Source organism: Homalodisca vitripennis, chromosome 7 (genome assembly GCF_021130785.1).
Source record: "Homalodisca vitripennis isolate AUS2020 chromosome 7, UT_GWSS_2.1, whole genome shotgun sequence".
In the NCBI taxonomy this organism is placed as follows: domain Eukaryota; kingdom Metazoa; phylum Arthropoda; class Insecta; order Hemiptera; family Cicadellidae; genus Homalodisca; species Homalodisca vitripennis.
In genome coordinates, this window is record NC_060213.1 from 111,248,907 (window position 1) to 111,320,995 (window position 72,089).

The window sequence follows — 72,089 nt, forward strand, 5'->3', positions numbered from 1 at the left end:
TTTATTCACAACCTCAAGAACTAAGTTTTGTGTAACAAAAAAATTTTCAAATACAGCCGAACTATTGTGAAAGTTGTTTTCAAATAAATCATAGCCAAATGCATCTTGTTTTAGCTTTGATGTTACATTAACAAAATAATCATTAAAACAATTAGCAACAAAAACCTCATTGCCTGCCACCTCTACATCTTTACCATTACACTTTATATTAGTAAATTTTATTGTATCTTTTTTCATTATATTTTTCACAATTTTCCACTAATATCTAGTGTTTCCATAATTATTTTCTATTAGCGATGAGTAATAGTTTAGCTTACATTTTTTTATTCTACTGTTTACTAGTTTGGACATCTCATGATACTGGGATTTTAAATTTATATTCATTTTGTTAGTAATATACAATTTATACAAGTAGTTCTTCCTATTCACTAAGTTAACCATTTCCTCAGTTATCCATGGGTTACGTTTTCTGTTTTTACTAGTTATTTTTTTTAAACTGAAAGAAGCATCATAACATATATTGTACAAATCATAGAAATGCTGTAAACTTACATTGACATCATCATTGACAAAAACAGGCGTCCAATCAGTACGCATCAATAGTGTACGCAACTTTTTATAATCTAAACATTTGTATAAGGATGATTTTTGAGTAATGTTTACATTAATTGACACTTTAACATCCAATACCCAATGGTCAGTTATACTTGCAGGAATAACATCACAGCTAAATTTTACATTTTTTGTGTTTCTAACTAAGACATGATCCAAAGAAGAAGAGACACTATTACAAACCCTAGTAGGTGACTTGACATAGTTTTTAAATCCATAAGAAGAATACATATCAATGTATTTTTTGCCAGAGCCTGAATTTCTTAATGTACATATATTTATGTCACCTATTATAACAGTTGGGTCAACTTTGTTATTTAATATACTGTGAAAATCTGTTTCAAAAGCTGCATAAGTATGTCTACAAGAACGGTAAATGCCATAGAGTGAAAATTTAAAGTGATGGTTGTTAATGGAGACAGGTAGAATAACATTAATTATTTCAGCTGTAGGAAAGCAAATAAGCTGATATTGATAATATAGGTCAGAGTCCATATAGATTATTACCCCACCAGCTTGATTATGTTGTCTAGGTTGTAGATGCATGTTGTAGCCAGGAATATTGAATTTAGTCTCTTCATCACCCTTACACCAGACTTCACTAAGGATTATAATGTGATAGTTTATATTTTGTGATTTTAAATATATTAAAAGTTCATCAAAGTGCTTACGTATGCTTCGAATGTTTATGTGAAAAATATGTAAGTCCTCTAGGTTATTTACCACCATAACACACATTTAAATGTATAATACATTAACAAGCTACTGATAGAAGCTATTCAACTAGAGTTCAGTAGTTTTTTTATGTCAGTTTGAGAGAATATCTGGATGATTCTAGTTGTATCTGTCTTCCTAGTAAAGATTTTACCATCCTTTATCCACACATACCTATAGCCCACGTCCCGTAACTTTTTTGGCTCGAATAGAAGTTCTTTTTAGAATCCAGTTAGGTGTTCATTTACATAAATTTTAGTGTCAGGGGCATTAGGTACAAAGTTTGTAGACTTGAGACAAGCCATATTGTCCTTGCTTTTTGCTTTCGCGAGCACTGAATTTCGTTTTTGCCTATTCGCAAATTGAATCACTATGGGCCTTACACCCGACTTACGTTTTGTAGGTACCCTATGCGCCGCCTAAATGTCAGTTGCATAGTCAATAGTCTCATTTAATAACCCTGATAACTTATTCACAACTTCAGGTATATTTTCTCCCTCCAGTTCTGGTATGCCTATAACTTCAATGTTTTTGTTACGACTATATTGTTCAATGGTTTCTAATTTAACCTTCAGGGAGTTTATTTCTTCAGTAAGGTGTTTATTTTCGAGCATGATATTTTCATGATGCTGCTCAACCTGAGAAACTCTACTCAAATAATCAGATACCTGAATCTCATAAGTATCGATCTTAGCAGAAAAAAATTGAAGGGAAGTTTTAAATTCATCAATATCTTTTTTTAACTCCTTGGTATGTAAAGCTAGTTGTTTAATAATAGTTTCTTCCATTTTAATCAAAAACTCGGACTGCATTTGGGATATTAACTCAGAAACGTCCTTAGTGTTACCTGTGCTAGATGTGCAGGTTTTACACTTCCAAGCATTTCTTCTCTTTTCACCCATTCGACTCCAAGTGGTTTCAGCAATATTAGCACACTCGAAATGCAACTTGCACTTATTAACGGAACACAAAGCAAAATCATTATCTTCTGGAATTGGATCCTCACAAATTGAACAAATCATAATTAATTAAAGTTTGTGTGTGTGTGTGTGTGTGTGTGTGTGTGTGTGTTTTCTTGATCGGGAACCATAGTTAAATTTATCGAAGATTTAATCCATAGGGAAATTTATATTTTGTGACAATTTGACATGCTTGTTCTAAATTTCTTAATTTTGATATATTTGAATTGTTTTTTATTGATCGTATTGGTTTTACTGTATATAAATTTTCAAAAGATTCTTTGTGTATTTTACTATGAATGACTAATGGTTTTGATTCATCATTATGCTTAAAATCATAACGGTGACCTGTCATTCTTATGCTTAAATTATTTTTTGTTGAGCCAATGTAGTCTTTAGCACATTGTTTACACTGAATTTGATATACTACATTTTTTTATCACATGTCGAATTGTCAATAATTTTGTTTAATTTTTTAGTTGAACTACTTTCGAATTTTGATGACTCTTGTATTTGATTGCACACCATGCACCTTGATTTATTACATGGATGTGCTTCTTTAAATTTAGATTCCACATCAGAATCAGCTGGTAATTTTGGTTTCGATATAATGTCCTTTAAGATAGGAGGTCTTTTAAAAACAATACGTGGAATACTTTTTAGAAATGAGTCTGTCAGTGGAGAATTTTGAAGAATTTTGTAAGCTACATTAAATAAATATGTTGTTAATTTTGGCAGACCAGGATGATATTGTGTTATTAATTTAGGCTCATCATAACATTTATTTTTGACATAATTATTATGAAGGTTACTTTCATTGAGCTGTAGATTTTCATTCAATAGCTTCTCAGGATATCCTCGTTTAAAAAAAGCATCATATATGTTACTAAGGTAATTTTTAAGATCTTCACTCTCACTGGTTGGTTCCTCGTGTAAACAGCCGAAGGTGAACAGTTTGAACACCTGCTACATTAAAACAGGTAACTGTTTTTAGAATTTGCGTTAGTGTTGACTCATGTTACGATACACAGGACAAGACAGTTACTGATTTTCTTATTGTAAATTTGTCATAAAATCTGTTAAAATAAACGTAGATACCTCTAGTTTGCATTGTAGGATTTATTTTTTTATTCCTTTTAAAATGAGGGGTCACATGATAGGGGTTTGTATTTGAAAATGTTTAGTTACCCCCCTTAGATATCTCGGGCCTTTTAAATTACATCCAGGTGTGCCAGGACGTAAAACTCACTCATATATATATATATATATATATATATCATGTTTAATATATTTTGATACACTCCTCTTATACTAATATTTACAATTGTGGAAAACATACGAGTTACTTAAAAATTGCTCTTGAAAATTCTACAATGTCATCATTAGCTGATTGATCGAGAATGATTAGGAAATTTAAAAGTCTGTAATTTCACATAGAGTCGTAAAATATTGTTTTTTTGTGTTCAGAAAGGTTATACTAAGGACCTATGTATTTACATAAACGTATATTTTCCATACGCAAAAAATACACCACATCAACTGCAGACAAAGTACAATTTGGAGCAAAGGACTCAAATTGCCGAATACAAATACACAGTGAGATAACTACTTGCTTTGTGTCACGGATATCGCCACGTGTAATCAGGTAGGATCATTCTACCACAACAAGCGAAACATAGTTAGGCATGTTATATAACGTGCAACGAGCGTAGGTTACTTGGAGCGTGAACCGTACAAAGTATTTTTGGTAACGTGGACCTATTGTACCATACTCAGTAACTTAGAACGTGAGTGACAGGGATAGAAACTGTTGCCTTCATTTGCTGCTCTCAAGAAGCTTCGTTGAAATGGAACATTTATCATGACTTTGTGGAAAAAAGATAACATCAGTCCTATGTTTCTTCTTATGAAGGTTTTGTGAATATCAATGAATTCCCAAAGTATACATATTTATTATAGAAGTAAATTATCCTACTCAAAATGTGTTTGGGCACTTTTTGTGGGCAAAAAGATCATAATAATCTTGCAAAGAGCCTAAACTGCAAAAATTAATATTGTGTTTAAACATAAAACACACACACACACACACACACACACACACACACACACACACACATTTTCAATACGGGTAAGTACATAGGCTCTAATGTTGTCATTAAAACAAAAAACCTTTTCTCAGAAATTTTAAATTGTGAAGGTGACTTAACTAGAAAAGGCAAATTCCGAAGTTCTGGTAGTTTAGCCATATTCAAGGATTGAACTCGCCTATTATCGCCTATTAAGACACACAAATGGTAAATTGTCTCAGCTTTAAATATAAATAAGCGTCAAAAATCATTGCCAAAGAGTTCTTGCAAATATATGCTGAAGATATAGTAGAGATATTACCATCGCCGCAGTTTTATATCCACACGTCCCAGACGTTCGTCAAGTAGGTCGTAAAACCCTCGTCTCTTATGTCAAGCCCACACGTACTTGCTCTACTTATTTTTGTGTTATCACTCTAAAAAATTGTGTCTTTGTGTAGCTATTTTCTGTACAAGCTGACTGTACTGTAAGTTTTAAGTTTTCATGGTATGAAATACATAGGTTTTAAATTTTATAATACATGTTACAACTATTCATTACTCTTCAGAAAAACAAGTAAAAAACGTTATTTGGTACCTGAACACTCCTACCATGAACCAATTTAGTCATGTCCAAACGTCAATCATGAAATAATGTTTCTTAGTATTAAGTTATTAAACGACCTACTCTGCTTCTTAATCCGCTTAAAATGCTTCGATTCAGACGCCAATTCTCTTTGCCTATGTCACTACTCTTGTTATCTCTAACTATCATTCTACGAGAATGTGTAATATACTTTATACTAGACTATTGTAGGCCTGTGCATTCAACAGGTCATGTGACAGTGAAAGAAAAAACTGTAGGCGTACCCAATTTTTTTTTAATAAACCCATGTATAAAAATATGCCATTACGTATCAATGGTAGAAATCTGAAACTTGGTTAAAAGATATATTTAATTTCTTAAAAGCTTAATATGGGAGGGCTCCACTCTATATGACACTAAAGTTGATGAAAATTCCCAAAAGAAATGCATTGGTTCAAACAAATGGTTTATTATTTTAAAGAGCCGTTTACCTGTAATCATCTATTAAATGTAAATTTTATAATTTAATAACACAAACATATATAATTTGATTAATCATTTAAACGTTTTTACTAAATAAATACATTCCTAAAATCGTACAGTAAGCTTGAAAGTAACAACACTTTTTATTTTCACCTGATCTGCAATCACTGTTTAGCTGAGACTTATTGAAACAACAAAATTGGTAGTTTTAGTTCATTAAACCCTTAATGCAGATGTTGAGTGTAGCCCTATGTCACTAGACTACTCAGTGCAGTGTCCTGAAACTGTACTTTAAAATTCAAATTTGATCAAATATGCATGCAAATATAAAACCAAAAGACACCATATAAATTTACCTACAGAATAATGATATTAAATAAATAAATCTTAGTAGCTTTTTGATAATAGTTTTTGTTCATTTCTGCAGTTTTTTATATTTTCTTGATTGAAGCAACTACAACTTTTATCTCACCAGATATTAAAAATAATTGTATCACAATTGCTACATGTATACACTCTTTGTCACAAGTAGGCCTGTCAGATATAAATTTGCATGTGTTTTATTGATGGAAGTATTAATTATACTATCGGAAATATCTTAGGTCGGAATTACATTCAAGGGCCGGAAATATACGATTTTTTTCTAACGTTTTTTATCAGCCTATACGTTCTTGATCGGAGCAAACAAACGGAAACATCGGAAATACAATTTATCCGCACTATATATGCTGATACACGTGATTATGCCTAGAATAAATCTCAGTTTCACTTATATAAATTATACATGAATGTAATATTAACATACAACAGGATCAAAATTTGTATGAAATCATTAGTGACTCACTGATAAGCTAAAGAACTCGACATTAGAAATAATCCACTCCTGCCTAAAATAGTGTAGTTATTACAGAAATCTATGGTTCTATTGAATCAAATATCATGGAATATTTATGAAATATTTGACATGTACTCATAAAACTGATACACTTTTAAATATTTTTTTAAAGGAAATTTCGCCCAACATTAATTGGGTAACCACTGGTATTCTACACACTGAACGTGTGTTGCATTTGTTATAAACTTGGTCCAATCCTAAACCATTTGAAGCGTAGCATAGCATTAAAGTAGTATAAGAGTAAACAAATATTTTTGTATTTTATACATGATGTTCACAAAAGGGCGTCACAAACTTCTGTGCATTATAGTACCATAACCCATCATTTCAATTAGAAAAAAGTTATATAAACATAGGTAGATAAATATCTCGTTTAGCCGAGAAAATAATAAAAATATATTATCCTAAAAATAGTTAAGCTAAAGAAATCAAATTTAGCATATAGGTTTGAATAAATAATAAGAATTTTTACGTATAATTTTTTTATATTAACAAAATAGAATCTGTTGAAAACTGTTAAAGTTAAATAACAAAAAAACTGTTAGTGTTATAGAAAATGAACTATACACTATATATTTGATTATTTCATTTACAGTTCCAACGGTATTTGTTTCAAAGAAACTCGTTAATTCATAAGTTTTACACGACCATTAAGTTACGCTTGCAAACGTCGGGAGCTGCAAGCATTTTGTCTCTTTATAGGCATCAGCTGTTTTACATAGATTATAAAAATATTACATGATACTATTTTAAATTCTTATAATTCAAACGTTACTTTTTAATGAATCCGTGAACGCAAAAGCGAGCACGGCTACTTGAAACTGAAAGTTCAGGAACGGCTTAATTTCATTCTGACCATATCAGATGAAGATATAAATCTTCACATATGATTACTGTGCACATTAACCTACTACAAGATGTACTCATTGTCCTGCTATTCTTCCATGGGAAACGGTGTACGAGGAATCAACATAAAGATGTTAATTTAAGCATAGATTAATATGCACGTAATTTTTAATGGATATTAAAGCAAAGCAGTATGCCATAAACCGCGCTTCACCCGTTACAAAATAGTGGCGGTTCAAAGAATTTTAAAGAAAACTAAATTTAGCAGAAACTTAAGTATGATGCTTTTATTGGTTTAATTTTACATAGACAATGCTTTGTGGCTAATAACAATAGCAACAACAAATCATCTACCTAGCTTTTTAAAGGAGGTGTTCAAATTGTTTCTCCTCAACTTGCTGGAAATATCCTAAACAACGGTTGTGAGAGTTTTGTCATCGGCTGGTAATGCATTCTATAATTCAATAATTTGTTTTTTTACTAAATTAATTTTGATTGATACTTCCTGTTTGATGATGTGGGATAAAGTAAGGGCTAATATTTACTATTATAATAATTATAGTCTTACTCTAATAGCAGTTTAAAAAAAACTATTTATTTTACTACTATTAAGCAAATAACGATTGGAGTGTAATAACTGTGTTAATGGATTTCTAAATAAACCTTTTTTTTAATAAAAGGAATCATACTAGCTCTATATTTTATTGAAATGTCAGCTGTGTATCCTAAAACACAATATAAAAGCCCAAGTGGCCGAGATAAGGTTATTAACATTAATATTATGAAGAATATAGCCAACACGTTTAACGTATTTTAATGTTATAAAACAAAATATAAATTATATTTGTGGCAGGAATCAATAAAACTCTATTACAACTGTAACTTGTAATTTTTTTTCAAATACATATTATTATGGTTTTTAATACCGTTATTGTAAATGACTTGAAGTTAAAGTTAAGTTAAGTTGTTCAATTGAACAAAATATAGTTCTTTTATAATGTTTAACTAGAGAAGAAGCTTTGCATTGACCCATCACGTTCCACATATCTCTAAGTTCAAATAATGATTTGAAATAGAATTAAAAAACATTGTTTGTTTCAGAACTGAATAAAAAATGGTAAAAAACGGTTGAAAAATATATTTTACAGAAAATACATCTTAGAGAGCAATGCCAGTTTGTCATTTGTTCCGTTTTAGCGTCCTGAACAAAAGCACTCATGGTGGACCTTTTCCCTTCTATTAAACTTATATTTGCATAGAGGTCTTCAATAAACTTTCCTGAGAGTGTTCATAAATATATAATTATTTTGTTTTGGCTTAATACCTACAAAGTTGACTGAATATTTTTAATTATCTAGATATCTCAAATAAAAATCGTGAATTTACACGTAAATATTGTTGTGAGTACCGTACTGCTATCAGCATGACCATTGACCAACATAGTTCTTTCTTATTACCAATTCCCACGAGCTTAGCGGCCTTTATCGTTTATATGGTGAAGAACACCACTTTAAAATATATCAAATATAATACATTTTTATGCTTTCTAGTATATTAATCCTATTATAATCAAAGAATCCGTTATATTTAAGAAGGTCGTTTTTCAGTCCGGTTTGTCGTACTTAATGCTCGAATGCTGGATGAATTCCGACATACCTCATGCAATAAGGAGGATTTAAATGTCCCAATATGTGAGTAAGAGACACTATATTTTAGTACAACACATTTTTAGATGGAAAAGATTTGGAACCCCTATCATGACGGGGTTACGATATGACCTTACCCAAGGAAACATGATCTAGTGTTGGGATAATAAGCTACAATTAACCATAATAAATTGTATCTTAGTTTATAAATAACGCTTTCAATCTTGAACGTGGATTATATGTTTTGTACTCTATGCCGTTACAATCAAGATTGAAAAGACAGTTAGTCGATTTTACCGAAACTACTAGCGTTTAAGTTTCAAACGTGTTGGAGAGTTGAATATTTAGTTATAATACAGTAAGAGAAGGGAAGTGGGCTTGGGGTCGGTTTGCAGGTGTTTTTATTCAGACTAAGTTATATAAGTGGTCACTGTGTTTGTTATAGTCCTTGTTTGATGTGCAGAGTTCAATCTAAAGTATTATGACTTGTTTCATATTGTTGGAATTTGTATAGTGCAACTTATAATTTATAAATATACTAGCGGGCCCGGCGCGCTTTGCTGCGCATTTCAATAATTTTTTGCAAAAGTTGCCCGCGGCTTCGCACGCAATTTCCCGTTGAAAACAGTACACTATATTCACTTATTCTTTTTCTATCACATTCTAAACATTGCTGAGATAATTGATAGTCGTTCCATCGTGAGTCTCTTGGGCGTATTATGAAGGTATGTACCATATTCCTGCCTCTATCTAGCTGTTACCCACGGCTTCGCACGCAAATCTTAAGAACCGAAGTCCTTATATTACTTAGTAATTTTTTTTTTTACTATAATAAATTTTAGATTAAATTAGTTATATCTCCGATGCCACGATTGAGCTTGCTTTGTTGTCTCGATCGAGAGAATATGTACACACGGAGTTTTGAGAACCATACTTCTGTCAAAAAAAAACAACTAAGGTTGATTTTATAACATTCTTTATATTTGTAGCCAACGTAAGATAGTAATTATGATATCTGCATTACTCTTCTGATCAAGCATGAGCATGGTTTATATTAAAGAAATATTGCAGTTAAAGGTGAATTTTTACGTCAAATTTGAATTGTATTATCTGGATAGTAAAGTCTATGTTTAACAGTGATTGCAAAAACAGTTTAAACAAAATTTGTCGTTTCTCTTAAGCTTACTCTATGCTTTAAAACTATAAGTGTAATATATATTTACAAAGAACAGCTGATTAAAAATTTGAAAAGACGTTAACATATGTTTGCTGCAATGCATTTCTTATGGGTATTTCTGTAACCAGTGGGGCGGAATCCTGAATCGGGAAAGGGATGGGCATAGCTTATAAACCTTCTCCGTGGAAAAATACATATACGTACAAATTTTCATCATGATCGGTCCAATAGTTCACGATTCCATAAAGGACAAACATACAAACATTCATTTTTATATATATAGATTTTAAAAATGTTATCTTACCATACGTTTTAGATTACGGTAAAGACAACTAAAAAACAATAATACCGTTAAATGCAATCAATCATAAGCAACACATTAAAAAATTAAATCTATTAATTCTTTGTTATTTATCTTAGGGAAAAAAATTATATAATTTAATAAATCAGTAATAATTTTTTCATGTCAATACGTAATCAATACTTTTTTTTGGTGTTTACATTCTTGCCACCCAGCAAATTGCAATGTTAATTTAGAGAATTTTTTAATATTTTTTGCAAACCAAATAATTAAGATTGCCTCTAGATCTCATAATGATTTTTGGGCCTAATTAATGTTTTTAGTTCATTAGTTGAGTTTAAAGAAGTAATCCATTAATCGAGGTGTCGAAACTTCTAACTCGGTTTGCCCATATGTCTGTCTACCATGAATTAAGTTATGAATTCGTCCATTGTATGTTTGAAGAACAACATGAACAGGATATACCGTTTAGTTTAGGAAAAACTAAATAAAGATAAACAGTTACTTTAGGTTTTACTTATTTTTAAGATTTACTAACTTATTAGTTAGTTCACTATCGCCGTTAGATTCCCCTAGAATTGTATGGGGAAGTAACAATTAGTTAAATAAAATAGATAAATATTGTCCACTTTAATTTATAAATATGTTTTATAGTCAACACGTAAATATGATATGCTTTAGAAAGCTGCCAAACAACAGAGGGTTTTATCCGTAAGGAAGAATTTTTATTAAAGCTTTATGGGGATAATTTTGTTTAGGAATGAAGAGAAAACACAAGTGATTAACTCCACAGGACGCTAGTCCCTGCTAATTACTAACCCTGGGTTATAACCCGTACATACAAGTGCAACAGCTTCAACACTTTATAACGGACATAATACTTTTAAATCACTGAGTCGTAAATCCAACTTTCTTTATGAGTGTAAGCTAGCCTTTGATTTTAAGCTTTAATTATTCATTGAGTTATAAAAATACTGTGAAATTTATTTTATATTACAATAACAAATTTTATCGATATTAGGGTAGTATTAAATACTACTTTGTTGTTATAATTGGTGAAAAAATTTAGGCATAAAACGGCAAAACTTTGTAAAATAAACACATAAAATAAAAATTTTTTCGGACAAATACCATTTGTTAGTGATACAAATATTCAAAAACATTACGTTTTGTGAGCTACAATCTAATCTCTTCCTTAAGTAAATAACTAACCTTACAAATAACTACAGTATAGGTTAATATAAACAAATCATAAAAAAACTTTAGAACAAGTATAAGTCAGAAATCACAAAAAAGTGTTGTGTGTCACCTCCATGCACACTAACTAACTCTAAATCTTGGACTAAAAAAACAATACACAACAGTCATTATTAAAATCAATTTCAGAATATAGTTCAAGAATAGGATAGCACGGACCGACCAACCGCCTAGAACAGTAGTTTAATATTAGGAGGAAGATATTTAGAGTGGCAAAATTTGTGGACCCTGAAAGCAAAAACCCGCAATCTCCATTCTAGCACATTTTAAAGGAGAGCTAAAAGAAAGTTTTAGGTTTTGAAACGTCTTAATTTAAATTTTTTTTGTATTTCTAAGGGATTATAATATATGAATATATACAAGGAATTATGTACCGGTAGAAAACTGGTAGGCATAATTGTACAATTGCTACACGTTTACCCGTCTAAGAGTATGCGGTTGATCCTCCACACAGTTGCGCGTAGACGGCAGGTATTAGGGGGCAACCTTGGTTAAAAAATTTAAAATATTTAGATAAATTTATTTACATAAAATCTAATCGCATATCCGAACGAATTATAATTCAAACTGAAGTTATGATGCTATATGACCTCGTTTCATACCTTGAATATGAACACTATCTTTGTATGAAAAATCTGTATTAATAACGATGAAAGATCGTATGGGCTCACTAAACATTGTAGGTGGAGGAATTCTTTGATTAATATCGGGTTTTAACATTCTAAGTTAATCCAAAATCTGTTCAACTTTTTACTTTGATATAGTATGCGATAGATTTATAAAAATGTTGTAAATAACACTATGGCTGATTTATACCTTTCAGTTGAACCTACCACTGGGCACAGCCAAAATCGTCGTGCCACGATTTTGCTGTGCCAAAACTTTTTGGGCAACCTTATGGATGTCCAGGAGCGACACATCACTAACAGCAAATGTCGAGATTCTGGGATGCAAGGGTAAATCGATAGGTCTAGTCTACTGTGAAGGATGGCAGTTAGAGATGGTGGGGTTTCCTTTCCAAAGTAGCAAATGTTCTTGTAAGCCTCAAAATAAGGGTGTTCCACGCCCTGACTGCTGTGACTGGAGAAGCCGGTTCTGAACTGGCCTGAGAAGGGGTCTTTTGACCTGACATAATTTTAGATTAGTGCTCTACATTTGTCCTCATGGTTCTCGATAAGAGGCGGTCCCTACCCCAACCTTAGGTGGAAATTATAAGCGTTTTTTTTCCTATGAGAAGAAAAGGTTTAGGCAGTCACAGTGATTCGACAAAGAAAAGCACAGTCATCTTCTTTAGGACAGCTATGGTTCTGAACGGACATATTTTTATTCTAAGAATACGTGCGTTACAACTCGTGCACGTTATTTAAATCTCTTGGAAAAATATGTAAAATTAGTTTTAAAACTATTAAAAAAATATGGTACACTAAATATAAGATATTAATGTTTTATATACGACTTCACTTGCTATAGTTAAAAAATTAAAATAGTGAACAACAAACTCCCAAACCGCATGGTTATAGCACACTCTTTGAAATGACGTGACTCATGAACATATTTACTAAATGTTGCCTGCATGTAAAGAGGACAAGGCTAAAAAGGACATGTTCAAGGAGGGGCAGCCCATAACGTTTAACAATTTGAAAACTTGTATGAGATTATAAATGTTGTACTAAATCAAGATTTAATTAAAATATCTTTGTGACATACAAAATACAGGTTATTTATATTAATACCTAACTGTACCGCAAACAATAAACATTTTCAGAAGCAAAAGTATAAAATAAAATACTAACATTGTGTATGTATTACTGTAGAAGCAGATGTAGTAAACCACTATTGATCATGCCGGTCTAGTCTCATATGTCAGCTTCAGTATGCGGCAGAAAAGGCGGATGTAAACGAGGGAAGTTGTATTGCCGCAGAGATACACTTTATTGCCCTCAGCATTATCAGCAGTCCCTCTGGGCGAACCCTTACTCTTTGTCACTGCATTTTGGATGCTTGGTAAACTAACCGAATCTTCTCTTACAAAAATATTTAAATGTTTTCAGTGTTCAATGTATTTGTCTTATTGGAATGTATTATTGGAGAGATTGTGGAAATACTATTGCATTTTACATCATACTAAGTTTCTTCATACTAAGTACTGTAGATGGAGACATACAATATAAAATATACGAGGTATTATTTATAATAAACGTAAATCAGATTTATTCGTTCTAATCACCCTACGACAGAAAAGAGCGTTAATTTTTGTTCACATTTGTCCTAAATCTCCGTAGCAGAATATAGCTTAATTCAACAAATAAAATAAACAATATTGAAGTAATATCTACATTTATGAAAGTTTTAAACGTAGTAGTCAAAATAACATAATTTAACACTTAATGGGTTCAAAAGGACGTTAAACTAAGACTTAATAACACTTCTTAAAGCTGAGAAAAATTATTTTAATTTTGGAGGTGTCTTATGGTTACTTGATACACATACTCACTTAGACGTCTTGTTTTATAGTTGTTATGTAGAACTGGGATGTATAGTTAACTTTATCTTTTTCATTTTGTGATGTTTATTTTATTGCTTAGAAATTTAAATATGTAATAACTTTAAATATCTTCGTGAACAGAACGCATAAAGAAACTTCAATAATATTTCCACTAAACCACAACACTAACAAATAAATGACAGGTAACAACTAACCAAAACTTTTAAAATTGTATGTAAAACATACACTAACAACAAGTAAGTGTTTTTTTGTCCAGAGGGGCCTGGCAATGCTTAGGGTAATAAAGTGTATCTCTGCGACAGTACAAATTCCGTAAAACACACACACACACACACACACATACAGTGTATATAGATATATATATATATATATATTTACAATAATAAAATCAGTGTACTGTCTCGTCCTGTTTATCATAACATGAGTCAACACTAACGCAAATTCTACAAACAGTTACCTGTTTTAATGTAGCAGGTGTTCAAACTGTTCACCTTCGACTGTTTGACAGTGTGCTAGGCGTGTGTAATAACTTGAGACATGATAGGGGTTTGTATTTGAAAATGTTTAGTTGCTCCCCTTTACTCAATTGTAAGTTTTTCATAAAATCTGTTAAAATAAACGTAGAGAACTCTAGTTTGCATTATCGGATTTCTTTTTTTTATTCCCTTTAAAATGAGGGGTCACATAATTGGGTTTTGTATTTGAAAATTTTTAGTTGCCCCCCTTTACCTCCCTTTAGAAAAGGGGGGCAAAATTTTCAACAACTTGAAAAATTAAAAAAAAAATGTTATAATAGGTAGGGTCAAGGTTTCACATAGATATCTCGGGCCGTTTAAATTATATCCAGGTGTGCCAGGACATAAAACTCACTCTGTATAATAGTATTCTTGGTTATTCGTACAGTTCTCTCTCAATTATATAATCTTTTTGAAATTCTAATTTTCTTAGCTAGTCATTGAAGCTCTATCTATAATAAAAGAAAATTTATCGATAAGAGAATAGAGACCTCGCATAATTAATTTATTGCCCAAATACAAATATAAAACAGCAATTTGTAGTTCCAGACCCCTGTTCTAGGTCACATGATTCTACTATTGGTTGGAACTCTGCCACAAATGGCATGCAAATGGCACATAAACCATCTGATATGTCAAATAATCTATGAGGTCTCATCGATAATATGATATATTAAACATAGAGGAAAAATATAATACTTTTCTTATTTTCTATTAGTTATTTTTTCATAAGGTAAAATATTCTAAATTCATTGTTATGTTTATATTTCTAAAGTTTAAATTTACCCTTTAAGTGATAAGACACTCATGGTGGTAATACCTGATAGTATATTCTTATACATTGAGTTTCACAACAAACAATTAAATAAAAAAATATTTTTTTTTCAACTCTCAAAATGATGACATATATTTTCAATATTTCCTATGAGACAGGGTACTAGACATTCACTTTGAAAGACTACTAGTGTCTATCACTTGAACAAAATCTAAGTTACGACATCTACTCGGTTTTTTGAACCGATTACTATTCTGAGTGTTACATTCAAAGGGCTTGATGAAACTCTGCACTGCTATATTATTGGTTATTAAACCCGCAATGACATTCTAAGCTATTTACAAACAAGATATTGAACATAATACTGAACCTGCTCTTTGAAGATTACTAACAATAAACTATTCTCACAATACAAATATTCTTTAACTTTTCAAAACGCATTAGACGGTGCAAACTGCAGACAATTATTGGGAAAATTTAGAATCATTGGTATGTCTAAAAATGTCCTATAATTGCTGGGGTCTTATATGTCTTACAGAAGGCAGTACTTACGGCTGGAGATGAAATATCCATAATTTGTTTTACACTATCAAATTTAAATAAAAGAGTTGTATATGGTTGGAAAGATCAACAACAGTGCAATATTAATTAGGGTCTATGTGGATCAACGCCTCCTGCCGACTTCACTGTCACAGGTCAGGTGACCTTGGCGGTACGTCTGGCGTCGCATCCTCCGTCGGGGCCTCACAGGGTCGACTCGGTGTCCATGGGTGGATCAGCGGTTGGCGTAGCCGCTATCACTTCACAAAAGTCAGTGGCATCAGAGTGGGACAGGTGATAGAAAGAAATGCATCTGTAAAGCTAAACTCATAACGTATTCTACAAAGGGAAAACCCAAGAAACGCCCTCTTTAGTTGAGAGAGGGTTACTCCCTTCGAAGGAATCCTATCCACTGTATTAATGAATTTTACAACATCTAAAGGTTGGGAAGGGGATTTGCAAGATATTTCACACATTGGTAAAATATATCACTCCCGGAGCTGTCATTAACAGAAATTCGAGTGAGAACGAGATACTTGTGTGTATTTTGGAAGTGTTGGACCCACTGCAGTCGGATCAACGCCAGTTTACTCAGGACTCTATTCCACGTGACCTCAACCGATGCTAAGTTAAAATTGGTTCGGTCAATAAGCAGCAATCACCTGACTTAACGTCTACGTCAGGAATACAATCATCCATTTTTGTAAAAAAAAAGTTACGGATAAGGGAATAGTCAATGAGTAACAACCTTCAAAGCCCCTTACTAAATTACATACCAGTTACTCCGTTTTTTTACTTTTTAGGGACAGCCTATGTGCGCATTAGGTACATTCAGAATACAAATATACATTATTCTCGTCTGAAATATATTAGACAGTCTTGTAAAATTATAAATAGAGATAGCAAAAGTAGTATGAAATAAAAACATTATTGGCCATGAATATGGTAGCAAGAGAAGCAGATCGATACGTAGAGTGGGTCGTTAGTAACGTAACACTCAGAAACGCTTTAACTGATTATCGATGTTTGGACATGACTGGTGGTTTATGATCAGAGTCCTCGTGTTTCAACTAATGTTTTTATGCATTGTTGTGAAAAATAAAGCTACATTTAGATCTAGCTCATTACTCATACATGTATTATTTAGTAACTTGTGTATTTTATACAATCAAATCTAAAACTTAACATTACAGTCACGATGTGGATAAATTTTACAGGACTTGTTTACGTAAGACACAATGTTTCAGAGTCATAGTACAAAAGTAATTAGAAAATGTATGTGTGGGCTGGATAAGACATGAGGGTTTTACGCCCAGCTTGATGTACGTCCGGGACGTTACGATATAAAACTGCGACGACAGTAATATCTGTACTTTATCTTCAGTACATCATCTCAGGACCCCTTTTCGTAATGATTGTTGATCATTATTTATATTTCAGGCTCGAAGATTTTAATTGCTGTGCTAACAAATAGGAAAGTCCAATCCTTGATTTTCACTGAACTACCCGAATATTTTAGCTTGGGAATTCGCCTATTCAATTAATGCACAAAAACGTCGTAGGGGACCATCATATTTCACCATAAGTGTTTGGATAAGAAGGTTACGGACTTATATTTTTAATGTGGATTGCAAAGCCGTGGAAAAACATTTTGTATTTCATTGAACTGTACTCACCTTGTTTACAAGTTTATTAGCGAATTTCTCGTTGCCGTCATAGTTACCTATAAGACCAATGTAAAACTGTTCATTGACTTTGATACGAATCAAACGTAGTAACTTGCACTATCATTGAACTTCAAGTTTCTTATACAGAAATGAAGCTTCATAAAACAGTTTCAAGTCCACAGGTGAGTTCGGTTTTGATTATCGTGAGGACAGACAGACAGATAGAAAACATTATAACTTTTCCATCACCTCGAGGCTTTACTTAATTAAATAAAAGAACGCATTTTACAGAGATAAATTAAGCCGTCATAAAGTGTTATTCGTAGATTCTATAATATTGTAAATACTTTCATCAAAGTGCAAGATAGAACCTTATTAAAAGGATTTATACGATTAGATCAATTTCTTTCATCTAAAAGCTACATATAATTTAAGCAAAATTAATATTTCTTGGATAAAAGTATTCAAGGAACTGTTAAACTATTATTCTTCACGATCAAGTCGTAAGTAATTAAATGAGTGTCGGGATTTGTGTGATAATTTATTTGTAATGAAACTGATGGAATTGTTGTTATGATATTATTTAAACTGTCAACCAACTAAAAACTATTTACATTATAAATACTAAGCCTTTGCATTTGCTGTCAATTGAAATGATGAAATTAATTAATTAGAAAATAAATTAAAGATACAGGGTGAATTTTAATTGCCCTCTCCCCACTTTTCAGCCTTTCTTATGGTATCGAATCCGGACTATCACTGATACCTCTTAACGTATTCTTAAGTAATATTTCTTCTTAATTAGTACTTCTTCTTAAGTAGTACTCTTTCTTAAGTATTTCTTCTTATTAAGTAGTACTTTTTCTTAAATTAGTTAGTAATTCATTTAGATTAAAGTTAAAATTGTCGCCCGCTTTTTTGAATCAGCCAAACTAGAATTATAAAATTGTATTAAGTGCTAAGTTCGCGTTTTGGGCCATTACATTTGCTTGTGGCTCTTGAATAATTTTTCACTCTTCAAGAATATATGTAAACATTAAATAAATGAATATCAAACCCTTTTGGAATATACATGTAGAAATATTTTCCTCATAATAATTAAGATTGACTTAAAATATTTAAAAGAATTTGGGATGCATATGAATTTAAATAAAGGCTCTATGAATTTGGGAATTACGTTTATTACGTTCAGTACATCAATAATTTGGTATTTTAACAAATTCCGCTAACTCTCAACTGCCATCCCTCCCATAACTGGCATCACTGACAAAAGATAAATTCTTCCGGAAATTCCCCTAGAAATTTCACAAAACACCAGAGTTCATAAAATACAATTAACTTGTCTTCTCGGCGTATTTTCGTGATCTAAACTTGTAGATCCCTAATAATCATTCAGTTTAATTTCTAACTTTTTGTTATTGCCATAATAATCTGAAGATATTTGTAAGAATGATTGACATAAAATAAGATTAAAACAAGCTAAATAGAAATTCTGGCAGTTAAATGCTTGCATTGCTTCACGTATCGTAACAACAAAGAACTATTTTTTACCAAATCTAAAATAATTAACAGTTTACATTGTAACATAAAAGTGTATAGGCTTATAGGCTTTCGGTACTTAGGTGAGTAATAAAAGTCTTTTAACAAAGATAAGTTTGTACACGTAATGGGAGTTGGATTTACGACTTAGCAAGAGATTTTAACAGTTTTATGACTCTATAAAGTGTTGAAGGAGTTGAACCTGTACGTTCTGCGAATAACCAGGGTTAGCACTTAGCGGCAAGGTCAATACTAGTGGCCTTAGGAGCAAATCACTTGTGTTTCTATGAAAATGTGGGCGAAAACTATTTCCATCACGCTTTATAAAGAGCATAGTATATTTACATAAATTAAAAAATATATAGAAGATACGAATTAATTTCATGTAGCTATGTGCTTTTTACCTAACACAATTCATGGGGAAACTAACATTAATAAGGAACGTTTATAATACAGTACTGAATCTTAGAAATTATTAAAACAAAATCGGTAAAACTATCCATCTTTATTTAATATTTCTACAATTAATTCTACATTTTTTTACGTTATCCTTCTAATAACTAAAGGACAAATCAATTATTGAAGGAATAAAAGGCAGACAGAAAGACGACTGGCTGAGCGTTAGCGAAGCATATATTTACTAACTGAGTTGAAAATTTAAATTCAACTTGTGTTACTGTCTGCTCATTATTGCATCATTTATTAATTTGTCCTTTAATTTTTAGAAAAGAACGTGAAAAGATATAAAATTCATTGTAGAAATATTAAATAAAGATGCAAAGTTACGTAAATACTTATAAAATAAAATAGGTCAATATAATATTGATGAGATTGTACCGTAAATTGGTTAATTAAATTTAATACAATGTAAATTTCGCAACCTAATCAGCCAGTATAATATAATATTATTTTACATCCAATGTTCCGGAACTAAATTATTGGGCGGAGTAACTACCTAATTGGCACGCGTATGAATTTTTTCTTCTAACCCTTTGTAGCAGCCCAACTACGTAACCGATCAGACCTCGCGCGCTTTGTCCGTAAGTGAAATTTATCTTTTCGTATTATTAAATTAGCCCATTGATGCCAAACGTATAAAATAAATGTAACGTAAAGTAAAGATGTGAATAGTAAAGTAACTTACCCTTGAAGATCTTTTATTTGCTTGATGGAGATAGATAAAGGTTGTGGCGTCGTCCTTATGGCGACGAGCACGTTGTTATAAATAGTAATTTGTATCATTAAATGGCTAATACCGTCGCGAATTTGTTTTAGGCGAGTTTACGTAGCTGATGTATCTCACGTGTTGTTTGAATAGATGGCTACCACTTCCCAACTCTACTCCTCTTCTAGAAATAACCGTTCTTAGACTACAGCTTCAATGTCTCGTGCCAAGACGCCGACACCCGGGTTGTGAGTCTACCTATTGCGAAGGGAAGTGAAATATTATTGTTTTGTAAAGTAAAACGTCGTACGCATAATTCAATAGAACATTGGATATTTTAGGCCCACCTAGAAGATATACTTTTTAGTTATTATATTCTAATTGGCAGCAACGTGGCAGTACATAACTTTTCCTTTACCATCTAAAAGTGGTGCTTTTAAGTTTTCGTAATTAAACTGAACTTATAAGTACACATTGTATTTCTAGTATTTATTACTACGACCTCAGAAGTCACCACCCCCATGTGTTATCGTCATACGGTACAAGATTTACTTATAGCTTAATTTGAAGTTACACTTATATAGCTTCGTCTGAACACGACCACCTTCCCATCGGCTCAAAGTGGGTCCACAGTCTCCAAACTGAGGTATAACTCAAATTTCCAATCCTAAAACTTTTTATGAAACTTGTTACAAATTTAACCAGGATGATCCATAAAATCAAACTATCGCATCCACCAGTTTAATCTTGAGTATAAAGACTTGGAATAAAAAACCTGGATACGAAGTAAATTTATGATAGAAAGCCTATTTCTGAACCAAGATACAGTTTATTGTGGCTTTTGATTCCAACATTGTGTAGTCCATTACAGTATGTGTCTGTGAGTATGTTCATATCTCATCATATACCCGTTTATAATGATTTTCAAAAATATTCCGTTAAAAATACGGACAATACGATCCTCCAATTATATGAAGTGTGTCCGAATGTATTCCGTGTATATGGACAAGAACCGTAAAGTAAGACCACCTTTTTAAATATAACGTATTATTCATTTATAAGAGAATATAATACAATAATATAATACAGAGCACAATCGTTTATTACAGATTGGTATAAATTGAGAGAATGTTCTGCACCATATTTTATAAACAATAAATGATAATCTATAAGCCTATAGGAATTGTTGGCAAGACTGATCTTGGTCTTACCGCTATTAGTATTTCATGATTTATGGCTATTCTCTACCCAAATAATTTGGTTCTTTCCGGTACATTCTCCATTTTTTCACTCTCGAAATAAATTGATAAAATATTCTTACAATTAATTGGTCCTAATTAAAGTCCTCAGTTTAAGCATAATTATAATAATTATGGGAGTTGGAGGTTCCCAAGAAACTTAACAAGCAAAAGAAATGAATGTATTATCTTTGTCTTAACACTATAAATGAATCCAGGTACATGGGCAAAGAATCTTATTCCTCAAGTTGGGAAATTAAGGTGGTCACTATGGTATTATCCAAATGCAATTAAAAAAAATAACACTTTTAATATATGTAAGTCCAAAGTTAATAATAAGATTAGAGTAGACAGGTTATGATATTTTTAATGCTAATTTTCTAAAAATATATTATAATTAAAACGACTTGCTACTATTTAAGTATTTTTAAGAAACAAGGTCACATGCTTCATATTACACACACACACACACACACACACACACACAATAAAATATTATTTTAATATTTCCTTTCCATTTCTCCATTTCAATAATCTTGAACAATTTCAAGAACAGGAAATGTATGCATTATAAACGTTATTGTTTATTTTGGTTTAGAGTGCAAATCTTCTAATAATTTGCTTCATAATGGGATAATAATAATAAAATCTTTAATTTAATACTTGCAAGAAATTGTCTAACACATGAAAAGTAAACAATAATTTTTATTTACAAAATCAAAGTCTTGTTTATAATAGTTATTATTTGCTATTATGACCTGCGCAAATCATTAAACAAAAGGCATTGTCTTTATAATGAGAACCTGTATATAAATATGTAACCTGGGAGGAAGGAGCTCCACCGTAACGACTGCTTGTTTGTTCAGGACGCAAATATGAGTCAAATTACGTAAGCTTGCATTACTCTCTAGGATTTATTGTCCATAAATGCTGTGTCGCAATACCACTTTCTAACATTTCTCCTAGACAAACCTAGTTTTTAAATTCCATTTTACTAAATGCTTATCTAATTATTATATGTAACCTGCAGATTTATGTAACATGCATTAGCATTTTGAATTTCCTTTGAAATACCTAAGTCTTTAGAATAGGAATTGTATGGTCCATTACGTTAAAATGTACAATTATTTTAACACACACTATATTCTTTGGTATTCTTCTGTATTTTAAAGAAAAATTTCGATTGTGACCAATGGTTCTTTCAATAGCTATAGCATCATTATACTTTATTGTATGCTTCATATTAAAAAAAATCAAAGTACATACGAGGATAAATAGATTTAGGTTTGAGTAATTAATATGACGAGAATTAAAATGATTTTATACTGTATGGGCAGAGAAACAATTTTCACTATATAAGTATACAATCCATTTTTTATTGAGAGGAAATGGATAAAACTAAAATAATATTTTTTAGATATTGGTCTCCACCTAATCTAGCACGGCTGATTTTTAAATATTTACTTACTTTTACTTTACTTACTTCTGAGGGAAATCCCTATATTGATTATACAAAAAGGTATTTGATGTCTTTATGTAACGAAAATTTAATCTGGGCTACAAAGTTCTATGATTTGCATTACTACATTAGTGTAGATAATGAACGTTATATAACGTAGCAGACATTATAACACGTTGTTTAGGTATAGGCCACAAGCCGGAAGCCATTAAGATCGAGGAAAGATCCTTGAAACCCTGCCAACACAGCAAACATTCACGTTCTTCTTTTTTAATCAACAAAGATTTATAAAATAATGAAGTATTATAATAACTAAGTAATGAATCTTAGAAATTTTAACTTGATTTGTAATCTTCTTGTTGGAGTAAATACTTTTTTACTGTTTTATTGGAATATTGTATATTTATGAGTAATTACGTTGAGCTATTATACCAAACATTTCTGTATTTAAAACATATTTAAAAATGTATAAAAACGTTATATGTATAAGAGTTTTTCATTTTTATGCAGTTTAACTGTGGAGTTATGTTTGATCATGTTGTGACGTTCAGATTTAAACAACTCAACTCTTAGTAACAAGATTTAGAAGTTTCTCGTCGTTAAAAATTACAAAAAAACACTACATTTCGTGGGGTATATTATGATTTCATATCAAATGAGGGTCAGGCTAAATTTCAACTATGGAAACGTAGAGACCTAATTTTAAAACGATAAAAATATTCGAAAATCTTTTAAAAACCATTTGCGGTTGTTATTTACAACTGCAAAAGATTATATATAAGAATCTATCACAAATTTCATTTACTTATTGATATTATATTCACAACTTCTGCATATTCCTCTCATGTTGTTACCATGCAGTTTCTCATATTTACAAATATGGGTGTATATTATGTCTGGAAACACCCAAATATATCCTTTAATAATTTAGATATAAATTTGAAACCTCTTACAATCGTGATAGAGATTGGCATCTACTTTTTGGAACAATGTTTTTGTTATGTCACACCAACGGGGGGACGTCCTGCCGAGGGTATCGTGAATATTCATAATGGAAGCCTATAACCTTGTGATACATAATTGTTAAAGGTAATAGCTTACTGAATTGAATGCCACAAACCGCATCTCAAGGGAATTATTCTATCAGAAAATAGAGCATTTTTAGTATTGAAAATTTACTGATGTTCAACAATGTAATTTTAACATGGTTCTTGCCACAAAATGTGTTACACTAATTTTTTAGCATTTTTTAAAAATGTTCAATTAAATAAAAACAAAAATTTCATTTTTAAGCTGGTTCTATTAGCACAAATTTGCCAGTTTTTATTACAGTACAATTATGGAAATACTTATGTTATTGATTTCTTATTACAAATAAAAAATAATGTATGCTGTTAGAAAAGTCTTACAACAAACGTTTTACCCCTGCATTTGGTGTCAAAGCAATTGTTCGAACTGTGTTCCTTCTACGGTTTGACAATGAGCCAATCTTGTGTAAAATGATTCGACAGAGTTGTCTAACATTTCTTCAGTTATCAAAGCAATCTCCTCTATAATCCTGTTTCTTAGGTCTTCCAAATTATGAGGCTTTCTTCTATAAACATTGGATTTTAAATGACCCCATAGGAAATAATCGATTGGTGGACAAATCCGGAGATCTTGGAGGGCCATTCGATTTCTCCTCTTCGGGCCAATCCATTTATGAGGAAACCTTAAATCTAAATACTCTCTTACCTGTCTCCCCATAATGGGGTGGAGCACCATCCTGCTGAAACCATACATTATCAAAGTATTCTCCTGATGCAATTTGAATAGCTGGGATTATTTCATTTTGGAGCATATTGTAGTAAAGTTTCGGCATTTAAATTCCCATTGCTGAAAAAGGGTCCAACAATTTTGTTACCTAAAATTCCACACCATACGTTCAGTTTTTGTGGGTTGCTGTGAATGGGACTCAGTAATCCAATGTGGGTTTTCACTAGCCCAGTAACGGCAATTGTGCCTGTTAACATTGCCATTTAGGAAAAAAGTTGCCTCATCAGAAAATAGTATGTTTGGTCAGAAAATCTCTATTGTCATCACATTTTGCGCATCACAAGTTCACAAAACTCAACTCTTCTGTCGTAATCATCCTCACTTAAACTGTTGGACTAAATGAACTTTAAATGGTTTGTATTTATTAATTTTCAAAATCTTACTCACAGACTTAGGGTGCATATCATGTTGCTGTGCAGCTTTTCTGAGCGATGTATGTGGGTCTTCAATAAATGTTTGCAAAAACATCTAGTGCATGTTCTTCATCTGTTGCAGATTGTATCCTACCCGACTTTGGCCGATTAAGTACACTCCCTGTCATTTCAAAACGCTCAATAGTTTTTGATATTGTTGAAACACTTATGGGATTCCTTTCTGGGAAAGTGTCATTAAACAAATTTACAAACTTCCCGATAAGATCTTTGACGATCGCCATATCCTCGCATCATCAACAGAGTAATTCGTTCTCTTTCAGACAATTCCTTAAAATGCCAAATAAAAAACTGAACTACTGTAATTAGATAACTTGTTGACAGCAATGCTTTCAGAGACACTGATTAACTCGACAGGAATGATATGACCTTTGTCCATTTGTAATTCCCAAGCTATAGACCTGTCTAGTGAAAGCTCCATGCTCAAAAAAACTGAAACCTGTAGACCAGATGATTAATAACACAATAATGTTCTCATAGGCTAGTGACCTTTGTCTCTTTAAACCTTCCTGCTGACTGGAAAACACCAAGTAACAGATTCATAAGCAATCAGAGAAAGTGACTCATAAGTTTTATTCATTGTAATAAAAACTGGTAAATTTTGTACTAATGAAACCAGCTTAAAAATAAATTGTTTATTTTATTTTAATTGAACATTTAAAAAATGCTAAAAAATTAGTTTAACACATTTTGTGGCAAGAACCATGTTAAAATTGCATTGTTGAACATCAGTAAATTTTCAATACTAAAAATGCTCTATTTTCTGATAGAATAATTCCTTTAAGATGCGGTTTGTGGCATTCAATTCAGAAAGCTATTACCTTTAAAATTATGTATCACAAGGTATAGGCTTCCATTAAGAATATTCACGATACCCTCGGCAGGACGTCCCCCGTTGGTGTGACATAACAAAACATTGTTCCAAAAAGTAGATGCCCAATCTCTATCACGATTGTAAGAGGTTTCAAATTTATATTTAAATTATTAAAGGATATATTTGGGTGTTTCCAGACATAATATACACCCTGTATATATATATATATATATATATATATATATATATATATATATATTTATCTTAAGACAATAAAGTAATATAAATGAAGATGTATACAAACGTGGAAAGTGAATTGACCAATTAGAGTTTAATTACTCTACGAACAAAATATTATTTATTTAAGAGTTGGTAACGAGTACAATAAGTAAGTATTATATACATGTTTTAAAATATTTCGATCACAGGAGCAAACCTTTGGCATACTTGCGTGGGTTTTAAGGTTGTAAACTTGTGTAAACGAGTTAGTATCATACTATTCTGCTGGGCAGTTCCTTGGACACTGTAATCAATAATACACTCATAGTTATATCTCATACCTAGTTTTATTTATTATATTAATAGTGAGCAATAATAATAACAACATTCGCATACGTCTTGTGAGAGATGTGCAGTATCTTTGTTTTTTATTATATTCATAACGAATAATAATAATAACAACATTCACATAGGTCTTGTGAGAGATGTGCAGTATCTTTATTTTTTATTATATTCATAATGAATACCAATAATAATAACAACATTCACATACGTCTTGAGAGAGATGTGCAGTATCTTTGTTTTTTTTTATATTCATAATGAATAATAATAATAATAACAACATTCACATAGGTCTTGTGAGAGATGTGCAGTATCTTTGTTTTTTATTATATTCATAATGAATAATAATAATAACAACATTCACATAGGTCTTGTGAGAGATGTGCAGTATCTTTTTTTTTTATTATATCCATAATGAATAATAATAATAACATTCACATACTTCTTGTGAGAGATTTGCAGTATCTTTGTAAAAAAAACCCAGAAAAGCGTCTGACCAATATAAGAATAAAAACAAAATTTACAAAGTATTATACGAGTCAGGAAATATTATTTTTAACTTTATGTCAATACATAATAAAACTGCTAACTGTATTTTATCTATGGGCAGCTTTATTGCATCATATGTTCACTCTGTAACCTTGTATTCATGAGATTGTTATCGTCAATCCAACGAGACCGGTCTACACATAATTGTTTTAAAGTTATTTTCAACTGCGGAATTGTTTTATTCACTCAAAACTATAAAGATGTTGTGTTATCTTTCATGGTCAGTAAAAATGCGTATTGACATTAATGGAATATTGAATTGAAAAAATTACTTTTTTCAATCTTATTTTACTTCAAAGACAGTTTAACTTTTTTCCGTACATACCATTTAGTAAAAACTGTAACTGTAGGAGATGGTGCATTGAAAATATCCGATTAGGATTATCCAAGATAAAGCACGAGCGTTTACTGTGTTACCTTGACATGTTTATAAATACAGGCTCTCGTTAATGACAGGCTATCGTAGTTTGTATAAATTACCAGTCGCTTTATAATTATCTTGAAATAGAGGCTCCTGTATGTTTAATATAGAAGGCTATGTCGTTTATAATTGTTGATGACTTGATTTATTGGTCGATAGAGAACGTCATAAAATTTTTCTTGGTATTGTAAAGATACTAACTTGTTTACCACACATTATAACATTAACCAATATAATGTTATGGCAAATCGCTAACAAAAGTAAATAATTTAAAATCAAGATTGGCCAAGTATTTTATAAAGTCGATACATTTTTTAATACGCTTACATTTTTTATGAACCAGAACGTAAGAATTAATTTGAAACATCACTTATTTAGACTTTCGCCGTACAATAAATTTTAAATTCATGATTTTCAACTTCGCGATTTCAAAATATATGGAAGTCTGTGTAAATTGTAGTTTTTGGGCATTGTACTATTGAGGTAGAATCAAGGTCATGCCTTTGACGTCGAGATTTGCGGTGTTGCCTAATGATGATGATGGAAGCAAATCAAAAAGAATAAGATCTAACAACCAAAATAAAAAGAAGGAAGAGCAGTCCAAAGCCCAGACTATCAGTAATAAGAAGCCAGAAGTAAAGAAGGAAAATACTGGAACTAAGAAATAACTTAACGGTTATCTTAAAAATGTAATTGTTACCTCTCAAAAATGCTAGTATTGGGTAACATTTCTATAGACAAGCATATTTACTAAACACAATTTGTATTGCAGATTACTTTTGTCTAACTGAAGTAATGCTCATTTGGTGGAAAGGATGAGGTTGGGGTTTAGCGATTCTGTGGTCTTTATAATTTAACCAACTTCACATGCCCTTTAATGGAGGTTTTGAGGAGATATATCCTTCAGGATATCAAAAAAGCAGATTCTTCACTAAAAAAAAATGGATGGTTGCCTGTAAAGTCGGTTTTACGGTGAAGATTTTACGTGACAACGTCTTTTTCTCAGTAGAATATTTATTGATATGAATATTATTAAATTGCACAATAGGAACAAGGAATTGAATGAAAATAAGAATTGCACAAATTTTTAACTATAGAAATATATTTTGTTTACTAAAACATTGTACATAATTTGAAATTAATTAAAATTTGTTATTGTAAATGGTAAAGTTGAATAAAACATTACTAAAATTGGAATTTGAAATTCTTGCTAAACACAGTTAAAATTCTAACTTCGTGCGTGGTGAATGGTCGGTTTAGTTCGTTTGTTTGGTCGCACTGTTATGACAGGTTAGAGGTTATAAATTTGTTATTTTAAATGTTTGACTAACAATACGCGTTGTTTCTTCTCAATCGACTGAATTACGATTGATTGCAGAGTGATTTAAACTAATAATTTACTTAACACTATCAACATTTGTCAATAGTATGACATAACCTATAAACTCAGTTTCTCAACTTTTGTGTCAATCTAACAATTAATCAATCAATCATAGTTTACGATAATGAAATATCAGTGTACAATTATTTACCTTTATTGTTGTAGTTGTTGTAAATGACGAATCTAAGCACTCCACATTTTCACGAATAAACATAGTTATCTGCTTTATCCCGTGCGGATCCCGTGCGGCGGACCCACTGGACGGGCATCGTAACGTTACCGGGCGTTACACTTTTTCATGAGTGACTCCGAGCCGCAACCTAATTTAAGACGTTGTCACGTCAAAAATACAATTTATCTTCCATAGCTTGAATAATTTAGGATTAGTCATAATTTTATAAGTTCATTGACCAATGTGGTATTCAATGTTCTATTTAGCAAGTCCTAGCCTATTCCACATAGAGTGATTGAAATAATGCTCATAATTATATGTACAATAGCCTACGCATACGTTCATTTATATCAGTAACTAGATTTGATTCTGAGCAAAATCTCTTCTTCTAAATATAATAGATGCTAAAATTAATTTCAGAATATGCCAAACATACCAGTTTTCTCGTAATGAAAATATATCAAATAAAAAACCTATTTAATATAGTGTTATAAATTATCGACATGCTTACTATTACTCAGGTTTTAATTGCAATAGAAAATCAATATTTTACATCATATTAAACAGGAATAAATACAGAAAAAACTGAAACAACGTTGTACTTGGTGAAAGGTTTGTGGTTTTTCTGAGAGTAATACAATTTATGTTCCTTGCAAGTTTCAGGTCACGCTGCTATAAACATGTTTGTAACAATTATATTTTACTTATATTCTACAAAATAAAAATACTTTTAGAACTGAATCAGAGGTGAAAGTATCACTGAAAAAGGTGAAACTGTATATTTTATAGGAAATACTACATTAGGAAGAAAGTTTTGTTGTTCTGTGATGACTTCTTAAGCAAAACACTCAAACTTAAGCGTAGCTGACACTGAGAGGAAAAGATTCTGAGAGCTTCTGTAATCAACAGAGTTTTAACCTTTTTTTGTAAGTGTTCATCTTTACCTTTTATGAATTAAAAACAATGCAGTGTTATACAATATTAACCGTCTTTTAACCAGGTTGTAAAAACGAATAAAAAACGGTTCTTTATATTCCCTAATATAGGTGAGAAATGACAATGATAGAAATTGCATTGCACAATATTACTATATTAAAATTGTTATTAGGTGGTAAATAACTCCTTATGTTTCGTTAGTAATTTTAAACGCAATATTACAAACCTCAAAAATAAAAAAAACCTTAATAGATGGGTTTATAAGGTCTTAATATTGTGTATATTTTGTCCCATTTGACTATGTATCCTCGTATTAACCCAATACCTTCAAATTTAACCATTGCGTAATAGCAACAAAATGAAACATATTTTAATATTAAATAGAACTAATCATAGTCTTTTAACCCAAAATGTCATGTATCAATGAGCAATAATCTCATTTTATTCATTTTGCTTAATGAACTTTTTTTAAGTTATTTTGTTTATATTTTATAGTTCTGCTGCATATTATTATTATACTATTAAACGTGAAAAATCCTATTTTTATATAGATAATAATACAGACGCAATATAATGCTTAAAACATAACATTCGATAGTCGTCCGCATGATAAAAAATTTGACGCTTACAGAAATATTTAAATATTGCTCAATGTGTAATATAAGAAATTTTACCTGTTCATATAATTTTATACCAATCGTGCAAGGATTCCGTGTATGGTCGTCATCCTTGATCATGAATCGATTAATAAATTTTATCATGTTATTACAAAAAATTTTGAACACCGGTGCAATTAAACGTTTTATTAATATCTTAATTGTTTGAATTATTTTATACGAAGTCTCGTATTAAATTAATATACAATGAACACATAAAAAAAACTTATCACAAACGTACAATCGATTTTTATTAGAAACTTTGCGATATTTTCTCACAAAAACTCGACTGTTTTAAAATAATAAATACTGAAATTTTGTAATATAACTACAATAGCAATACGAAAAAAATCAACATGATATACTAAGATTATAAAATGATTCTGGAAATTATTGAAATTCACAAGACATAGTACAAACGAAGCTCAAGAAAGAACTTTACACCTAATATTTAATAGTAGTAGATATATTTTATAAAGTTAAATTGTTATAAAGAATTTTTATTACATGAATTACTATCGCTTACATCTAGCACTGTCTAAAGTATTAATCAGGAATATTTAGTTCACTTTTGTCACCACTTCCTTTGCTTTCCGTACCTGTCCACGAAGCGTATACTTTTATTGTCAGTTTTTTACCAACACCGCGTGGAAAAGTTTCCCTCACACACCTCTCATATTGTGTTAACTAATAATTGCTACAGCCGCCCACACCCTGTGGCTGTGTTTGATTGATAAATTTACCTGTTAATTGGCAGATTATTTGCTACTTCCATATTTGGTTACTATTTAGCTAGCAATAATTTTAAAGCCTTCAGTATGAAACAATAGGAAATAAACAAATTGTGTGATTTCAATACAAAAATTAAGGCAAGATTAATGCAGTAGAACGTAGTAAGCCCACTATTAATCATGTCGGATTAATGCCGTATGTAAAACTGATAGAGAAAAGTATAGTCAAGGACAGTTGTACTGTCGCAGAGAAAATATTTTACTACCCGCAGCCGCAATCAAAATCCGTTCGGCCGAATGTTCTTTGGAAGAGCTTACTTTGCTGCACTTAATAAAAATACCCTACTTACTTGTTTGGTCTATACTTGTAGAGCTTCCTTACATTATCGCTCCATGTTTCAAATATTTTAGAAATTTACTTTGTGTTGTGTAAAATTTATTTATAACGATTGATATTACAGTAATGAAATACCATATTTACTTTTTAAAAGCTTGTTAATATTCTATAATTTAGGTAAAGAGAGAAAGAAGTTATTAAATACCCAAATAAACATGTGGAAGACTTACTGACCAATCCAACGAAGTAACTTGACCACGAGTTACGGTGTTTCATAATACATGTCGTATGGTGTAACTCAGTTTGCTCAAATATATTTTAAATTTTTCTTGTTTTCATTATACGAAGACCCATAAATTTATTATAAATACGCCAGAAAAGTTTTTCCAATAATTTCTATCGCAAAAATAATACACCTTTTCCTTGGACAATGAGGTATATACACCAAATTGTTATTCTCTAGCCATATCTATCAAGTGTTATGCTGCGGACAATAACAGGCAGAAAAACAATGGTGAGCCATTAATAAAACTATTTTACAAAGTAGTTATATGCATTGAATTTCATGTTATTTACATTATGTAATAAGAGTCTCAAATTATAGTAAAATTGTAACAAAGTAACATAGATCTAACATTGCATAATTACAATTATGTGACATAATTAGCTATCTAATGTTTGTAACTCCTGAACTTTAATATTTGTCATTTCTGTCAATAAATTAGAAATAACCTAATTATATTGATTGTAACGCCTATGATGAACTTATTTATACCTTAAGAATCTATTTACATAATTTTGTGTAATGTATACTATATATTTTAAATTATTCTTATAGTAATATAAAAGTAACAAACCTGTTTTAAACTGATAAAAAATGAATATAAATCAAATTTGAAATGTGAATTATGTGTACAAATAAAACCACAATGACAGGAGATACAGGTTTTTGTATAAATAGTTTACGCACATATCTCAGTTTATATAATAAGGATAATTATCATTTTCAGAGTACATATTGGATGTTTATCAATAGGATATTTGTAGGGATATTTTCAGATCTAGAAACATAGTTAACTTATCATTTCATAATTATCACGTTGCATAATTCACCTCAATTTTATGTTCAAACATTGCGTAGACATTTTTTATTTATTTTCTTAGTTAATATTTAACTACCGTGTTTTTGGAACGTTGTTTGTTGCATTTTAATTTGGTTACATTAATACTTTAAGATTCAGATACTATATTGCCCTCGTGAAAACGGACCTAACATATTACACGAGTCACATTCAATATTGATGACAAATAGGATATTGTTTTATCGAAAATGTAATACATTTTGTTTTTATCACTGACTTTTTTTCGTGAGAATACTCATAAATTTGTTTAATTGGGTTATATTTTTGTGCTAATAAATTTTATATGGCGTCTGTGATATTGGCAAACAATCTGTTTAAGTTTTTAAATCCATCGTTATAAAATTAATAATTTACAGTACAATGAACAACAAATATTATTTGCAAAATGGTTAAAAAAATACAGCCTTTTTTTAAAATGTACCACCAAAAATATTTAGTGCCCTTTGCTGGAGTAGAATATAAATTAATAAATCTCTTTTTATACTATTGCATTTTGAAACCCTTTTTAAAAAGTTTAAGTTTATACAACTACTATCAGAGTTGAAATTTTGAATTATTTTCTAATAAACAATTTTCTTTATCGAAGGAATAAATATCTAATAATTTACAAGATATGCTAAAAGGCTTTTACTATTATATAACGGTTCTTTTATTAATTTTATACAGGTTTGTTAAGTTATTGTGAATAGGGTTATGAAGATTTTTGACCACATTTTTAAATACATGGAAAAAAACACTAAAAGAATATTGGGATATAAGAAATTTCATCTTGAGTGTAGAACCCAACATTTTAAAAAACATTTATTAAGTATATTAGAAAAGTATAATGGTTTTCTATTTCTCGACAATATAAAACATATTCTGAAAGAACTGCATCTTTATTTAAGTGAAAGTCATCCAAAAATATCAGTAAGAAATGGAAGCTAAATCTTCGTCACTCACATTTTATTACAGAAGCTTTCACAAATTTTGTACCACAGTATAATTTTCGTTTAAGAATGAGTTCGTTGAGTATTTCAAACGAGAGAAATAAACTCGTCCTCCTATGAGACAACTAATATGACGTTCGTTATAATGCAATTTAAAACTGTCCTGCTTTTAAAATAATATTACTCTGATTCAGTACCAGGAGTGTTGTTTTTTTTTATAAATAATTTTGATAAACATTAAATTTTATCGAGGACTATTAAATTCGTATAACAGCGTGACCTGCACTTTACGACGAACATAAGTTGTGTCACTATCAGAAAACATTACTGTGTCATCAAGTACAACGTTAGATATAAAACCTGAAACATTTACGATTTCTCATTTAATGTCCATGTTTATTCTTTGACTATAAACATAAGAATAAAGAATAAGAATAAAGAATATTTAACACAGTTTAAAAAATACGAATAAAAGTACTAGTAAAGATTTTAAAAAATTAAAAACTTATATTCAAAAAATTCAATGTAGCATTGTCTACATTTTACAAGGCGTGGACATTAAAATGCTGAGAGTTTTATTAGTTGCGAAAACTTTTGGACAGAGATAGCCTACATGTAGACAGAAAAATTCCGATATTTGAATTAGTATGTTAACGTAGGGCTCAGCCAATAAGATATGCGTATGAGAAGTCTCACGATATTTCGTATATATAGACATTAATCAGTATTTATTTTTTCTGTCTTAGAAAAATATAAGAAAGAATATATTTTTGAGTACATTTGATGTTGATATAAAAACTGGCAAAAATTTGTTTTTAAATATTGGTCATGAGAGTTTAAAAATTTTAGTGCGCTCAGTCCATAAACAATTAATAATTTAATTCATTAATGCTACATGAAGCCATAATAAATAAATTGTTTATTTTGTTTAAAATCCTTCATGTTAAAAACGTAAACACTTTGCTTGAATATGCAGTTGTCAATTTAACTCTGTGTTTTTTTCCTCTGAGCCGTAATAGATTTGTAAAACACGTTATTTAAAGCCAACATTGCATTGCATTTTACTTTAAAAAATATTCCAAATATTAAAAAAATTTAAAATTCATTAAACTGTATTATTGTATGAATATTATTATATTGTATTATTGTAACTGTATTATTGTCATGAATTTATAACTCGCTCTTGAATGAAATTTTGAATCTATCAGGAAATAAACTTTAGGTGAAATTCCATATCTTTCACGGAATTTAAAAAATAAATCTGTAATTAAATTTATGTATGAATACACAATCATTAAATATATTTCGAGGAAAATAAGTACAAACATTAATTGAATGACTTGCATTCCGATATTTGGTATTTCGAAAAATGTTACGGAGCTCCATGTCAAAACAGTTTTTGTACACAATTACTCTACGAAATGTTTATGAACGGAGTGGCCAATTGCAAGGAACTTGGCATATATAATTTCTTTAAGAGTTGGTAACGAGTACAATAAGTAAGTATTATATAAATGTTTTTAAAATATTTCTATCACAGGAGCAAACCTTTGGCATACTTGCGTGGGTTTTAATGTTGTAAACTTGTGTAAACTTGAGTTAGTATCATACTATTCTGCTGGGCAGTTCCTTGGACACTGTAATCAATAATACACTCATAGTTATATCTCATACCTAGTTTTATTTATTATATTAATAGTGAAACAATAATAATAACAACATTCGCATACGTCTTGTGAGAGATGTGCAGTATCTTTGTTTTTTATTATATTCATAAACGAATAATAATAATAACAACATTCACATAGGTCTTGTGAGAGATGTGCAGTATCTATGTTTTTTTTATATATATTCATAAATGAATAATAATAATAATAATAACAGCATTCACATACGTCTTGTGAGAGATGTGCAGTATCTTTGTTTTTTATTATATTCATAATGAATAATAATAATAATAACAACATTCACATAGGTCTTGTGAGAGATGTGCAGTATCTTTGTTTTTTATTATATTCATAATGAATAATAATAATAACAACATTCACATACGTCTTGTGAGAGATGTGCAGTAATCTTTGTTTTTATTATATTCATAATGAATAATAATAATAATAACAACATTCACATACGTCTTGAGAGAGATGTTGCAGTATCTTTGTTTTTTTTTTATATTCATAATGAATAATAATAATAACAACATTCACATAGGTCTTGTGAGAGATGTGCAGTATCTTTGTTTTTTATTATATTCATAATGAATAATAATAATAACAACATTCACATAGGTCTTGTGAGAGATGTGCAGTATCTTTGTTTTTTATTATATTCATAATGAATAATAATAATAACATTCACATACGTCTTGTGAGAGATTGTGCAGTATCTTTGTTTTTTATTATATTCATAATGAATAATAATAATAATAACAACGTTCACATACGTCTTGTGAGAGATGTGCAGTATCTTTGTAAAAAAAAACCCAGAAAAGCGTCTGACCAATATAAGAATAAAAACAAAATTTACAAAGTATTATACGAGTCAGGAAATATTATTTTTAACTTTAATGTCAATAAATAATAAAACTGCTAACTGTATTTTATCTATGGGCAGCTTTATTGCATCATATGTTCACTCTGTAACCTTGTATTCATGAGATTGTTATCGTCAATCCAACGAGACCGGTTCTACACATAATTTTTTAAAGTTATTTTCAACTGCAGAATTGTTTTATTCACTCAAAACTATAAAGATGTTTGTGTTATCTTTCTTGGTCAATAAAAATGCGTATTGACATTAATGAATATTGAATTGAAAAAATTACTTTTTTCAATCTTATTTTACTTCAAAGACAGTTTTAACTTTTTTCCGTACATACCATTTAGTAAAAACTGTAACTGTAGGAGATGGTGCATTGAAAAATATCCGATTAGGATTAATCCAAGATAAAGCACGAGCGTTTATGTTACCTTGACATGTTTATAAATACAGGCTCTCGTTAATGACAGGCTATCGTAGTTTGTATAAATTACCAGTCCGCTTGATAATTATCTTGAAATAGAGGCTCCTGTATGTTTAATATACAAGGCTATGTCGTTTATAATTGTTGATGACTTGATTTATTGGTCGATAGAGAACGTCATAAAAATTTTTCTTGGTATTGTAATGATACTAACTATTTACCACACATTATAACATTAACCAATATAATTTTATGGCAAATCGCTAACAAAAGTAAATAATTCAAAATCAAGATTGTCCAAGTATTTTATAAAGTCGATACATTTTTTTAATACGCTTACATTTTTTTATGAACCAGAACGTAAGAATTAATTTGAAACATCACTTATTTAGATTTCGCCGTACAATAAATTTTTAAATTCATGATTTTCAACTTCGCGATTTCAAAATATATGGAAGTCTGTGTAAATTGTAGTTTTTGGGCATTGTACTATTGAGGTAGAATCAAGGTCATGCCTTTGACGTCAAGATTTGCGGTGTTGCCTAATGATGATGATGGAAGCAAATCAAAAAGAATAAGATCTAAACAACCAAAATAAAAGAAGGAAGAGCAGTCCAAAGCCCAGACTATCAGTAATAAGAAGCCAGAAGTAAAGAAGGAAAATACTGGAACTAAGAAATAACTTAACGGTTATCTTAAAAATGTAATTGTTACCTCTCAAAAATGCTAGTATTGGGTAACATTTCTATAGACAAGCATATTTACTAAACACAATTTGTATTGCAGATTACTTTTGTCTAACTGAAGTAATGCTCATTTGGTGGAAAGGATGAGGTTGGGGTTTAGCGATTCTGTGGTCTTTATAATTTAACCAACTTCACATGCCCTTTAATGGAGGTTTTGAGGAGATATATCCTTCAGGATATCAAAAAAGCAGATTCTTCACTAAAAAAAATACAATTTATCTTCATAGCTTGAATAATTTAGGATTAGTCATTATTTTATAAGTTCATTGACCAATGTGGTATTCAATGTTCTTTTTAGCAAGTCCTAGCCTATTCCACATAGAGTGATTGAAATAATGCTCATAATTATATGTACAATAGCCTACGCATACGTTCATTTATATCAGTAACTAGTTTGATTCTGAGCAAAATCTTCTTCTAAATATAATAGACTGCTAAAATTAATTTCAGAATATGTCAAACATACCAGTTTTCTCATAATGAAAATATATCAAATAAAAAACCTATTTAATATAGTGTTATAAATTATCGACATGCTTACTATTACTCAGGTTTTTAATTGCAATAGAAAATCAATATTTTACATCGTATTAAACAGGAATAAATACAGAAAAAACTGAAACAACGTAATACGTAACTGATTTATATGAAACGTACTTGGTGAAAGGTTGCGGTTTTCTGAGAGTAATACAATTTATGTTCCTTGCAAGTTCAGGTCACGCTGCTATAAACATGTTGTAACAATTATATTTTACTTATATTCTACAAAATAAAAATACTTTTAGAACTGAATCAGAGGTGAAAGTATCACTGAAAAAGGTGAAACTGTATATTTTATAGGAATACTACATTAGGAAGAAAGTTTTGTTGTTCTGTGATGACTTCTTAGCAAAGTTTGAAACACTCAAACTTAAGCGTAGCTAACACTGAGAGGAAAAGTTTCTGAGAGCTTCTGTAATCAACAGAGTTTTACCTTTTTATTGTAAGTGTTCATCTTTACCTTTTATGAATTTAAAACAATGCAGTGTTATACAATATTAACCGTCTTTTAACCAGGTTGTAAAAACGAATAAAAACGGTTCTTTATATTCCTAATATAGGTGAGAAATGACAATGATAGAAATTGCATTGCACAATATTAATATATTAAAATTGTTATTAGGTGGTAATAACTCCTAATGTTTCGTTAGTAATTTTAAACGTAATATTACAAACCTCAAAAATTAAAAAAAAACAATAGCAGTCGTGGGACTGCCGATAGAAGTGAAAACGGAAATATTAAGTTGAGAGTAATTAACAATACGTTATAGCAGTACATCTGTAATTGTAAATGTGACGCGTTTTTAATTTTCCAATTTTAAAATCCACGAAAAAATATTATCAAATAACTAGAAATCTATTTTACCACGCTAGTAAGATAAATCTTATACCGTAATAATAGGCTACTCATTTCATGATGAAGAGGTTAAATATTAAAAACATAATTAAAATGAATAATGCTAAATTTTAAATACAAATATTTGTACAAATATTAAAAATATTTAAAAATATATTCGTTGTTTTCATTATTCATTTATCTGTAGAAAAATATGTTGTAATTGCTCAATATTAATAGTTAGTTAAACATAGAATACAAGTGAGTAAACACCGAGTGAACAACAGTGAGTTAAACACCGTTGTAAATAATACAGTTATTGCTACGGATAAAGTATATAATTGCAATAACAATTAAACCCACAATATTTTTAAAACTAATAAATTAGTTAAATTAACTTGGTTCTTTCGTAAAGGTATTTTTATTGCACAATAAACTAATTTATTGAGTTAATACGGTATCAGTGAGCCAATGCGCCAACTACAGTTCCGGCAGAAACGTTCACTCATCACTTCATACGCTACTACAGGCTAAACTAAACTTCCAATAAAAAAATGATAAATTACAAAAAAAATATTAATCTATTTTCACACAACTCTCTCGCTGACAAATTTTGTCTGACAGAAAATAAAAAAAATCCTAGCTTACTACTTTTTTCTTGTCATTGTAAACGCTATGTAAAATGTACACAATAATCAAAATTATTTCGAAATTTTTTTAATATTTAAGAATGTAACCAATAGATTGCCAATATTAAGAGCTTTAATTTGACGCATCTTACAGAATTTTACGACATTGGCTTCACTTTTAAATCGCGAGAGGAAGCCGTAAAGGTCACTGATTTTCGCAGTCTGTTTTCATACTCCGCCGGGACAGTTTTAACACAGCGAGACTGACTTTTTCATGCAGGTTAGTAGTCCGCGGCCAAGTCTACAGTTAAAAAACACAGCGAGACTGACTTTTTCATGCAGGTTAGTATCATTAGCATGTCGGTGACGCGAACCGAGGATTTTACCCTCTACCAAAACGCTCAACGCGCCTAAAGAAGTTTTCACTTCAAAAACCCTAATAGATGGGTTTATAAGGTCTAAATATTGTGTATATTTTGTCCCATTTGACTATGTATCCTCGTATTAACAAATACCTTCAAATTTAACCATTGCGTAATAGCAACAAAATAAAACTTATTTTAATATTAAATAGAACTAATCATAGTCTTTTAACCCAAAATGTGATGTATCAATGAGCAATAATCTCATTTTATTCATTTTTTTTTATGAAATTTTTTTAAAGTTATTTTGTTTATAGTTTATAGTTCTGCTGCATATTATTATTATACTATTAAAGTTAAAAATCCTACTTTTTATATAGATAATAATACAGACGCAATATAATGCTTAAAACATAACATTCGGTAGTCTTCCGCATGATAAAATATTTGACGCTTACAGAAATATTTAAATATAGCTTAATGTGTAATATAAGAAATTTTACCTGTTTCATATAACTTTACACCAATCGTGGAAGGATTCCGTGTAAGGTCGTCATCCTCGATCATGAATCGATTAGTAAATTTGATCATGTTATTACAAAATATTTTGAACGTCGGTACAATTAAACGTTTTAATATCTAAATTGTTTGAATTATTTTATACGAAGTCTCGTATTAAATTAATATACAATGAACACATAAAAAAAACTTATCACAAACTTACAATCGATTTTTATTAGAATCTTTACGATATTTTCTCACAAAAACTCGACTTTTTAAAATCATAAATACTGAAATTTTGTAATATCACTGCAATAGCAATAGGAAAAAATCAACATGATATACTAAGATTATAAATAATTCTGGAAATTATTGAAATTCATAAGACATAGTACAAAGGAAGCTCTAGAAAGATTTTTACACCTAATATTTAATAGAAAATTCGCAGAGAAAATATTTTACTACCCGCAGCCGCATCAAAATCCGTTCGGTCGAATGTTCTTTGGAAGAGCTTACTATGCTGCACTTAATAAAATACCCTAGTAACTTGTTTGTCTGTACTTGTAGAGCTTCCTTACATTATCGCTCCAATGTTACAAATATTTTAGAAATTTACTTTGTGTTGTGTAAAATTTATTTATACGATTGATATTACAGTAATGAATACTGTATTTACATTTTAAAAGCTTGTTAATATTCTATAATTTAGGTAAAGAGAGAAAGAAGTTATTAAATACCCAAATAAACATGTGGAAGACTTACTGACCAATCCAACGAAGTAACTTCACCACGAGTTACTGTGTTGCATAATACATGTCGTATGGTGTAACTCAGTTTGCTCAAATATATGTTAACTTTTTCTTGTTTTTATTATACGAAGACTCATAAATTTATTATAAATACGCCAGAAAGTTTTTCCAATAATTTCTATCGCAAAAATAATACACCTTTTCCTTGGACAATGAGGTATATACACCAAATTGTTATTCTCTAGCCATATCTATCAAGTGTTATGCTGCGGACCAATAACAGGCAGAAAAACAATGGTGAGCCATTAATAAAACTCTTTTACAAAGTAGTTATATGCATTGAATTTCATGTTATTTACATTATATAATAAGAGTCTCAAATTATAGTAAAATTGTAACAAAGTAACATAGATCTAACATTGCATAATTACAATTATGTGACATAATTAGCTATATAATGTTTGTAACTCCTGAACTTTATTATATAAGCTTTCTTTTTTGTTAAAAAATAGTTTGTTTTAATATTTTGTCATTTCTGTCAATAAATTAGAAATAACCTAATTATATTGATTGTAACGCCTATGATGAACTTATTTATACCTTAAGAATCTATTTACATAATTTTGTGTAATTTATACTATATATATTAAATTATTCTTATAGTAATATAAAAGTAACAAACCTGTTTTAACTGATAAAGAATGAATATAAATCAAATTTGAATTGTGAATTATGTGTACAAATAAAACCACAATGACAGGAGATACAGGTTTGTATAAATAGTTTACGCACATATCTTAGTTTATATAATAAGGATAATTATCATTTCAGAGTAAATATTGGATGTTTATCAATAGGATATTTGTAGGGATATTTTCAGATCTAGAAACATAGTTAACTTATCATTTCATAATTATCACGTTGCATAATTCACCTCAATTTTATGTTCAAACATTTGCGTAGACATTTTTTATTTATTTTCTTAGTTAATATTTAACTACCGTGTTTTTCGGAGTTTGAATATATTTGGAACGTTGGTTTGTTGCATTTAATTTGGTTACATTAATACTTTAAGATTCAGATAACAACCTCCATGTTATCTGAATCTTAAAGTATTAATGTAACCAAATTAAATGCAACAAACCAACGTTCCTACTATATTGCCCTCGTGAAAACGGACCTAAATATTACACGAGTCACATTCAATATTGATGACGAATAGGATATTGTTTTATCGAAAATGTAATACATTTTGTTTTTATCACTGACTCTTTTTCGTGAGAATACTCATAAAGTTGTTAATTGGGTTATATTTTTTTACTAATAAAATTTATATGGCGTCTGTGATATTGGCAAACAATCTGTTTAAGTTTTTAAAACATCGTTATAAAATTAATAATTTACAGTACAATGAACAACAAATATTATTTGCAAAATGGTTAAAAAAATAAAGCCTTTTTTAAAATGTACCTAATATATTTAGTGCCCTTTGCTGGAGTAGAATATAATTTAATAAATCTCTTTTTATATTATTGCATTTTGAACTCTTTTTAACAATTTTAAGTTTATACAACTACTATCAGAGTTGAAATTTTGAATTATTTTCTAATAAAAAATTTTCTTTATCAAAGGAATAAATATCTAATAATTTACAAGATATGCTAAAAGGCTTTTACTATTACATACGGTTCTTTTATTAATTTTATACAGGTTTGTTAAGTTATTGTGAATAGGGTTATGAAGATTTTTGACCACATTTTTAAATACATGGAAAAACTCTAAAAGAATATTGGGATATAAGAATTTCATCTTGAGTGTAGAACCCAAACTTAAAACCTTTATTAAGTATATTAGAAAAGTACAACGATTTTCTATTTCTCGACAATATAAAACATATTCTGAAAGAACTGCCTCTTTATTTAAGTGAAAGTCATCCAAAAATATCAGAAAGAAAAGGAAGGTAAATCTTCGTCACTCGCATTTTATTACAGAAGCTTTCAAAAATTTTGTATCACAGTATAATGTTCGTTTAAGAATGAGTTCGTTGAGTATTTCAAACGACAGAAATAAACTCGTCCTCCTATAAGAGAACTAATATGACGTTCGTTATAATGCAATTTAAACTGTCCTGCTTTTAAAATAATATTACTCTGATTCAGTACTGGGAGTGTTGTTATTTTTGTACAAATGGATTGAAACGCAACCGCTATTAAATCTGTATAACAGGGTGACCTGCACTTTACGACGAACATAAGTTGTGTGACTATCAGAAAACTATTACTGTGTCATCAAATACAACGTTAGATATAAACCTGAAACATTTATGATATCTCATTTAATGTCCATGTTTATTCTTTGACTATATGATAACACAAGAGTAAATGATACATAACACAGTTTAAATATAAGAATAATATTACTAGTAAAGATCTTATAAAATTAAAAACTTATACTCTAAAATACTGGCATGTATTTAAACATTCTGAAAATTCAATGTAGCATTGTATAAATTTTACAAGAAGTGAACATTAAAATGCTGAGAGTTTTATTAGTTGCGAAAACTTGAGGACAGTCATAACCGACATTAAACAGAAGAAATCCGATATTTGAATTAGTATGTTAACGTAAGCTCAGCCAATAGGATATGAGTATGAAAAGTCTCACGATATTCCTTTTATAAAGACATCAATCGGTATTTAGTTTTTCTGTCTTAGAGAATATAAGAACCTCATTTTAGTATATTTTGATGTTTATATAAGACTGGCGAAAATTTGCTTTCAAATATTGGTCATAATTTAAAAATGAAATTGCGCTCATTCTATAAACAGGTAATAATTTAATTCATTAATGATACATAAAGCATAATACAAGATGTATTGAAAAATTTTTAATTTTGTTTAAAATCCTTCTTATCAAAAACAGAAACACTTTGCTCGAATATTTTGCGGTTGTAAATTTTCCACTGAGCCATAATAGATTTGGAAACACATTATTTAAAGCCAACATTGCATTGTGTTTTACTTTCAAATTTTCCAAACATTAAAACATTCAAAATGTATTACACTATATTTTACATTATTGTCATGACGTTATAATGCACTGTTAGAAGAAATTTTTAATCTATCAGGAAATAAACTTTAAGTAGATTCCATATCTTTCACGGAATTTAAAAAATAAATCTGTAAATAAATTTATGCATGAATACACAATCATTAAATATCTTTCGAGGAAATTAAGAACAGGCATTAATTGAATGACATGCATATTGATATTTGGCCAGTCCGACAAATGTATGGAGCTCCATGTCAAAACCGTTTTCTACACAATTAATCTACGAAATGTTTATGAAAGGAGTGGCCTATTGCAAGGAACATGGGCATCAAGTGAATGTGGGGAAGCAATTTGAAAGTATGATATGAAACACCGGCAGATTTAATTTTCAGCAATCCTATAAACCGCAGAAACAACTGACCAGATCTTCCAGAGAAAACTTATAGTCAATCCTCAAAGTTTCAAAAATGGAAAAACTGTTTAAATCGTTTGTTATTCATATATAAAGAAGTATTCATTTATTTCTAATGTGTAAACTCATTGTTAAAATTATATTTCATAAATAGTCTCTGCAATCACAGGACTGATAATATATTCCATAAATATAACACCAGGGAATTGTAATGTTAATGTATAAAAGTATTTTGTTTCAACTAAAAGATTTACACAGATAGATTCCATATACATCTTTGTTTTATTAAATAAAGTTACCCATTCATTAACGTCGATATAATATTGTAGTTTTTTTTTATTTACATAATCAAACTTTGTAAAGTACTTATATTCAATGGTTCTAAAATAATATACCCTTATAATTATTATTCTTATTTTGAAAATCAATAAATATATTTTAACCCAAAAAGTTACTTTAATAAACTTTAAAAAACCTTTTCATTACAAAACAACTCATAGAGGTGAGCACATTTCCATTTTCAAACTTTATAAACATTATAATGGTAGAATAATAATAATAATAAATAATATATATGATAGCAGACCTTATAAGTAAAGATAAATGTATGTAATATAAAAATGAACATGTAATAATTGAATTGGAGCAAATGATACCAATTGTGGCCACTTATTTTCAGCACAAGACGAGTGGTGAGGACGATGGATTGAGAGCGGATAAATTAAAACCTGAAAAATGTGACATGGAATGGGTCTTCATCAGTTACCTTGTCATTATGCCAGTAATAGATTCTCTTGTTTTTATCTTTTTCTGTAGAAATAAATATTCCATAAGTTTTTAACATTCTCATCCCGTACTTAAATATTAGAGTAACAAAATTAAATCAGTACAAAGTACACCATAGGGACCATAGTATTCTATTCATGCTCTATTATTGTCGTATAACTCTCATTAGATATAACATATAATATGAGTTTTAATTTCAACGTTGAAATATTTATATGTTTATTATTATATGTTATTATAAATTTAATTCTAATATACTGCAATTTAATTTTTATTTATTGGCAACGCCTCAAATGTCATTGGAATATATACATGGGATATTCTAGTATTTTATCCTAACTTAAATATTCAAATGACATTTGAGGCGTTGCCAATGGAAAAAATTAAAATTGAAGTTTATTATAATTTAAAATATCATGTCAGTAAATATATTTAAATAAACCACTAAACATTAGATACTTACTATTTTTTCACGTTGGCGACCAATCGGCGTCAATCAACTGTTCAAAATTCATATAATGAATTCGCTAGATTCTTCAGTACCGAAATTACTGTCTTACATAAGATAAAAAAAATAACAAGTTTACTATTATTTCCACCGAGAATTCCTTTTTTGCGAAAATTTTGTTTTTAAATTAAGCTAGTAATAGACACAAATTTATTTGTGAAGATTTTTGAAAAATGTGAATCAAACATCAAGAAGAAATTATGAATTCGAGCCAACGTTTGTTACATAAACAAGTTAAAGGACACGGGCAAAAGCAGCAGTATTTTGAATCAATGTGTTACTCATTGCTGCAGCAGAAAGTTCCATAAGTTTATCTCGAGAAAGGCCTCAAAGATATTTCGAAGCGCGAGCCTGTGAAATTAGGAAACTATTTTTACCATCAAACATTTCATTTTTGGTATAAATAATATATTATTTTTAATATTAATAGTATAATTATTATTTTTCCATTTCGTAAATTATATCGAATTTTTCAAATAATAGCCCATAGATTATTACAACCGTGTCTCCCAGGATCTCTTTTGTAAGTATATACAGATTATTAGATACTGAAATAAATTGTGTGTTGTAAATATTACAAAACAACAATGTTATAAGCTTATAAATATGTATGATGATCTATATTGTACATATTTGTATTGCTAACATGTCTAATAATCTAGATTGTGAATACTCGTATTCATAAAATGTCCGCTAATCTATATTGTGCATTCCTGTCATATCTACTAATCTAGATTGTGAATACTCGTATCCATAACATGTCCGCCAATCTATATAGTGCATGCTTGTATTCCAATCATGTCTGCTAATCTAGATTTTGTATACTTGTAATACTAACATGCCTGCAAATTTGATTTTCAATTTTGTATTGTTAAATTGTATTAATGTATATTGTGCATCAACGTATTGCTAACATGTCTACCAATCTAGATTTTGAATATTCATATTCCTAACATGTCCGATAATATAAATTGTGCATGATTGTATTCTTATCATGTCTACTAATTTTTATTACTGGTATTGCTAAAATCTGTGACAAATATATTTTCGAAGAAAGAAACATCCCGTGAGAATTATTTGAAATGCGAAATCCTTTCATAAAATTTTTGTGTTGTTATGTCTAAAAACTAGTTATATTCTCTCAAATAACACAGAATCCTGCCTCAAACCCTCAAGGAAATATTTATAGTCCAAAATAAGTTGTATTAATTTGTATATAAAGTAAATCATGTAAATAAGATTTTAGGCCAGTTATCCCATAAAGCTTTGCATGTGTGGTGTTCCCATATCGCTGACGACTGACTACCAACGTATTTTCCTTCTGACGCAACTATAGTCTACTTTATTTCCATCTCGTCAGCAAAACAGATGAATAAAAATATATGTACGTAGAACAGTTTACGATAACTCTTGGTAATGATTGTTTATTTCAATAGAAGTTAAGAACGATTATTTCACGTAAAACTGGCAACAGTGCAGAGGGGAGTTTCATATACACTAGCCACCATCAAAATAATTCCTTGTGGACTCCTCTAATATAAGTGCAAGAAATAACAGTGATCGAATTGATGAAAACACACTCAAGATTATGGTAAAACGATAATTCACTTGTCGGTAAAACTGATTAGTTCTGTAATCAGAAAAAATATCTTACCGAAAGTTTCACTTGACCTTGAACCGAATGCTATGGTAGTGAATGAGAAATCTTTCCTGTTATTTTGATTATTCTGTACAATAATCAAATTTAAATAGTTATTAAATTGTTATAACTTCATTAAAGAAACCAGATTATTTTTTCCTTTTAGAAACATACTAGACACTAACAGTTAACATATTACAAATTATTATTATATCGTGTGGATCATATTTTATATTTTATAATTTAATATTTAATTTTTTCATAGAAACAAGAACGCAAAAGTTTGCTGTGTTGGCAGGATTTCATGGACCTTTCCTCAATCACAATCTTAATAGCTTTAGCTTGCGGCCTCTATGTAAACAATGTGCTATACATCTGCTACGTTACATATCGTTCATCATCTACACTTTAATATTGTGTGCTATGATAGTGAATATATAAATTAAAGATTTATAGAGTCGTGAACAATTTACATTATAATCATTACAAAATATCTTTTCGCTAAACCGATAGAAGGATTTCTTCTAAGCATCAACCACGATAGTTTAGGTGAGGATCGAAGTAAGAGGCCAACGATTAGAGAATAAGTTCAAATACTTTAAAAATAGTTTTTAAGTCATTTTAAGTCACATAATTATACTCCCTATGATTTTAGTAAAATATAATTTTGCAATAGAGAATTTTAAATTGGCTCTCTGTAATTTAAACTATTATAGTCACATTTAATTAGAATATGATCACTCACTTATAGTTTTATTAATCAAGAATTTCTGTTCGGTGCATATAGAAAACAATATACGAGTACTATAGTTCTTTCATAGTTAGTGAAAGAAACATTTGTCGCGTTTTCAGTTTTACTTTAAGGGAGTTCCTTTTCAGATAATGCTTTTAATGTGCTAAGTGCTTTCTTTCGGAATAATGAACGAAGAGATCTAATTTTCAAATGAACGAAGAGATCTAATTTTCAATATTTAAGACTAAAAGATTATTTTATATGAATACAAAACAGTGAATCACCTATTTCTTGTAATGTGTGTTTCGAAATTGCTTAGCAATCAGTTTTAATATTCTGTCCTGACACCAAAACTACTTATACATATAAGATATTGTACTGAGGCACTAGATCTGCGTATTTATATATTCAGCATGAAATATAAGTGTAAAGTTCTATGGAACTTATTTAAATTATTTATGAAATTGAATTACGTTCTAATGTTCAAAGCTAGTAAGCGATAATCAGATATTAACATATATAGCCTTACGAAACACCTTTGACAAAAATGTAAACGTATAATTTGGTAAGATATCTCTAATAATTTTTTATCTTCAAAAACATCAGAAAATTAGTGTATTATAAAATAACATATAAGTCCAAGAAGTAAATCATTAATCTCACTCGGTCCATGGGAAAAAAGTAAAACACGGTAAATAAGATGTAGCATTGTCAAAATTATATTAACTAGTTCTTGAAGTGTTTTATACAATATCCATATATGTCCAAGAAGTAAATCATTAATCTCACTCGGTCCATGGGAAAAAAGTAAAACACGGTAAATAAGATGTAGCATTGTCAAAATTATATTAACTAGTTCTTGAAGTGTATTATACAATATCCATCTATGTCCAAGAAGTAAATCATTAATCTCACTCGGTCGATGGGAAAAAAGTAAAACACGGTAAATAAGATGTAGCATTGTCAAAATTATATTAACTAGTTCTTGAGGTGTTTTATACAATATCCATATATGTCCAAGAAGTAAATCATTAATCTCACTCGGTCCATAGAAAAAAGTAAAACACGGTAAATAAGATGTAGCATTGTCAAAATTATATTAACTAGTTCTTGAAGTGTATTATACAATATCCATCTATGTCCAAGAAGTAAATCATTAATCTCACTCGGTCCATGGGAAAAAAGTAAAACACGGTAAATAAGATGTAGCATTGTCAAAATTATATTAACTAGTTCTTGAAGTGTATTATACAATATCCATATATGTCCAAGAAGTAAATCATTAATCTCACTCGGTCCATAGAAAAAAGTAAAACACGGTAAATAAGATGTAGCATTGTCAAAATTATATTAACTAGTTCTTGAAGTGTATTATACAATATCCATCTATGTCCAAGAAGTAAATCATTAATCTCACTCGGTCCATGGGAAAAAAGTAAAACACGGTAAATAAGATGTAGCATTGTCAAAATTATATTAACTAGTTCTTGAAGTGTATTATACAATATCCATATATGTCCAAGAAGTAAATCATTAATCTCACTCGGTCCATAGAAAAAAGTAAAACACGGTAAATAAGATGTAGCATTGTCAAAATTATATTAACTAGTTCTTGAAGTGTATTATACAATATCCATCTATGTCCAAGAAGTAAATCATTAATCTCACTCGGTCCATGGGAAAAAAGTAAAACACGGTAAATAAGATGTAGCATTGTCAAAATTATATTAACTAGTTCTTGAAGTGTTTTATACAATATCCATATATGTCCAAGAAGTAAATCATTAATCTCACTCGGTCCATGGGAAAAAAGTAAAACACGGTAAATAAGATGTAGCATTGTCAAAATTATATTAACTAGTTCTTGAAGTGTATTATACAATATCCATCTATGTCCAAGAAGTAAATCATTAATCTCACTCGGTCCATGGGAAAAAAGTAAAACACGGTAAATAAGATGTAGCATTGTCAAAATTATATTAACTAGTTCTTGAAGTGTATTATACAATATCCATATATGTCCAAGAAGTAAATCATTAATCTCACTCGGTCCATGGGAAAAAAGTAAAACACGGTAAATAAGATGTAGCATTGTCAAAATTATATTAACTAGTTCTTGAAGTGTATTATACAATATCCATCTATGTCCAAGAAGTAAATCATTAATCTCACTCGGTCCATGGGAAAAAAGTAAAACACGGTAAATAAGATGTAGCATTGTCAAAATTATATTAACTAGTTCTTGAGGTGTGTTTTATACAATAATCCATATATGTCCAAGAAGTAAATTCATTAATCTCACTCGGTCCCATGGGAAAAAAAGTAAAACACGGTAAATAAGATGTAGCATTGTCAAAATTATATTAACTAGTTTCTTGAAGTGTATTATACACTATCCATCTATGTCCAAGAAGTAAATCATTAATCTCACTCGGTCCATGGTAAAAAAGTAAAACACGGTAAATAAGATGTAGCATTGTCAAAATTATATTAACTAGTTCTTGAAGTGTTTTATACAAATATCCCATCCCTATGTCCAAGAAGTAAATCATTAATCTCACTCGGTCCATAGAAAAAAGTAAAACACGGTAAATAAGATGTAGCATTGTCAAAATTATATTAACTAGTTCTTGAAAGTGTATTATACAATATCCATCTATGTCCAAGAAGTAAATCATTAATCTCACTCGGTCCATGGGAAAAAAGTAAAACACGGTAAATAAGATGTAGCATTGTCAAAATTATATTAACTAGTTTCTTGAAGTGTTTTTATACAATATCCATATATGTCCAAGAAGTAAATCATTAATCTCACTCGGTCATAGAAAAAAGTAAAAACACGGTAAATAAGATGTAGCATTGTCAAAATTATATTTAACTAGATTTCTTGAAGTGTATTATACAATATCCCATCTGATGTCAAGAAGTAAATCATTAATCTCACTCGGTCCATGGGAAAAAATAAAAACACGGTAAATAAGATGTAGCATTGTCAAAATTATATTAACTAGTTCTTGAGAAGTGTATTATACAATATCCATATCTATGTCCAAGAAGGAAAATCATTAATCTCACTCGGTCCATAGAAAAAAGTAAAACACGGTAAATAAGGATGTAGCATTTGTCAAATTATCTTTAACTAGTTCTTGAAGGTGTTATTATACAAATATCCATATATGTCCAAGAAGTAAATCATTAATCTCACTCGGTCCATGGGAAAAAAGTAAAACACGGTATATAAGATGTAGAGCCATTGCGTCAAAATTATATTAACTAGTTATTAAGGTGTTTTATACAATATCCATATATGTCCAAGAAGTAAATCATTAATCTCACTCGGTCCATAGAAAAAAAGTTAAAAACACTGGTAAATAAGATGTAGCATTGCAAAATAAGATATTAACTAGTTCTTGAAGTGTTTTATACAATATCCATATTGTCAAGAAGAAGTAAATCATTAATCTCACACGGTGCGGATCCCATATGGAAAAAAGTAAAAAACACGGTTAAAATAAGATGTGTAGGCATTTGTCAAAAATATTATTGTTCTTGAAGTGTTATTATACTTTTCCATCTATGTCCATCAAGAAGTAAAATCCATTAATCTCACTCGGTCCATGGGAACAAAGTAAAACACAACAAAAGAAAATAAATAAGATGTAGTCATATTGTCAAGAATTTTATTAAATTAGATTCGAAGTGCATGGGAAAAAAAGTTTATTAAACGATATCCAAATGTCCAAAAGATGCTTATAATCATTAATCTCACTCGAGTCCATAGAAAAAAGTAAACACACGGTAAATAATAAGATTAGCATTGTAAAACACAAATTATATTAACTAGTTCTCGAAAGTGTATTATTACCAATATCCATCTATGTCCATAGAAGTAAATCATTAAATCTCACTCGGCCATCACTCACGGCGATGGGAATAAAAAGGTAAAATTACGACTAGTTGTAGATTGATGTAGCAGGTTTATAAAGATTTAGCATTGTCAAAATTATATTAACTAGTTCTTGAAGTGTATTATACAAATATCCATCCTATGTCTATTATGTCTAGTGATTATACTATATCCATATATGTCCTTCAGTCCATAGAAAAAAGTAAAACACGGTAAATAAGTTTTATCATTGTCAAAAATTATATAAAATCGAAAGTGTATTATACAATATCCAATGTCCCAAGAAGTAAATCATTAATCTCACTCGGTCCATAGAAAAAAGTAAAACACGGTAAATAAGATGTAGCATTGTCAAAATTATATTAACTAGTTCTTGAAGTGTATTATACAATATCCATCTATGTCCAAGAAGTAAATCATTAATCTCACTCGGTCCATGGGAAAAAAGTAAAACACGGTAAATAAGATGTAGCATTGTCAAAATTATATTAACTAGTTCTTGAAGTGTATTATACAATATCCATCTATGTCCAAGAAGTAAATCATTAATCTCACTCGGTCCATGGGAAAAAAGTAAAACACGGTAAATAAGATGTAGCATTGTCAAAATTATATTAACTAGTTCTTGAAGTGTATTATACAATATCCATATATGTCCAAGAAGTAAATCATTAATCTCACTCGGTCCATGGGAAAAAAGTAAAACACGGTAAATAAGATGTAGCATTGTCAAAATTATATTAACTAGTTCTTGAAGTGTATTATACAATATCCATCTATGTCCAAGAAGTAAATCATTAATCTCACTCGGTCCATAGAAAAAAGTAAAACACGGTAAATAAGATGTAGCATTGTCAAAATTATATTAACTAGTTCTTGAAGTGTATTATACAATATCCATCTATGTCCAAGAAGTAAATCATTAATCTCACTCGGTCCATGGGAAAAAAGTAAAACACGGTAAATAAGATGTAGCATTGTCAAAATTATATTAACTAGTTTCTTGAAGTGTTTTATACAATATCCATATATGTCCAAGAAGTAAATCATTAATCTCACTCGGTCCATAGAAAAAAGTAAAACACGGTAAAATAAGATGTATCATTGTCAAAATTATATTAACTAGTTCTCGAAGTGTATTATACAATATCCATCTATGTCCAAGAAGTAAATCATTAATCTCACTCGGTCCATGGGAAAAAAGTAAAACACGGTAAATAAGATGTAGCATTGTCAAAATTATATTAACTAGTTCTTGAAGGTGTTTTATACAATATCCATATATGTCCAAGAAGTAAATCATTAATCTCACTCGGTCCATGGGAAAAAAGTAAAACACGGTAAATAAGATGTAGCATTGTCAAAATTATATTAACTAGTTCTTGAAGTGTATTATACAATATCCATCTATGTCCAAGAAGTAAATCATTAATCTCACTCGGTCCATAAAAAAAGTAAAACACGGTAAATAAGATGTAGCATTGTCCAAAATTATATTAACTAGTTCTTGAAGTGTTTTATACAATATCCATATATGTCCAAGAAGTAAATCATTAATCTCACTCGGTCCATAGAAAAAAGTAAAACACGGTAAATAAGATGTAGCATTGTCAAAATTATATTAACTAGTTCTTAAGGTGTTTTATACAATATCCATATATGTCCAAGAAGTAAATCATTAATCTCACTCGGTCCATAGAAAAAAGTAAAACAACGGTAAATAAGATGTAGCATTGTCAAAATTATATTAACTAGTTCTTGAAGTGTATTATACAATATCCATCTATGTCCAAGAAGTAAATCATTAATCTCACTCGGTCCATGGGAAAAAAGTAAAACACGGTTAAATAAGATGTAGCATTGTCAACAATTATATTAAATAGTTCTTGAGGTGTTTTATAAATATAAACATATCATATATGTCCAAGAAGTAAATCATTAATCTCACTCGGTCCATAGAAAAAAAGTAAAACACACGTAAATAAATAGATGTAGCCATTGTCAAAATTATATTAACTAGTTCTTGAAGTGTATATGTCCAAGAAGTAAATCATTAATCTCACTCGGTCCATATAAAACAAAATAAGATGTAGCATTGTCAAAATTTAATATTAAATCTTGAAGTGTATTATACAATATCCTCATTAATCACTCGGTCCAAAAAAAAAGTAAAAACACGGTAAATAAGATGTATAGCATTGTCAAAATTATATCTAACTAGTTTTTGAAGTGTTTTATACAATATGTCCCATCTATGGTCCAGAAGTAAATCATTAATCTCACTCGGTCCATGGGAAAAAAAAGTAAAACACGGTAAATAAGATGTAGCATTGTCAAAATTATATTAACTATTTCTTGAAGTGTATTATACAATATCCATCTATGTCCAAGAAGTAAATCATTAATCTCACTCGGTCCATGGGAAAAAAGTAAAACACGGTAAATAAGATGTAGCATTGTCAAAATTATATTAACTAGTTCTTGAAGTGTATTATACAATATCCATATATGTCCAAGAAGTAAATCATTAATCTCACTCGGTCCATAGAAAAAAGTAAAACACGGTAAATAAGATGTAGCATTGTCAAAATTATATTAACTAGTTCTTGAAGTGTATTATACAATATCCATCTATGTCCAAGAAGTAAATCATTAATCTCACTCGGTCCATGGGAAAAAAGTAAAACACGGTAAATAAGATGTAGCATTGTCAAAATTATATTAACTAGTTCTTGAGGTGTTTTATACAATATCCATATATGTCCAAGAAGTAAATCATTAATCTCACTCGGTCCATAGAAAAAAGTAAAACACGGTAAATAAGATGTAGCATTGTCAAAATTATATTAACTAGTTCTTGAGGTGTTTTATACAATATCCATATATGTCCAAGAAGTAAATCATTAATCTCACTCGGTCCATAGAAAAAAGTAAAACACGGTTAATAAGATGTAGCATTGTCAAAATTATATTAACTAGTTATTAAGGTGTTTTATACAATATCCATATATGTCCAAGAAGTAAATCATTAATCTCACTCGGTCCATAGAAAAAAGTAAAACACGGTAAATAAGATGTAGCATTGTCAAAATTATATTAACTAGTTCTTGAAGTGTTTTATACAATATCCATATATGTCCAAGAAGTAAATCATTAATCTCACTCGGTCCATGGGAAAAAAGTAAAACACGGTAAATAAGATGTAGCATTGTCAAAATTATATTAACTAGTTCTTGAAGTGTATTATACAATATCCATCTATGTCCAAGAAGTAAATCATTAATCTCACTCGGTCCATGGGAAAAAAGTAAAACACGGTAAATAAGATGTAGCATTGTCAAAATTATATTAACTAGTTCTTGAAGTGTATTATACAATATCCATATATGTCCAAGAAGTAAATCATTAATCTCACTCGGTCCATAGAAAAAAGTAAAACACGGTAAATAAGATGTAGCATTGTCAAAATTATATTAACTAGTTCTTGAAGTGTATTATACAATATCCATCTATGTCCAAGAAGTAAATCATTAATCTCACTCGGTCCATGGGAAAAAAGTAAAACACGGTAAATAAGATGTAGCATTGTCAAAATTATATTAACTAGTTCTTGAAGTGTTTTATACAATATCCATATATGTCCAAGAAGTAAATCATTAATCTCACTCGGTCCATAGAAAAAAGTAAAACACGGTAAATAAGATGTAGCATTGTCAAAATTATATTAACTAGTTCTTGAAGTGTATTATACAATATCCATCTATGTCCAAGAAGTAAATCATTAATCTCACTCGGTCCATGGGAAAAAAGTAAAACACGGTAAATAAGATGTAGCATTGTCAAAATTATATTAACTAGTTCTTGAAGTGTATTATACAATATCCATCTATGTCCAAGAAGTAAATCATTAATCTCACTCGGTCCATGGAAAAAAAGTAAAACACGGTAAATAAGATGTAGCATTGTCAAAATTATATTAACTAGTTCTTGAAGTGTATTATACAATATCCATATATGTCCAAGAAGTAAATCATTAATCTCACTCGGTCCATGGGAAAAAAGTAAAACACGGTAAATAAGATGTAGCATTGTCAAAATTATATTAACTAGTTCTTGAAGTGTATTATACAATATCCATCTATGTCCAAGAAGTAAATCATTAATCTCACTCGGTCCATAGAAAAAAGTAAAACACGGTAAATAAGATGTAGCATTGTCAAAATTATATTAACTAGTTCTTGAAGTGTATTATACAATATCCATCTATGTCCAAGAAGTAAATCATTAATCTCACTCGGTCCATGGGAAAAAAGTAAAACACGGTAAATAAGATGTAGCATTGTCAAAATTATATTAACTAGTTCTTGAAGTGTATTATACAATATCCATATATGTCCAAGAAGTAAATCATTAATCTCACTCGGTCCATAGAAAAAAGTAAAACACGGTAAATAAGATGTATCATTGTCAAAATTATATTAACTAGTTCTCGAAGTGTATTATACAATATCCATCTATGTCCAAGAAGTAAATCATTAATCTCACTCGGTCCATGGGAAAAAAGTAAAACACGGTAAATAAGATGTAGCATTGTCAAAATTATATTAACTAGTTCTTGAGGTGTTTTATACAATATCCATATATGTCCAAGAAGTAAATCATTAATCTCACTCGGTCCATAGAAAAAAGTAAAACACGGTAAATAAGATGTAGCATTGTCAAAATTATATTAACTAGTTCTTGAAGTGTATTATACAATATCCATCTATGTCCAAGAAGTAAATCATTAATCTCACTCGGTCCATGGGAAAAAAGTAAAACACGGTAAATAAGATGTAGCATTGTCAAAATTATATTAACTAGTTCTTGAGGTGTTTTATACAATATCCATATATGTCCAAGAAGTAAATCATTAATCTCACTCGGTCCATAGAAAAAAGTAAAACACGGTAAATAAGATGTAGCATTGTCAAAATTATATTAACTAGTTCTTGAAGTGTATTATACAATATCCATCTATGTCCAAGAAGTAAATCATTAATCTCACTCGGTCCATGGGAAAAAAGTAAAACACGGTAAATAAGATGTAGCATTGTCAAAATTATATTAACTAGTTCTTGAAGTGTATTATACAATATCCATATATGTCCAAGAAGTAAATCATTAATCTCACTCGGTCCATGGGAAAAAAGTAAAACACGGTAAATAAGATGTAGCATTGTCAAAATTATATTAACTAGTTCTTGAAGTGTATTATACAATATCCATCTATGTCCAAGAAGTAAATCATTAATCTCACTCGGTCCATAGAAAAAAGTAAAACACGGTAAATAAGATGTAGCATTGTCAAAATAATTCATTGTTCAAATAAAAACATTGAATAAAAGTTGTAATTTTACGGAACCTTCCTTTCTAGGTCAAGTATGTAACTCCTGGTTGGCACTCTGCCACAAATAACATACAAACGTCAAACACCTTTTCCTGTATGCTACTAATGTGCATAGTCTTATCACCCGTAAAATCTACACTATTATAACACTTTTATCATCTCTGTCTGTTTTCATGTGGTTGTGTGTGTTACTTAAACACTCAAATAGTACTAAACAGATTGTAGGCTACTGAGATTTTACGTGGACATCTTTAGTGTTCTTGATTAACATATCGTTCTATTACTATTTAAAAATCCCTCCGGGCTAAGCCTCACTGGTCTTGTAAACTTATTTATCACCCCATTCCCAATAATATATGTCGAATCGCTTAATCAGCAGCTATTAAGTTTGATTTTAATCATCTTTCATTGTTGTGGTTAGTAACTATAACAATTTATAGACATTTAAAATGGTGACGAAAGATATTTCTAGTTTTTTAACTGCCAAAGTCATTTACTATTCACAAATAAAAAAGTGAAGGTTGAGATCAGAAGGAAGGGTTTTCGTCCTTCGGCCCCAAAATATTCAATTACCTCCACTTTCAAGCCAGAAGTGAAGTTCCATGTGAAAACTTTAAGCGTAAGTTGAGAGATGCACTCTTAAGTAATTTCATGCCTTAAATAACAATAATTCATTTTTAATCAGGTTTTCACTTTATAATACAACAAAAATTTCTTAATGTTTTATTTTAATTTTAGTTTCATTTTTGTGTTTTTATTTGGGATTTACTGCTCAACTGTTGATTTGAAAAGCATTTATAATTTGAAATACGCTGACAAAATAAAGGTATTTTTATTTATTTATTTATGATGTTATAAACTGGAGCTTTTATTTATCTGTATTAGTTTTTATTAGGACATTGATCAACTACAGTTTAAAATAATTACAATTATAAACATAATTAATTAAATAATTGCACAGTTTTTGAAGGCAATGCCACAAAGAAAGTAGAGCAAGTATATGTGGGCTGGACATAAGACATACGAATTTTACGGCCAGCTTGACATACGTCAGAGACGTGAGGACATAAAAATGGGACGATGATAATATCTCAACTATATATTCAGTATATCATTGCAAGACCCCTTTTAGTATAAATCGTTGCTGCTTTGCGGCCTTTACCTTTGTTCACGAATATTGTAGCCAGAAATTTGCCCATTGTAGTCAAGTTACCAAATACAAATGTCGAAACTGTCAACAAATGGAGATTAACTCACGCACGATTCATAGACATTTGGGAAGGAGGGGGACTCTTAGTGGTGTCCGTCACTACGATCACGCCATCTCAATTGCGTCTTAGAGAGATATCTGGTACCTGACCAATCAGGGACGAAGGCTCACAGATTCGACTGTATCATCTGTCTTCCATACAGGAAACCAACGTAGATAATTATATATATATATATATATATATATATACATATAAATTTGTAGCTTTATGTATAGTTTGATATGGGTGTGTGCGTGCGTGCGCGTGTGTGTGTAAGAGAGAGAGAGAGAGAGAGAGAGAGAGAGAGAGAGAGAGAGAGAGAGAGAGAGAGAGAGAGAGAGAGAGAGAGAGAGAGAGAGAGAGAGAGAGAGAGAGAGAGAGAGAGAGAGAGAGAGAGAGAGAGAGAGAGAGAGAGAGAGAGAGAGAGAGAGAGAGAGAGAGAGAGAGAGAGAGAGAGAGAGAGAGAGAGAGAGAGAGAGAGAGAGAGAGAGAGAGAGAGAGTGAGAGAGAGAGAGAGAGAGAGAGAGAGAGAGAGAGAGAGAGAGAGAGAGAGAGAGAGAGAGAGAGAGAGAGAGAGAGAGTAGGAGAGAGAGTTTATGAACAGAGGTATAAAAGTTATACATATAGCCATTTTACAGAACAATCATAATAAAGTCCAAGAAACAAGACGCCACTATATTCTGCAGTATGTTATTATCTTTTTAATATGTATCCTTTTCTCCATGGAGACTTTGTGTAGTTTAGGCGGTGGACACAACTCACTGTAGTCATTGTGGTTGTGTTCTACGTGCACTAAGCTCAGTCTAATTGAATCATAATTTATAGTATCTTGTACCATATCACAGTACAACTCATATTTGTTTAAATATGTTTATTTCGTTTTTTATAAATTTTCAACAGTTTTAAATCTGTATCTTGTTTAGTTTTAATCATTTCACAGTATACAGCATAGATTTAGATTGTGTAATGTTAAATATATGCATTTATTACAAATATACATTTACTCTATAAAATAATCAATAGTTCTTAAGAGCTAATAAAAAAAAGTTTTCATTTCCAGATTTAATTATTTGTATTTCAATATAATAGAACCTCCACGATTTGAAACTCTCAGTTATTACGTTTCTAATATTATATTTACACAAAAAGAAAACAAAAAAGTTAAAACTGTAATATTAGGCTACCTTTCTCATATTTATACAATGAAATAATACATTTAATTCAATACAAGTAAACTATAAGTAAAATCATCGTAACATTAATTTTTAGATCCTGATTATTATTTCAGTAACGTGAAACAAAAACCGTTGTATTATTACATGTATTTTCTCCATACGAGTATATATTACGCCCAATTAAATGTATTTTATGGAAGAATTGAAGGCACAGCTCTATTATTAATCTCCTAGAGCCAGGCACAGTTAATGAAATGAGTGACGAGAATTGTTTTCTAATTGTTTTCTGATGTTCCTGATAACGTTTTTGTCGTTTTGCTGCTGTCACTCACACAGCCAAATAACTACAGATTATTTCAATTGACTTTTTATGATTATTCACAATTTATTTAAAATGAAATAAGAATCACGTTAATTAACTAAATACATGTTGGGGCAGTTCCCACTTTTTCCATAATTCGTCCGGCCTTATGATAATCGTTGTTAAGTAACTATTACTTAATGTTTATCAAGTTAATATTTTAAGTCATGTTTCATTCACTATACTACAACTAAAGGAGGTCTAGTTTTGAAATAAACAAAAAGAATTAAAACAATGTATAACTGCAATCCATTCAACAGTAGGTACTGCTATGAAGAACTTTACAATTTATTATTTAAGCAAAGTCCATTCATCTTACATTTAAAACAAGTTACTAAGCATTGTTCCTAAGAACACAATTAATACTCATACTTATCTTATGCATTATTATGTTTTAAAATTAATCTATAGGGAATTAATATTCCCGTTTACGTTATATTACACTAAATTCCCTGAGGGGCAAGAAAACACCCAAACTGATTATATTAGTTAGCCGGCCGTTCTGCAAAGCCTGTCTCTCATTCTAACGCCAACCATCTGGTTTGACCCATTTATAATTACCTATCATGAATAATAGTTACACACATCTGGACATGATTTGTAGAAAAGCGACTATTTGTCTCTGATGATCACTATTACTCCAAGTTCATGTTCCAGCATCTGAAATGAAACACTTCAACACGATTGAATTAATTTACAATTAATTCTTAAATATTTAAAAACTATTGATATTTGTTGCGATTTAATATCGTTCTTCATCATAAACTTAAATTTTTTCACTAACTTTTTATAACATCTGAAAATGAGAATTTTAAAACTGTTTATCAAAATTACAAAATGATTTACAGACGAGTCATCCGAGCTGCTAAATCCTATGAAATTAATGAATGTTTACAAAACTCTGATAACATATCAAAAACAGCTTGGGAAATCATAAATGGTTACTCTAAATCTATTAAACCAAATAGCTCTAAAAAAATCTCAATACAAATTTATCAAACAATTCTTAAAAATCCTGTAGAAATAGAAAACAAATTTAACACTTTATTCTCAAACGTGGCCGTTGTTGATCCAGTTTTACCAGTGCCTGGTCCTCGTGCTCACAGCCTGCAGGGACCAATGTCATCCTTCGCTTTGACTCCTGCGACGGAGGGGGAGGTGGTTCATGTCATTCTAAGACTGAATTCCAAAAAAATCCTGCGGCATCATCGGAGTTTCAATGTGGATGTTAAAGCATTGCCTCAGGCATTTACTAAAAATACTATCAAAATTAATCAACTGTTCATTTCAAACCGGAATCATTCCATCAAAATTAAAAACTGCAAAAGTCATTCCGATTTTCAAAAAAGATGATCCTTTACAAACCAACAACTACCGTCCAATTTCTTTTGTGCCGGTGCTGAGCAAACTTTTTGAGAAACTTTTCCTGGAACAGCTCAACAGTTTCCTCGAAAGTTTTTATATTCTCAGCCCGACCCAATTCGGATTCAGAGAAAAAATAAGTACAGTAAACGCTGTAACTAACCTCATGGAACATGTTATCGATGGACTGGAGAGGCGTGAACACGTGCTCAGAATATTTCTCGACCTCTCCAAAGCATTTGACTGTGTGCATCATGAAATATTTTTGCACAAGTTAGAAAGAGTGGTGTACGAGGTCTGCCTGTAAAATGGCTTGGATCATATCTTAGTGACCAAAAGCATTGTTTGCAGATCTCGGGTGCCTTATCCTCAAAAGCAAAGATCAACCATGGAGTCCCGCAGGGATCTATCCTTGGGCCAGTTCTTTTTTCTGCTTTACGTAAAGGATCTGAACCCATCAATCCAGAATGGAAAGGTGGTTCAGTATGCTGACGACACGACTCTCTGTGTTAAATCCAAAACACGTCAAAACTTGTAAATAATTACTTTTTCAGAGTTGAATTCCTGCATTAAATTTTTTTCTGAAATCAACCTGAAAACAAATGAATCAAATTTCATGAAGTTTTCGCTAAACAAACGAGAATCTGAAAGAAGACCTTCAGTGTTAGTAGATGATCTCCCGGCCGATGAAACGGAATCATCAAAATTTTCTAGGAATTTTCCTAGATCGAGGACTAACCTGGTACGTTCACTTGGATCATGTATGTGCCAAGGTTGCATCGGGCATCTTTGCCCTTCGCAATTTGGCAAAGTACTGCCCTATTACGGTATTAATAATTACCTATTATGGTTTAATTTATCCTCACTTGGGATATGGAATCAGACTTTGGGGCAGGTGTGCACAGCACAAGCTAGAGCGAGTCTTCAGGCTCTAAAAAAAGCCGTAAGAGTAATTTTGAATTTAAACAATAGAGAGTCGTGTAGAAGCGCGTTTAGGGAGCTGGGATTTCTGACTCTGCCCTGTCTCTACATTCTCGAGGTTATTCTCTACTCCGTGTCAAGGTTTGCTTTGGTTAGGGGAGGGGAAGTTCACCAACACGGGACGAGTGGCAGGGACAACTTTCGCGTCCAAAAACACAGGAAAAATGCGTTCATAACTTTACCACCCCAGGTTGGTGTCAGATTGATCAATAGTCTCCCTGAACACATTAAACAACAAAATGGAAAACATTTCAAAACTTAGTTGAAAATCTTATAATTTCGTGGGCATTTTACTCAGTTAGTAAGTTTATGATGGGTCGCTGAGATGATAAAAACCTAAAATTCTCAAAGACCAGCAAAACAAATAAATTTTCCGGGCCTATAAATTGTCTGAAAGAGGCGTGAGTGATACAATGTATGTCTGAATGGTGTATTGTCAGAATGGTGTATTGTCAGAATGAATGATTAGGTTAGGTAGGACGATTGTGATACAATGTGTGCATTGTCTGTTCACAATAAAGTTTATTATTATTAATAACATTATAAATAAAATAGTGTTTACACAATTTTATAATAGCTGTGCTCAGATGACCATAAATTGTGCCAGGTAATTGTGTTAAGGAGAGTTTGATGACATTATAGTCAGCTTGTACTTTCATTAAACTTCTCAATTTTTTAACACCTTTTGAGGAAAGCCGATTGCCATATGGTCTAAGACGTCGGTCTTTGGGTGATAGTTACAGATAGTGCGGGTTCATATCCTTTCTTTGACCTTACCATTTTCTATAGGTACAGAATATGACTGTTGCCCATGAGAACGAGCAGAGCAATGCTAAAGATCTCCTTTTTATAAATAACAAATAAAATTAGTAAAGTTTACTCACCAAGGTTTGATTGACCAAATGAAGGCTATGGAGTCCTGAAACAGTATAAAACACCGACCTCTCCAAGCTTCATCACCTTTTCTTTTTTATTAAGCATAATTTCTGCGTGCAGAAATTAAGAGGGAATTTAAGCCTTATGTAAAAACGTTAATTAAATTAGATCGTACATAACTAAAAGTTATTTAGCTTCATAATCGTGGTGTGATATTCTCGAAAGTAGATAATGTATGTTTCTACCGATTTCATTATATTAAAATCACCATTTTATAGTTAGGCTAATTACTTACCTCTATATTTCATACATTTGTTTAACGCCAAAATCTTTGCAATGCTTCAGAGAGCATAAAACATTTTTACATCAATGACTCGTTTAATAGTTTCATGCACTAAAAATACACTTGCAAAAGCGATCTGAATTATTACCTTTTTATATTTGTCATAATAAAGATGGTTTAATAAAATTGTATATGACTCGGTCAAAAAGTATTAACCTGTAAATAATATTTATTATGTAATTTTTATTATGTATTACGTAATATTTTATATGTAATATTTTATTTTTACGTATTACGTGATATTTATTAATAGATGTGGATAAGTTACGATAAAAAAATAGAAAATATGTTGCGAAATACAAATATACTAAAACGCGGAGTGTAAACATGAATGTTCAATAAATCGACGGTCAAATGGAATAGACGTCCCAATAATAAAATACAAGATCACATAAGTTATCAAATATGTACGTGATAGCTTTTGACACTGCGCCAGGCTACTACGAACTATTATTCTTTACAAATAGAGAAACCAATAACTCAAAATATTCATTACAAGAGGAAGAGTAGTACTATAGTTTTAATCATAAATTTTCTGTCGGTCTTTTCAAATTTCTTAATTATTGCTTATGCATTGACGATGATAATCATTTTGTTAACTTTTGTAATACCAGAATTCTTAAGGTTAAATAGAAAGTCGACATATAATTTTTTTATCATATCTTGCTAAGTTAGTTTACTAAAAGTAGTTATTCTTAGCCAAAATATACACAAGTTAAAGAGTATACTTCTCAAAAATAATAAATATGTGTTTGTCCTTAATTTCAGTCCACTTATAATTTTAAATGTTCCTTGCATTCATCCAAAAACCTTTATTTGTGTTCGGTTTTGTATTGTGCCGTTTAAAAATATACATTATGCACTTAATTTTGTTTGCATGTGAAATCACGAATAAACAAATACGAGTATAAAAATATTATGACGATGGGAAATAAATTTAATTATGAATATATTTTGTATTATGTAAACATTTTATTGTTGTATTATTACAAAATTTTATTGCTTATAAATATATTCACCATAAATACTTTCTAGTTCTAGTTCACTATTTTAAGATATAACATCCATTAATTGTATATTCTCTATGTTAAATAGAGTACTGCATATTCATTCATTATAATACAATGTACCAGTCCGACAAACCACATATCGCGAACAGGCTATTCGCTATGTTAAATAGAGTACTGCATATTCATTCATTATAATACAATGTACCAGTCCGACAAAAACCACATATCGCGAACAGGCTATTCGCTATGTTAAATAGAGTACTGCATATTCATTCATTATAATACAATGTACCAGTCCGACAAACACATATCGCGAACAGGCTATTCGCTATGTTAAATAGAGTACTGCATATTTCATTCATTATAATACAATGTACCAGTCCGACAAACCACATATCGCGAACAGGCTATTCGCTATGTTAAATAGTGTACTGCATATTCATTCATTATAATACAATGTACCAGTCCGACAAACCACATATCGCGAAACAGGCTATTCTCTATGTTAAATAGAGTACTGCATATTCATTCATTATAATACAATGTACCAGTCCGACAAACCACATATATCGCGAACAGGCTATTCGCTATGTTAAAATAGATACTGCATATTCATTCATTATAAATACAATGTACCAGTCCGACATAACCACATATCGCGAACAGGCTATTCGCTATGTTAAATAGAGTACTGCATATTCATTCATTATAATACAATGTACCAGTCCGACAAACACATATCGCGAACAGGCTATTCGCTATGTTAAATAGAGTAATGCATATTCATTCATTATAATACAATGTACCAGTCGACAAACCACATATCGCGAACAGGCTATTCGCTATGTTAAATAGAGTACTGCATATTCATTCATTATAATACAATGTACCAGTCCGACAAACCACATATCGCGAACAGGCTATTCGCTATGTTATAAATAGAGTACTGCATATTCATTCATTATAATACAATGTACCAGTCCGACAAACCACATATCGCGAACAGGCTATTCGCTATGTTAAATAGAGTACTGCATATTCATTCATTATAATACAATGTACCAGTCCGACAAACCACATATCGCGAACAGGCTATTCGCTATGTATAAATAGAGTACTGCATATTCATTCATTATAATACAATGTACCAGTCCGACAAACCACATATCGCGAACAGGCTATTCTCTATGTTAAATAGAGTACTGCATATTCATTCATTATAATACAATGTACCAGTCCGACAAACCACATATCGCGAACAGGCTATTCGCTATAGAGTACTGCATATTCATTCTTTATAACACAATGTACCAGTCCGACAAACCACATATCGCGAACAGGCTATTCGCTATGTTAAATAGAGTACTGCATATTCATTCATTATAATACAATGTACCAGTCCGACAAACCACATATCGCGAACGGGCTATTCTCAATGTTAATAGAGTACTGCATCTTCATTCAGTATAATACAATGTACCAGTACATATCGCGAAACAGGCTATTTCTATGTTAAATAGACTATCTTCTTCACATTATAATACAATGTACCAGGTCCGACAAACCACATATCGCGAACAGGCTATTCTCATAGAGTACTGCATATTCATTCATTTTAATACAATGTTATATCGCGAACAGGCTATTCTCTATGTTAAATAGAGTACTGCATCTATAACACATCATTTCGCGAACAGGCTATCATAGCATCTTCATTATAATACAATGTACCAGTCCGACAAACCACATATCGCGATGTCGCATAGAGTACTGCATATTCATTCATTATAATACAATACCAGTCGACACAAACAACATATCGCGAACAGGCTATTTCGCAGTACAAATGTAGTCGACAAACCACATATCGCGAACAGCTATTCGCTATGTTAAATAGAGTACTGCATATTCATTCATTATAATACAATGTACCAGTCCGACAAACCACATATCGCGAACAGGCTTCGCTTTAGTCGCATGCAAAATTACGTTTGTAGCCTATTTTGTAAGGATACCTCTGGTAAAATGTCACATGTTTAAAATATCGAATGTTATATGACTATTTAGTTTAACTCACCATCCTCTAAGAGAAGTGTTTAGAATCTGATGATGTCTCAGACTCGACTCCTGGTATCTGTCATGTCCGTGTGATGAGATCAAAAAAAGAGAAGGAGATTAAAATGAACTCTTTAAATCGTTTCGTCATTAGTTGCATATTACCCTCCTTATTATAATTTGGCATATGTTTATCGTATTATGCAAAATCATCCCAGGGTAATTTGTCCCGGAGACTTCCTTATTAAAGTAAACTATTCTAGATAAACTACTGACTATTATATACAGTATAGTAAAAAAACACATTATATATATATATATATATATATATATATATAAAATACGTATAATATGTATATACAATTTTTCTCATGCTAAGGATTTACATATTTAATTTATTCTATACTGTAGCTTTATTGTAAAATTATTTTTTTCTAATATGTACGGTAGAAGGTTTACAATAACAAGTACATGCGTCAAGGACATTGTGAGATTAGTTTCATTGGTTTTACTTTTTAGGACGGTCTACTAGATATTCTTAAAAAAAAATTTATTTGTGTCAAAATATTGTGAATCCAAATCAAATTTTAAATACTTATATATAAGAATTATTAGATAAATGTGATTTCTATAAATACTTATGTTTTAAATATATTTATAAACTATTTAGAAAATTTGGCCAAGTCAGTATAATACACCAATTCTACATATTATATATTTTATTCAATTACGTAGCTTTATATATTACACATAGAAATTTAAGGATAATGATGGCATATAAGTGATAGAAGTAAGGATGTAAGCCTCCGGTGGCCTGTGTGCAGTAAGCTAGTCTTGTATATAGGCTTTGTGACGTGATGGCTTTATGGCACCACTAAATCTCCTCAGGGCTTGTGGCTTCTGTCTCCCACGTGCTTGCGCTTACATTCAGGCTTTGTCTAACGGCAACCTTTCTTTTGGAGTTATATATACAATATATTTAAGACTATGATATACTACACTGTTTAATGGGATTGCCACATGTTACAATTGTTTTTTTTTTCATTTAAATCAAAGAAGCTGAAGAAACCTCTTATTACGCTGATTTTTGAAAGTACATTTTTTCCGGAGTGATGGGAATTTCAGGATGAGCAAGGTTTTTGATGGGGTTGCCTCCTGTTGGGATCCACGAAGAGTGATAGGGGATCTATATCCCAATCATGTGACCTTGAGAGAAAAGGAGGCTAGGTCTGTTCCAGCCTTCCCCAGTCAAAGGTTCCTCGAATTAAAGGAAACGATTGTATTGGGGAGTTAAGCTGTACGTACTAGTATGTCAAAAAATAAAATGCCATATCTGCAAACTTGTTTGAAAATGTAATTATTGTGCCATTTTCTAGTTGCCATCATAATTATCTGTAAGAACAGTGTGAAAAATAATAACATAAATAATTATTTGAGTAAACACTCTATTTATATATATATATACATATATATATATATATATACATATATATAGTATATATATATATATATATATATATATATATATATATATATATATATATATATATATATATATATATATACATTTCACAGAGTTTATATGCACAATTTCAGATATATCGAGTAATAAAAACGTCTGTATGGGTTTTTCCGTATATCTCAATAGTCGTTCGGTCTATGATGAATATCCTGTAACTTCTCAAAAATTGGTAATTTTTGAAAAACTTCGTATTGAAAAACGCAATTTTCACCAACCTTCTCCCTCTAGTGCCTCAACACTTCATTCAGCAGAAAATATGCCTCAATGGTGTTGTATAAAACTAAATTTACTTCAACAATTAATATTATTTCAACCGAATGTTAGAGAATCTAAAGATTTTAATTTGCATACAAGAAATATTTATTATTTCGTTAGAAACAGGTTTTTATTTTAACATTAATTTCAGACAGTACAAACGTACAGTACAACACACTATGGATATAATAATCCCCGTTTGACTTCTATGCTTTAATATCATAGACTTTTTCTGCACTATTTGTATAGTGAATATTCGATACAATAGTTTGGATTTCCTAATCTGTCCTTAATAGTTTCGTATTGCATGTCATTATTTATCTTAAAACTTGAAGCAATTTAAAAATGGTGATGATGGAATCATTGATTCCGAAAGGCCTTGCGCAATAAAAAAGTAATATTGGAAAATTTATTCATTTACTAGTGATAATTATTTAATGGAAGCAATTTGTTAAATCGTTAGCCTTTCCTCATTGGAGAATATCCGGTCAGAAGGACCCAAAAATAATGTAGGAGATCCGGCTTGGCGGACCGCAATTATGTTCGAAGGACCAATAAAATGTCTAATATTAAACTCATACTTCGATAGCTGAGCAGGTGGAGCCCATACGTTGACTTTCTAAGAATAACAGCTATAAGTCGATTGGGAAAAATGAAAATACGAAATGAGCTCACAAAACATAGTATTAGAGAAAAGGCACACAATTAAATCAAGAATACAGGTGTTAAAATGATTTTCGTTTTCTATTAAAAATGTCCAAAAATGTCCGAATTAGTTGAGGATTTTTAAATCTTGGTTGAGAAGAGGATTGTCTTTAGTTGCGAAGGACCATGATAAGAATGGTGAAACACTGTTATCTTGCACCATCCATTGTCTGATACCTCGACACAAATGAAGTTGGGTTGATTGCAGTTCGACCTGGGTTGCTTCCAAGGAACGTTGCACTGGTGGAGTCCTTGATGATGGATGAAGATTCCACCTTCACTTGACAATGTTTTCGGTTCACTCACGAACGTTGAGACAAAGTTACTATTGGCTCGTTAACAAAATAATGTCCGGCAAGGGGACTGCTAATTGCCATAGAACGGCTTACGGTTCACAAGAGACAAGACAAGGGGGCACGGCCCGAACTTAGTTAAAGCTGGTGTTGACATACAACCTAGCGAGACGGAGTCTTTAGAAGAACTGGTTGGCTCGTTAACAAAATAATGTCCGGCAAGGGGACTGCTAATGGCCATAGAACGGCTTACGGTTCACAAGAGACAAGACAAGGGGGCACGGCCCGAACTTAGTTAAAGCTGGTGTTGACGTACAACCTAGCGAGACGGAGTCTTTAGAAGAACTGGAGAGATGCCTCTGGGAGCTTTTCTTGTCCGCGTCCTGGACGCCTGATTGGTCGGCAGAAGTCACCTCACACCACGTGACAATCGGACCACTATAGATTTGAAATGCAGGTGGGTATGTGTGTGTGTGTGTGTGTACAAAGATAAGTGAAAATAGATGGCTTATAATTAAAATGGTATCGAACAATGGTGGGCAAAGAGCAGTTCTAAATAACATACAATTCTGGTTATTAGTAAAAAACTATATTAATGCGTAAAATTTGATTAATTATTATAACTAAATATGAAAACCTAATACTCATTTTTATCAATATATATAACAAAATAGGTTTCTTTTACAATTTTTAAATAGTTAAAAATCTTCCAAGTGAATACTTAGCTCCTTTAAATAATATGAGCAACTAGCACTAATCATTTCTTGATCACGTACTTTCCAACTGATATTTTTACTACAGTTCTCAAAGTTGGCTGCACTCCAAAGCTTGTGATCGCAATGTCACCAACTTCTACTCAATATATCAACTAAAATGTATGACTAATATCCTCTCTTTTCAAATTGAAATAATATATTTTCTAGAAGAATGTTACGGAAGTAAGCTAAGTAGATGATTCACTCAGATCTACAAAAAAGCACTTCAAAATTTTGTTTTGATTTTGTTAACTGATTTTTATGTAATTTTTATGCAAAGTTTAAAAATTGCATTAGTTTTATTCTATAAATAAAGATTAGCATACAAAATAAAGTTGAATTATATGGGGAAAGTACATAAAACTTAAAGTTTTGTATTTAATTGTATTATTTTAAAATTAAGTAAAATAGAAATAAAAAAATATTAAATAGTTAAAATAAGCATAATAGTGATACAAATGTGTTGCAATGGTATTATAAGTCTCTGTAAAAATGTTTTCTTTACCATCAAATCTTCTTTGAGAACTTTTGTAGCTGTATTCTTGAGAATTTCGTATTTCTAACATCCAAAAACAGTCTAACATCATATTGGAATTGAATAAACCTTGTTTTCCTCGCTCTATTTCTATATTTTGATACGTCTGGAAACGTTCTCCTTGTTTCTTCACTTCAGAACCCAAGTTTTTCTGGAAAGTGTAAAGTCCAGAAAAGTGAAGGAAATGAACTTTAAAATTCATGTTGCAGCCCAAAATTTCTTAGTTTCTTTACAATTCAGCAACCAAAGTTTTTTAGTTTGGGCCTTTATTATTTCCAAGAAAACTTGTTACAACAAGTTTAAATTGATTCCAGGAATATTTTTTGTATTTCCATTTTACTGACAAATCTTTCATCTTTTAAAACTTATCTTATGTCAGGTCCAACAAATTCTTCCTCTTTCAGCTTAGCATCGATAGACCAGGAAACCGTTCACAAAGATACTCTTTTCCTCTGATAAGTACTTTTACAAACTGTTTAATTACACAATTTAACAGAATTGGTTCAGAATTGCTTCAATGTGATTGAAGTAGTGGAAGTAAAATCTTCATATTATCCATTAAACTTTATCTTTAAAAATTGTTACGTCCAGCAATAAGGGCCTTCCTGATCGGACATGTTTGCTTGACATAGTGTTTCCTGTCCCGGCTGTTCCATTTACAGAAGAAAGATGGGCATTATAAGTAACCACATGGTTGACCTAGCAACATTAAAAAGATTCCAACCAAAAATGATCGATTTATGTTCAGAGGACCTGAGTTTATGAGAGCAAACTCGAGAATTTCCTACCATTCTTTCAAATTTCCCTGTCCAACAGCCACAGAAATATAATGGTTACTAATGTGAAAAAGTACAACATTCAAACTCCTTTTATCGAATTGATCTCCATTCCTCTGGTTCATATGCGACATTTATTCGTGATTGTAGATACGTTTTTGTAGAATTCAACACACACTGAACACATTATATGGGGGCCCAGCTATCCTAATCTAATGCCAATGTTAGCCAAATACACCTCCTGAACGAAACTTGAAATGTTCCT